This window comes from Lygodium microphyllum, chromosome 21, assembly GCF_053477565.2.
Source record: "Lygodium microphyllum isolate KBCC chromosome 21, Lygodium_microphyllum_v1.1.10, whole genome shotgun sequence".
NCBI lineage: Eukaryota > Viridiplantae > Streptophyta > Polypodiopsida > Schizaeales > Lygodiaceae > Lygodium > Lygodium microphyllum.
In genome coordinates, this window is record NC_141155.1 from 43,666,558 (window position 1) to 43,738,646 (window position 72,089).

General features: G+C 41.7%; 2 pseudogenes; both read left to right on the forward strand.

Moving 5' to 3' along the window:
- The first annotated feature begins 4,359 nt into the window (after positions 1–4,359).
- LOC148017946 (autophagy-related protein 8C-like pseudogene) lies at positions 4,360–4,719 on the forward strand (annotated as a pseudogene).
- An 8,064-nt stretch (positions 4,720–12,783) lies between these two features.
- LOC148017947 (autophagy-related protein 8a-like) lies at positions 12,784–49,006 on the forward strand (annotated as a pseudogene).
- The last annotated feature ends 23,083 nt before the right edge of the window (positions 49,007–72,089 follow it).

Sequence of the window (72,089 nt, forward strand, 5' to 3'; positions counted from 1 at the left end):
CCCGAACTTGATGATTCTCCCATTGGACTTCTTCTTCCACAGCGGACCTTCACGTCGGGCTCACCACTGTCGTCGCGTTAAGAGTTGAAGGTCTACCACCGGGGCTTTTAGTGCAGAAGAAGAGTTTAGGATTCAAGATTCGGGAAGGGAAAATAGATTGGGGTTTAATAAGATCTGGGATTCAGAAATGATTTAGGTGCGGAAGAAGAGTTCAAGCCTTTTCATTGTGTACTTAGTATACATGAACAGAAGGAATAAGTCTATCTTGATTACATCAAATGCCTCTGGATACATACATCATATCATAAAGGATATTTTCAGATTCTCAATTCATTTATGAATGTCAAATGCAAGTTCTAATGGCATTTATTTCAAGTACATAGATGGATTTCAACCCTTTGGATCAAGTATATTGATGATAGATTCAAATGCATCCAAGATTTGGGCCAAAGATACATGAAACGAAGTGAAAAAGTATAATTTTAGCTTCAGCCTTGTTTAAAACAGAAAATTCCAGCCCATAATCAAGTTCAAAATGAGTGCATAAACTCAAGAAGATGCACTTCTGATCATTCATGAACAATGTCCTGAAGAAAAGAGGTCATTTCCTTACATTACAACCATAAAAATCCCATTTTTTCTCATAAAAATGGACCATAACAGTGGGCTGCCCTGTTTATGACTGGTTATTTCAGCCCATAACAGCCCATAAGTTTTCAATATCCTCACCCTTTGCTTGCCCCAAAGTCACTCAAGTACTTGGGTACAAGTCGGGCTTCATTGGACCAAGAATAAGGTAAACAAAATGAGAGAAGTCGTGCATAAAAGCAGGCTGAATACTCTTCTCTCAGATTTCCCTCTTTTATAGACTGTTTCAGCATGCATTTTCGTCAGACCAAAGAGGCAGAGAAGTGGAGCTCTCACCATGTTTACATCTTCAGTGGGCCTATTGATCTTCAGTTTGCATGCTCCATTTCATGCACCATAGCTCTAGCTCTCTCCAATTTGCCTCAGACAGTGCAGCCTGCATTTTGCGCTGAAAAACGCAGGCTGCTCCCTGCTTAGTCCCTGGTTACTTTTTGACCTACCTAGGTCACTTGCTGGTCACTTAAGTTTGTTAATCCAGGTCCCATGTGGACCTAGTGGACTTTTGGCAACTTTTGGCATCTTTCTTGTGTTCTGACCATATTTTTACACCTGAATTAATGTGATTTATCCTGCAGACTATCAATTACTTCCAGATGACCAAGTTGGAGGTTCCCATAGACTTATTTTTCATAAATATACATGGTATAACTGAAAATTTTATGCTAAATACAAAAGAACTTGTGTAACTAAGGTGGTTATTGAATAACAATGTCTGAATTTTGTATGCAAATTTCTCATATAACTTCCAGTGAAGCTCTTCTGTGTTCATAAGAATCCCATGATTTATATTATGAACAGTAAACTCTTTGACAATGTTCTTGAAAATATGCATGGGATCCAACAAGTGGTTGATCTGTAAGTGGGTCCAAGATGGCAACTCGTAGAAAATTGAGAACCATCGCATTCTGTTTTGATGCGACTCCATGTGGATCATTTTCAGCTCGTACCAACTTTGGGCATTCATACATGCTAGAGGTCTTCCAAGAAAACCTTCCCTGAGTTCATGACCCTCTAGCAAGAAAGCGGTGTGTCCTTGATATACCATCTTCTTCATGGTTCGTGACCTTCGGGAGTCTAACTGTGGTCCACAAATAGACATGTATGATAACCTGAGGTAACTAGACCTGTCCCAATACCTCTATCCAGTGAATACAAAGATGAATGAGCTATGATAGATATTACCAATGAGAACGGAAGCCTACTTACCTGAGCACTCTCCGAATCCCGAAAAGTCATGCATTGTCCACACGAGAATGGCTTGAATATTGGTAGACCGTCGACCATCGCGCTTGCTCATATCTTGCACGGTGACCCCATTCTCCGACAAAATCTTAAGCTCATAGACTCTTGGACAAAGATACATGTCTATATTTTTGACTTTGTAGCAGCTGGGAACGAGTAAGCTAAGGATGAGATGTCCTTTCTTCGTAGAAAGCCATGGAGGGATATTGTAGTTGACAAGGACTATAGGCCACACACTGTAAGAAGTTGAGCGTAGATTGAATGGGTTCATGCCTTCCATAGCAAGACCGAGCCGAAGATTCATTGGCTCTCGGGCAAAGCCTAGGAAGGTAGAGTCAATGTGACTCCATGCGCGTGAATCCGCTAATATTCGTTAAACTCCATCTCTGGACCTATTTTGCGCATATCACATTGTCAAGCTTGCCATGCCGGACATACGAAACATATGGTTTATGCAGGGGATAAGCAAAAAGTGTCTAAGAACTTTTTGAGGGATGGTTTGCCCTTGCAAGTACTGTCGATACATGTGAGCACCACACTTTGGACATGTCTCCATAGTCTTGTATTCTCCTCAAAATAGTACGCAATCATTGATACATGCATGGATGCTATTGTAGTCCATGTCAAGCTTTCATAAAACATGTCATGCATCATCATGAGACTCAGGCATAGTATTTGCAAGTGGTAATATATGATACTTCAGTAACCTGAAAAAAAATCATAAAACACCTTGAAAAAGCACAAATGTTTTTAATGATAGTGCCGAAAAGAAATCAACGAAGCATACGTACAAGGTACCTGAACAACTCGGTCACACTCGCATCGCTCCACCCGTATTTTGCTTGCACTCTTAGGAGTGCAAGCAGTATCTTCAAGTGAGATACTCGACACCCATTATATAATGGTATGGATGTTTCCTCTCTAAGCGGATCATAAGTCTCAACATCCATGGGCATCAATGCATCGATCATTGCCTCCATCTCAAACTCCAAGATTGTAGGTAAGTGTAGAAGGCTGCCTCTCTCCTCGGTATTGATAGTATATATTGGGTAGTACCTTCCAAGTGGTGGATTGGCTCAGGCACTCCATCCATCGCACACCCACAAACTCTTCTAACTGGCCGCTGTCGTATTGCTGCGCATTCGAGATGTGGAATCCACCAAAAAGGTTATGTTGCACATGGATCATTTATCAAGGCACTTGCTTCTTATTATCACATGTAGTTAGAGGGTGTTTGTTCAGATTTTGTCAGCCATTGGACATGGGTTTCAATTATCTTATAGTCAGCAAATAAGACTTTTACATATGGAATAAGTGGATCTTTTTGGTATGTCACTAGCTCAGCTATACAAATACTTCTTTTCAGTATCATTGCAAGGGAAACTAAACGAAGAGCACCAAAGGCTCACATTGTTTTGTGGAACTTGTCGAGAAGGTCACATTTTTGCATGGAAATTCTCCGTTAGACGTTTCAAGATCTGTATCAATACCACTGAAAGGGTGTAAAGTCACTCCAACTAAAGTAAAGTTTGAGAGAAAGGTGCAAGATTTAAGAGGGCTGCTTTTCTGAGGCTATTGTGGGAAAAAAGGAGAGCTTTATTGGCCGTTTTGCTTTTCTGAGGACAGGGAGGAGCTTTTGTTTTTTTGAATTGAATTTGGGGGGGAAGAAATCCACAATACGCTTTTCTAGTCGGAAGAAAGAAAAATAGAGGATACTCTGCGCTGGACGAGGAGGAAAATAGAGGGCACTTTGCAACTTCGAGGAGATTTTTTTTTACAAAAAGGAAGGAAAGGAAATTGAGGACAGGAAAGAACAGAGGAGCGGGACGAAAGAAAAGAGGAGATTTTTTTTGTCAATCAGAGAATCGTTGTTGGACAGGAAGACAGGGGGGGGGAAACACACACAGACATTTTTGTTTTGAAGGCGCCCGACACACGTGGTTTTTACTGTAGCCCAGAGGATGGGAAGTAAAAAAAAACCAGAGATTAAGGAAGCTACTTCATTGCTGTGACGACAGGATAAGCATGCCGTGGACGCTGTCAATCAAACCTCTCTGCTGCATTTTTGCGAGTACACAGAATTGCAAGACGCGAGCTGCGAGAATTCATTGGTGTACAAGCTGCCTATTGGACAATGCTGGAGGAAGGGAGAGTAACTCAAACATCTGCCATGATTTTGATGCAATCTGTAGATGAGGCACTGGACTATGTTATGTGAGACGAGCTGCGGAAGGAATTTCCGTCTTGTTCGGCTTCTTTCAGAAGCGTTCAAAGGGGATCGAGGTCTCCATCCAGGTTCCTGCGATTGCTGGATTCGCACCTTCTCTTTTTGCCATTGTGTTGTCATCAGATTATCTGTGCAAAGAAGTGGCCGTTCGTAGACTTTTTCGGTTATCATTTATAGATTCCTTCACGTTGTTGTCTGTAATTTTGTTCGTGAATCGCCGATTTCATCAATGCAGAAGTGAAATGACCAAGAGCTCTTTTGAAGAGGAACATGATCTAGAGAAGAGGAAAACTGAAGCCTCTAGGATTCGTGAGAAGTATCCTTACAGGATTCCTGTAATAGTTGAGAAAGCTGAAAGAAGTGACATTCCAGACATAGATAAGAAGAAGTACCTTATACCAGTTGACCTTATTGTTGATCAATTTGTCTATGTTATTCGGAAGAGGATCAAATTAAATGCAGAGAAAGCAATCTTCATCCTTGTAGACAATGTTCTTCCGCCTATTGCTGCAATTATGTCGGCTATCTATGAGGAGCACAAAGATGAGGATGGCTTTCTTTAAGTTACATACAGTGGAGAGAACACCTTTGGGTTGTGTTGAAACCGTACATATGAAGAACATACAATGATGAGGGTGTTCGCAGGACATTGGAGTCATAACATAACAGCATATTCTTGAATTCTTATCATCACCCATAAGTCCAAAACTTATTAAGGGAAAATTGCAAAGGCTAGAACAACGATGGAAGATAAAGAGTTAATGGATTTTCTATTTTCTTTCCTGGATTCGGGGAGGATGAACTGAATGAACCGATTTCTTCATCTTGAACCCTTGTTTTGTTATTAACAGAAATTAAACAAAGACTTGGCATCATTTTCTCATCTTGCTTACTTGCTTGATGGATCTTCTATCCTGAAATTTATGAAGGACTTCTGAAGTTGCGACATTGCTTTCGAAACCCTTCGACATATTTGGTGAACCCGACGTGAAAGCGTCGCAGAAATTTCAGGATGGGAGATACTTCAGCTTCTATTTCAGCTTCTTCTACAATTCCAGCTGCCTCTACTTCAGCTCCATCAATGACTGCTGCGTCAAGTACTTCAACAGAGGATCTAAAGCAGATTTTGCAGAATATGTCCATGTATATGCAACTCCAAAATCAACAAACACAATTGTATATGCAACAGCAACAACAATTGCATCAACAACAGTTGTCTCAGCAAAGGCAACTCTATTCGGAGCAGGAGAATGCAAACAGCGCGACTAAGGCTATTGAAGCAGTTGAGAATGAGAAGAAACTATTTGACGGGCGTAATGTTTCAGCATATTTGAAGACATATGAGATCAAGATGGGGTTTTTTGGAGTTCCTGCTGGACTTATGAGTAAGTACTTCCTTCGTCTTGTCACACCTGCTTTGAGGACAAAAGTGACTGATCTTTTTATTCAAAATACACATTGGCAAGATTTTAAGAAGGCCTTGAAAGAAGAATAATTCCTTGAGGACTTTGGTATGGCTACTCGGCGGTCATTTCGAGAGTGGGTCTACATGCCAAACAAAGGTCTAACTGCTTCGGAGTCGATTCGAGAATTCGAAGAAAGGTATAGTTAGCTTGATGCCATTGAACAAAGAGCATTGGATGTTGAAAAAGTTGAGCTTTTCTTGCAAGCTGCAGATCCTGCTCTTCAAGAAGAATTGGGTGAGCTTCTTGAAGATCGCACGAAGCCTATGGGTCTTAAAATTGATTGGCAGGATGCTCAGGATGCAGTCTCGACTTTGACCAAGAGAAGGATATGGAAGACTCACCTACAGAATGGTTCCATGACACCTACACCATCATCAGCTCATATGCCTGCTTCTATCCCTGTTATTTATTCTCCTCCTCAGCCAGTTTCTTGGCCTATGCCAGTGCCTACTGTTTCCACTCCACCTATTCCTCATGTTCCACCACCGATGCCTACACCTTCTGCTCCAAAACCATCTGCTCCATCGGTGCCTACCTCTCTTGATGACATAATCAAAGGCATCACAGATTTGACACTAGAGTCAGTCAAAGCGGAGTTGGTGGGAAAGTTGAAGAAGCAGTTTGCTTCGACTGCGCCTACTGCTTCTTCTAGCGCTCCTACTGCACCTAGGAGTGCTCCTAGTGCACCTAGGAGAGATCAGAGATATATTTGGTGTGATAGTACGGACCATCAGCATTGCAGGGATTGTGACTCTTTCCAGGATGCAAGGAGGCAGAATTTGGTATATTGGGGGCAAGATGGTAAGATTTGGTTGACTGAGACAGGAGCTCCACTTGCTACCAACTTTGGTAAAGGTGGAATGAAGAAGTTAGTGGAGGACATGGCTGCGCGTACTTCTTATGTGACAGCTAGAGGTGATGCTTCTGCATATGGAGTCCAGATTGAGAAGGGATCAGAGACTCAGTCAGCGTTATGGACTTATGCTATGGAGACTGCAAACAAGGGGAAAATTCAGCAAACTGTTTTGACTAGTGCAGGCTCTAGCATTAGATCAGAGACAGGTTGGGACTTGCCTATTGACAGGTATTCTATTTATGCTTATTTGGCTAAGTCTCATGGTGCAGATGTACTTGTTGAGGAGAAGCGTAAGAGGGATGAAGAAAATCCAAGTGCAGCTAAGAAAACTAGAGGGGGTGAGTTTGTTACTCCACCTATTGCAGGACCGTCTTCAAGACCAGGGCCAGATCGACAGATGGAGGATGCTCAAAAGAGAGAAAAGAGGCAAGAGCCTAGAGAGAGAAAGCAGCCAGGATTCAGATTGATGTCCGATATTGAGACATCTACAGACATGAAGAAAATCTTTAATGATAAGATACTTGGCAGTGAGGTGACTTTCACTATTTCTGAGATTTTGGGCATCTCAAAAAGAGAGTTTCAGGATCAATTTCAGGAGGTCTTGAAGAGGAAAAGACATGCATTGTCTACCACTGATACACAGGGAGTTTTGATTGGGGAGTTGGATGAGGATGAGGATGAGGTTATGGTTGATAATGCTTCTGTTTTTCCGCAGGTAGAGAAGAGGGTTCAGCCTATGCATTATGCTGAAATTGATGAGCCTGTCATGATACCGCGTAGTCACTTTTCGCGGAGCCATTGGGCTAGGGCAACTACAGAGACGATGGTAAAGATTGGAGAGAAACAGGTGCCTTATGTTGCATTGGTTGATCATGGTTCAGAGATTAATCTCATAGTTCGTGGAGTTTATGAGAGTAACAGATGGCCTATGGATGTAGAGCATGGGTGGCGTATGAGAGCCGCCAATAACACTGTAGGTGATTTGTATGCTGCCTGTCCTAGTGTCAGGGTTTCTATTGGTGATGTAGAGGAGGATTTTCATTTCTTTTTGCAGGATTCATGCTCTTATCCCATAATTCTTGGTCAGCCATTCATTACAGAGATGCGCATGGAAACAAAGGTCATGGATGATGGATCTGCTTATGCACGGATTCGCAGTAAAGATGGTATGAGAGCAGTTCAGTTTATGACTGTATGTGTGAACCATGTTAGAAACAGAGATACTCTCAGAGATGCACCTTTGCCCACTGTGAGGGATTCGGGTTTTCATTAGGTACCATCGTTTCGCGAGACGACGGTGGTACAGAGGAGAGGAGATTGGAGTTCTCGCCTCCTGGCAGTAGTGTTTTCTCCTCCGGTTTTGTTGGGATTTCAGCAAACAGTTCGATGAGTTATCAGAAGACTTCTAGGTTGCCTAGAGCTGCCAGGCAGTATATATGCAGGGAGGAGAAAAATTTGAAAAATGCAGGAATTTTGGAGGATGATGAGCACATAGATGGGATGTATGACAGTGTGATTTGTGTAGATACGATGACAGAGATGGGAGATATGCTGAAAACTGATATGCTGAATTGTCACAGTAATGTATTAGTGCAGTCCCTGGACATGTTTCATGAAATTGCAGATTTTATGTCACAGATTGAGTCAGAGGCTGAGGTAACTCAGCAAAGAGTGTTGAGTGCTGAAGAAATTCAGCAAACAGAGTTTCCAGCTGGTTATGATCAGCTTTCAGAGAGACAGAGGGCTGAAAACTTTCAGCAACAGAGTTTACTGCTGAAATATTTCAGCATTCAGAGTTTGGGGCTGTTCTTGTGCAGTCCATAGAGCAGAGGGCTGAGAATATTCAGCCATTGGTGTGCAGAATTGCTGATTTACAGCAAGGTTTATGTAATGCAGAAGAGCATAATGAAGCCAGGGTTGACACGAAATACAAAACTGTGGATAAGAAGGTGAAGCCGGTTGCTGTACCGCTTCCACCTGACAGTGATCAGCAAATAGAGAGGGCTGCTAAACAGCAAATTTTGAGGAATCCGGAGCATATTGGTCATAAATTTTCAGCAGAGACACTTGCTGAATTGAAAATTGGGAATGGTGATTTCTTGTTACCCATAGAGAAGCAATGCTTTCAGGATATGCTTGAGCGACATGGAAGGGGATTTGCTTTTTTCCCGCATGAGATTGGATGTGTGAATCCTGATATTGTTGCTCCTATGGTCATTTTTACTATTCCTCATATTCCATGGAATCTCCAACCTATTCTACCTAAGGCACACTTGCCAAAGCTGATTGATTTATTGAATGAGAAAATCAGGATGGGAATCCTTGAGCCTTCATCTGCACCATACTCAAACAGGTGGTTTACAGTTCCAAAGAAGAATGGTACTCTTCGATTTATTCAGGACATGCAGCGAGTGAACAGAGTTACTATCAGGAATGTTGGTATAGGTCCAGTTGTGGATGAGTTTGCAGAGGCATTTGCTGGACGCGCCATCTATTCTTTGGGTGATTTGTATTCAGGATATGATCAGTTTCAGCTGGCTTTGGAAAGTAGGGACATAACCACCATGAGAACTCCTATTGGGCTTGTCAGGATGTGTACCTTGCCTCAAGGTGCCACTAATTCTGTTGCGCATATGATGAATGCCATGCATAAGGTCCTTCGTGATTACATACCTCAGCTTACTATGCCTTTCTTGGATGATGTGCCCATTAAGGGGTGTGCAGAAGAAGAGAAGAATGAGAGTCTAAATGAGCAGGGATGTAGATCCTTTGTGGCTGATCATATTTCAGCATGTGAAAAGATTTTGGCCAGGTTAGAAGAAGTGAACTTGACACTTTCAGGGCAAAAATCTATTTTTGGAGTGAATGAGGTTGTCATTGTTGGACATATGTGTGGATATTATGGCAGGAAACCCTCACCTGATAAGGTGAATGCTATAGGCAAGATTGCGGAGTATTGTTCTACCACTTCAGAGGTACGGAGATTCATTGGTGCTTGTGTGTTTTATATGATTTGGATACCTCATTTTGCACACATAGCAGATTGTTTGTATCAGCTGCTTCGAAAGGGGCAGAATTTTTTTTGGGATGAGAGTCACACTAGAGCCATGCGGAAATTGAAGAAGTTATTGCAGAATGCTCCTACTCTTAGGAAAGCAGATTATAATCGTGGAAGGCCTATTGTATTGACAGTTGATACTAGTCCAATTGGCATAGGTTGGGCTGTGGGTCAAGATGATGCAGATGGAAATAGGTATGCTATTCGGTTTGGGGCGAAAGTCCTAAACGAGAGACAGAGGAGATATCCGCAAATCAAGAGGGAGTTATTGGGGATTGTCATGGCTCTCAAATGTGACAAGGAGTACTTTATTGGAGCTTCAGTTGTGGTAGAGACAGATTGCTTGCCATTGATTGGTATGATTACGAGTTGCTCTACTCCGGATATAGCCATGTTGAGATGGATTGCATACATCAAGTCATTAAATCCAGAATTTAAACACATAGCAGGGAAGGATAATCCAGTGGCAGATATGTTGTCTAGAGCCAGATATGATGATGAGGAGACTCTACTTGCAGAAGAGGATGATGCAGAAATTTCAGCCACTATGGTTGAACATGTTTGTCATGTCTATGATATTGTGGCTTTCACAGAAGAACTCTATGTTGGAGATTGGTTGCAGATTGGCAGGTACCTTAGTACACTAAGCAAAAGAGATGAATGGACGGATGAAGAGTTCAAGAAGATCAGAAGGAAAGCCTATGGTTATTTTCTCAAGGACGGATTTCTTTGGAAGCATCCGAAGAAAAGAGGCGGATTACCTTTGCGGGTTGTCTGCGATAGAGAGACACAGTTACAGGTGATGAGGGAGTTTCATGAGAGTCCTTGGGCTGGTCATAGAGGAGTGTGGGCTACTTATGAGAAAATCAAGGAGAAATATTGGTGGAAAGGCATGTACAGAGATGTTTCTCACTTTGTTGAGACTTGCAGAGACTGCCAGATGTATTAAGTAGTGCGTCATCGAGATGAGCTTCATCCGACCTATCCGCTATGCATTCATTATAAGTGGGTAGTTGATTTGGTTACCGTGCCTATGGGTCTATGGCAGATGAGGTACATTGCTTTGGCTAGAGAGGATCTTACCAATCATGTTGAGGGCAGATCTTTGAGAACGAAGACCACTAGTGCAGTGTGTAAGTTCTTATTAGAGGAAATTTTCTGCATGTATGGTTGTGTGGGTAAGATCACTGCAGATCGTGGTGAATTGGATGCAGATGAAGCTAGGGAGTTTTTCTCTCAGCTAGGAATCAAGTTGGCTCTAACCATAGCATATAATCTAGAGGGAAATGGGAAGAGTGAAAGAGGGCATCCGCCGATAGTGAAAGCATTAGCCAAAGCATGCAGAGGATGGATTGGAGAATGGCCGAGACTTTTACCATTTGCTTTGTGGGCTGATCGTACGACTCATAGTGTTACCACAGGATATATGCCTGCAGAGTTGATGTATGGTCAGAAACCGGTTATGCCGACTGAGACTTGTGCTTTGACTTGGTCAGTTTTACCTTGGCAGGAGGATTTGATGAGAGAAGAGCTCTTAGCTCTTCGGATTCGACAGTTGGAGAGGAGACCAGAGGATATTCAGCTAGCTATTGATAGGTTGAAGGTTTCTAGACTAAGAAATAAGGACAGGTTTGATAGCAGGCATCATTTGCAGCCTCGAGCAATAGAAGAGGGAGATTGGGTATTGGTCTTTGATAGCAGCCTTGAAAATCAGCATACTGCACTTCGGAAGATGGTGAAAAGATGGTTTGGGCCGTACATAGTCAGACATGTCTTTGATAATGCAACATATGAGCTGACAGAATTGGATGGGACAGTGCTTAGAGTGCCTATTGCTGGAAAAAGAATCAAGATTTTCAAGAAAAGAGATGATGAGGAATATGCATTGGAAGAATTTGCAAGAGAAGAACAACGAGAAGAAATTCCAATGGAAGAAACAGATGATATGACACCGGAAATGCATAACGAAGACATTGATCTGTTTGTGGATCTTGATGATAATGATCATGGGTAGTTGGCCCATCCGGAGGATGCGTAGGATTAGAGGGGGTGGATGTCGTATTGCTGCGCATTCGAGATGTGGAATCCACCAAAAAGGTTATGTTGCACATGGATCGTTTATCAAGGCACTTGCTTCTTATTATCACATGTAGTTAGAGGGTGTTTGTTCAGATTTTGTCAACCATTGGACATGGGTTTCAATTATCTTATAGTCAGCAAATAAGACTTTTACATATGGAATAAGTGGATCTTTTTGGTATGTCACTAGCTCAGCTATACAAATACTTCTTTTCAGTATCATTGCAAGGGAAACTAAACGAAGAGCACCAAAGGCTCACATTGTTTTGTGGAACTTGTCGAGAAGGTCACATTTTTGCATGGAAATTCTCCGTTAGACGTTTCAAGATCTGTATCAATACCACTGAAAGGGTGTGAAGTCACTCCAACTAAAGTAAAGTTTCAGAGAAAGGTGCAAGATTTAAGAGGGCTGCTTTTCTAAGGCTATTGTGGGAAAAAAGGAGAGCTTTATTGGCCGTTTTGCTTTTCTGAGGACAGGGAGGAGCTTTTGTTTTTTGAATTGAATTTGGGGGGGAAGAAATCCACAATACGCTTTTCTAGTCGGAAGAAAGAAAAATAGAGGATACTCTGCGCTGGACGAGGAGGAAAATAGAGGGCACTCTGCAACTTCGAGGGGATTTTTTTTTACAGAAAGGAAGGAAAGGAAATTGAGGACAGGAAAGAACAGAGGAGCGGGACGAAAGAAAAGAGGAGATTTTTTTTGTCAATCAGAGAATCGTTGTTGGACAGGAAGACAGGGGGGGAAAACACACACAGACATTTTTGTTTTGAAGGCTCCCGACACACGTGGTTTTTACTGTAGCCCAGAGGATGGGAAGTAAAAAAAAAACCGGAGATTAAGGAAGCTACTTCATTGCTGTGACGACAGGATAAGCATGCCGTGGACGCTGTCAATCAAACCTCTCTACTGTATTTTTGCGAGTACACAGAATTGCAAGACGCCAGCTGCGAGAATTCATTGGTGTACAAGCTGCCTATTGGACAATGCTGGAGGAAGGGAGAGTAACTCAAACATCTGCCATGATTTTGATACAATCTGTAGATGAGGCACTGGACTATGTTATGTGAGACGAGCTGCGGAAGGAATTTCCGTCCTGTTCGGCTTCTTTCAGAAGCGTTCAAAGGGGATCGAGGTCTCCGTCCAGGTTCCTGCGATCGCTGGATTCGCACCTTCTCTTTTTGCCATTGTGTTGTCATCAGATTATCTGCGCAAAGAAGTGGCCGTTCGTAGACTTTTTCGGTTATCATTTATAGATTCCTTCACGTTGTTGTCTGTAATTTCGTTCGTGAATCGCCGATTTCATCAATGCAGAAGTGAAATGACCAAGAGCTCTTTTGAAGAGGAACATGATCTAGAGAAGAGGAAAACTGAAGCCTCTAGGATTCGTGAGAAGTATCCTTACAGGATTCCTGTAATAGTTGAGAAAGCTGAAAGAAGTGACATTCCAGACATAGATAAGAAGAAGTACCTTGTACCAGTTGACCTTATTGTTGATCAATTTGTCTATGTTATTCGGAAGAGGATCAAATTAAATGCAGAGAAAGCAATCTTCATCCTTGTAGACAATGTTCTTCTGCCTATTGCTGCAATTATGTCGGCTATCTATGAGGAGCATAAAGATGAGGATGGCTTTCTTTAAGTTACATACAGTGGAGAGAACACCTTTGGGTTGTGTTGAAACCGTACATATGAAGAACATACAATGATGAGGGTGTTCGCAGGACATTGGAGTCATAACATAACAGCATATTCTTGAATTCTTATCATCACCCATAAATTAAGGGAAAATTGCAAAGGCTAGAACAACGATGGAAGATAAAGAGCTAATGGATTTTCTATTTTCTTTCCTGGATTCGGGGAGGATGAACTGAATGAACCGATTTCTTCATCTTGAACCCTTGTTTTGTTATTAACAGAAATGAAACAAAGACTTGGCATCATTTTCTCATCTTGCTTACTTGCTTGATGGATCTTCTATCCTGAAATTTATGAAGGACTTCTGAAGTTGCGACATTGCTTTCGAAACCCTTCGACACCGCAAAGGGTGCACTCCTCCTTGGGATGAGACGTCACCTCCCTGGATAGAAAATTTGCTAGCCACATCCAATGTTTTTGTATATGGTATTTAATTAGCTTGCAAATACAATGCATGATTGATATACACTTTTCTTACCGTTTGCTCAAAATCTGAGATTGCTTGATCAATGATCTTAGATTGAAACTCACCGAAGCATCGTACCTGTTCTATAGACAATCGACGTTTTTGTCTAATTGCCAACTTACATTGAGAGCAAGGACATGGGACACGCTGATTAAGATACACCTCACGATCTTGAACATCACGACCTTCATTGTTTTCCATTGTCTACATTACGACAAACAATTTGTTTTTGTTATCATTCTTTTTTTCTTTCTTAAATTGTTTGAGAAGGGATTTCTTCTCTTGTAACTCAACAAAATTAACGTATGTAAAATCTCCACCCACCCACAAATTAACATATGTTGGAGTGTTTCTCGTCTCGTGGTATTGCACCGGACCTCGCCACCACTCTCTCTTTGTTTTTTATCCATTCATTCTCTTCTCTCCTTCCATCTCTCTCTCTTTTTCTCTTTCTTTATTATGTTGTATGTTTATTCCCTCTCTCTCATTCCTTCTTCCTTTTTCTCTTCCTCTCCCTCTCTCATTTCCTTTAACAAAATATGTATATCTCTCTCTACCACTACCACTACCACTACCACTACAATAAACAAGAAAAGAAAAGAAAAAAAAAATAACAACAACAACTACTACTACTACTACAACAAACAAAAAAAGAAGAAAAAACTACTACTACTACCACTACTACAATAACAACAACAAACAAGAAAACTAAACAACAATAAATAAGAAAACAAAAAAAACTATTACTACTACTACAACAACAACAAACAAGAAAACCACTACTACTACTACAACAATGACTACGACTACGACAAACCACTAGTACTAGCACTAACACTACAATAAACAACAAAGGAAGAAAAAATAACAACAACAACAACTACTACTACTACTACAATAACAATAAACAAGAAAAGAAGAAAAAACTACTACTACTACTACTACTACAAAAAAAAAAATAAGAAAACTAAACAACAATAAACAAGAAAAGAAAAAAAAATACTACTACTACAACAACAACAAACAAGAAAACTACTATTACTACTACTAGTACTACTACTACAATCACGACTACGACGACTACAAACACGAGCACGACTACGACTACCACAACAACTCTCTCTCACTACCACTACCACTACCACTACCACTACCACTACCACTACCACTACCACTACCACTACCACTACCACTACCACTACCACTACCACTACCACTACCACTACCACTACCACTACCACTACCACTACCACTACAACTACCACTACCACTACCACTACCAATACCAATACCACTACCACTACTACTACCACTAAAATAAACAAGAATAGAAGAAAAAAAAAAACAACAACAACAAACAAGAAAAGAAGAAAAAACTACTACTACTACAGCAACAACAACAAACAAGAAAACTAAATAACAATAAATAAGAAAAGAAAAAAAACTACTACTACAACAACAACAACAAACAAGAAAACCATTACTACTACTACTACTACTACTACTACTACTACTACTACTACTACTACTACTACTACTACTACGACTACGACTACGACTACGACTACGACTACGACTACGACTACGACTACGACTACGACAGCTACGACTATGACTACTACAACAACAAACCACTACCACTACAATAAAGAAGAAAAGAAGAAAAAAAAACAACAACAACTACTACTACTTCTACAATAACAACAAACAAGAAAAGAAGAAAAAACTACTACTACTACTACAACTACAACAACAACAAACAAGAAAACTAAATAACAATAAAAAAGAAAAGAAAAAAAAAACTACTATTACTACTACTACAAACAAGAAAACTACTATTACTACTACTAGTACTACTACTACAATCACGACGAGGACTACGACTACCACAAAAACAACAAACAATAAGAGAAGAAATTTAAAAATAACAACTACTACTATCACTACCACTACCACTACTACTACTACTACTACTACTACGACTACCACAACAACAACAAACAAGAAAATAAGAAATTAAACAACAACCACCACTATTGCTACCACTACCGCTACAACAACAAACAAGAAAATAAAAAATTAAACAACAACTACTGCTACCGCAACTACGACTACCACAACAACAACAAATAAGAAAAAAAAAGAAGTAAAATAACAACAACAGTAACAACAACCTCTCCCTCCCTCTCTCTCTCTCTCTCTCCCTCTCTTTCTCTCTTTCCCTATTGTGTTTAATGTTTTCTCCCTCTCTCTCTCGTTCCTTCTTTCGTTTTCTTTCTTCCTCTCCCTCTCTCAATACACATGATTTTTAACAAAAACAAGTAAAAGAAAAAGAGAATAAACAAAAACAAATCAAGAAGGAACAATGCACTCATCGTAAAGGCCTGAGGATGGATTCGGCGGCTCCTCTTCGCGACGGTGGCTTCTCTTTGCCCTCCTACACTTCCTTGTATCCTTGTAGTGGTAGAGGCTCCATAAATATTGCATAGATCCTCAAAATTATTGATATCAACCCATTCTTCCTTAGAATCACTAAAATCTACTGAGCATTCAAAAATCACCTATAACTTTGGTGGCTTTCTTTGAAATTTCATTATCAAACTCCTACAAGGACATTAATCACTTGGCCATGCGGTGAGGGGGTTGAAGCTTATTCAATAATGGTTGTATCCCCAAGAATCAACACTTGACGAGAAACTTCATCTATACTCTTTTTGTATGAGACACATATTACTAAGGGAACGAGAAGTGTTTGCTAATTGCCTGATCTTTCTCTTTTCAAATTGGGAAATATTATCTACAAAGTTGCCTATAGATAAATAATTCCTAATAGAAGCATAATAGGATGGGATTGAGATTGCATCAATCTTGTTTAGATCCTCAAAACCACTTATATGAGTCCACTCTTCCTTGGGCTCACCAAAATGTACTAAGCATTCAACAACTAACTACAACTTTGATGGCTTGTTGTGGATCTCATCATATTCAAACTCTTGTAAGGATATTAAACACTTGGCCAAGTGGTCAGGAGGTTGACGCTTATTCAACAATTGGCACAATCCCTTAGCCTTCTTGAAAAACTCCATGATTTCATAAAGAATGTAATGTATGAACCTCTTGGTGGAGAAAGCCATGGCCAAATAGACTTTTTCTAAATAACTATAACAAAGATCCAAAACACCTAACTTTTGGCTTGCGAAAGCATTTGGATGATAAAGGTGTGCTTGCCAAAGGTAAAAGCTAATGTTACGAATTGTTACAACCATAAAAAATAAGAAGGCTCCACCCCTCTTTTGAGATTATAACACTAGCATCTTAGATAAATCCAACTTGACATCTAGTTCAGTCCATTAAAAAACATGATTATGAGACAAAATATTTATCAAAGGTAATAAGCACTCAGTGAATGCATTGATGAACCTACGGTAATGACCAATAGAAGATTAAATAAAGTTGTGATCCTCCCTAGGGTTGGTTTACACATTCATTACTACAACGGTACCTATCTTTCTAGGTTTAGTAGCAATTCCATTTGAACTTACAATATGCTTTAATAGTAACCCATAAAGCACCCCAAATACACACTTTCAAGGATTTAGCAAGTACTTGCATAAGAAATAATAAGTTATCACTTGTGACTTTTCATAGCACTCAAGTCATCTTTAAAGACCTTAAGCTCCTATTGGGAGATATTGGAAAACATCTCATCACTCATCCTTCACCATGATCTAGGAGCATTACGTAAATTAAAAGCCATGTAATGGTACACGGAAGTATAAAAGACTATAATGAATATCATCTTGAGCTTATCTTCTCTAGCTCTGGCCATTTGTTATAGAGTACAAAATGATCTATGAAAGAATAATTGTGTCACTTTATCAATTTATCTAAAATTTGGTTGATAAAGGGAAAAGTATAATATTCTTAATGATCTACTTGCTCAACTCCTTAAAATCCATGTAGAAGTAGATTTGGTTTTTCTTTTTATTTTTTATAAGAACTTATGAGCGTCTCGTCTAGTTAGTGTGTTTCACAAAGAAGATCAACCCAACCTTTCTTAGATGCACTAACTCCTCAAAAAGAGTCTGTTATCTCAGAGGCATTCATTTGACCTTTTGTCTTAGATCATTGCTTCCTTCTTTCAATGGGATTTTATGCACAATGACAGTTGGGGGAATCCCCTTTAGTTCATCATAACTCAAATATATCCCTAAACTCTGATAAGAGTTCTATATAAATCTTATGCTCATCCACAAATATAGGTTGAAGTTAATTGGGTAGGGATCATTGGGAGTCCAATATCAAACTCTATCACATCAATATCATGCATCCAATATTTTGTCAATATGTGCTCATTTAAACATATCTCATAGACTATCTTTGTGGTAGGATCCTTTTTAAATTCATTAGAACTAGAGGTTCCAGTCACACAGGTCCCCTCAAGTTCCCCCATTGTAAATTGGAAGGAAAATCCCTTCTATTTAGTGGGAATTCAAGCCCAAAGATTAAATAAATAGCTAGGATATCAATTAAGCACTCGGAGTGTAACATTCCATGACCATCTCCAAGCCACAATTAATATCTTGACTTTTGAGCAAGGCAAGTCACATAGAAGTCCAAAACACAATCAATGTGAGCTATTGTCACATATACTCTCGATACCATGCTTTCATGTTGTCTTAGACTCTAATCTATCATTTTTAGAATAGTATTGACATCTTTTTGAATGTGTAGACCTAGTCTCTCCAATAAATTCATGCTCATTATATTTGTAAATGAACACAAGTCTACCACCATAGTTCTAATCAAAATACCATCCACATAGGCTTATGCCCTAGGGTAGTGTTTCTACACATGATTGCACCATTTACTACCCACTACATTGATACATATTATAGGCTCCACAATATATCCATTTTGGTGAATGTTCTTGCAAATGCTAGGTGACAATAAAATTAATTATAACATCTTAACACGAGCTTGATTTCACGTAAACCATTTAGTAAGTCAAATTCATGGAAGCTTGCACAACTTTCCTTTCTTTGCAAAGCTTCTCTTCCTTGGTTTCCCTAATGGCCTTAGCAACCCCCTTCACTTTTGATTTCTACTGAGCCTTAACCACAAGCTACTCAAAATCACTATAAGGTTTTAAGGATCTTGCCTATGTATACTAGTCCACAACTTTCTTATGAACATTTCTAGGTTTAGGTTTCTCTTTGCTCATGCTAGGGTCTGTCTTCTAAGAATCCCTCCCTTTTAACCCCTAATAATAACTCCTCTAACATTGTTAGAAGCAATAATCTCACTAATTGGAAGTATCTCTACCAAACTAAAACCACTATGAAGTATCTTCTCAAGAGTATCTTTACCCTTTTGTATTAGGGCCATCCCCTTGATTTTTTCCACCATTTGAAGAGTGATTCACTAGTCCAAGTTGTTGACTACCTTACTGGAGGGATTTTTTTCTACTCCAACATTTGTTAGTGCATACATTATACTTTACATGTGGAAAATTTCATGGAAGATACTGACCATTACACCACTTACAACTAAATCTAGATGGACTTGTATCATCAAGCTTTCTAGTGCCCGTTAGTTCTACTAGCAATCAAGAAACTTAACATGTACTATAATCTGACTATATTATTTCATAATCACATCCCTATAATGATTCATCATATATTTTACTTCCTCCATGATATTAGATGTAGAGGACTCATAACTAGTAGGCTCATCTACTGCCCCCATTGTAGGTTTAACTATTTCAAGGGGGATTGTTGAGTGTATGCTTTCTTGGTTCACAATGGGATCCTACCCATTTCTCATAGACATCACAAGGATTGATGGGGCAACATTTGGCATCCCAACAGCTAGTAATTGTGGAAACCCCTCATTTGACTCCTAACTTAAGCTCATAGAACTACTAGATAATGCAAGTAATGGATAATAACTAGTTAACATTGCATTTGGTACCACTCTAGGAACCTAGAGGGATATCTCTCTTGTTGCATATGGAGCTTGGATTCTAAAATCTACCCTCTCTATTATAGTTATAGTTGCATCAAGGTCATTAAGCATGGTATTACTCAAGTGGAATTGGGTTGTAAATTCCAACTCTCTAAAGTAAAATTGTAATCCTATCATTAAGGGTAGTATGGACTACAAAACGTCCCTTTTGACTTAATGATAATCACCTTCTTAATTGTGCAAGATTTAAGGTGCACCAATAGGAAGGGGGTGTTATGCACATTCTATCTAGTTTTCATTTCCCTTTTGCCCAGATTTGCTAGTTTTTCTAGAAAGTCTAGTGGCCGGATGAAATTTGAAATTTGAAATTTTATGCTTGGATGAAAATTATATTTTCACATCAATCATGATCCAACACTTATACTAGGGCCCATAGATCTATCACAAAAGACTAAGGCATTATGGTTAATAATAATGCACAATCCATACTATCATGATTTGGCAATTCTTGTAGGCATGTAGACTTGAACATCTAGCACCTCAATAATAGGCCCAAGGCCCTACCACTAAGGTATGAGCCACTTGTGTTATGCCACCTAGATATAAAGGATATAACCTACCTTTCTATTTTAAATTGAAAAAAAGGGACTTTCTTTGTCAAAATCACTTTTGAAGCTTGTCATCACATCGAGAATTCACTATCTTATCCAATTAGTAGAAGTAATCCTCTCCTAATCAAATCATTCTGAGGCCCTCTTTCTGTAATGGGAAAAAGACAATGGAATAGTTGTATTTAAGTGCCAAAAGACCTCACGTAGCTTCTGCGCATATGCTTTTACACTCTCATTAAACTCATGAGGAGTCTCATTATAAGGACACATAGCTAGTATTTCCCACTCTTTTGGGGGGAGAATCGCCTATGAAAAAGGGTGTAAAACACTTGCATATTGGTAATTGATTTAGCCACAATGTGATAATATGATTGGGTTGCATTCCTTTTTAAGGTCATATTGAAGATTATCATATGATGTGCTCGTTTTGTTACTTGATAATTGAACATTAGCTTCTTTAAATCTTGAATATGTAGTTATCCATCCTCATTTGGATCTCCATTAAATATAGTTAGTGTGTATCATAAAGGGGGTAGAGCCATTGTATCAAATGGATTATGAACTTCTTGAGTAGTTATCAAATATGGCTACTGCACCATCATTGTAGATGTAGGATAGACTTTGAAGTGACTATAGCACTACTTGTGGCACTACTACATAGATTTAATTTTCCACCACTACAACTCTTCCTTGGTGGAGTGAACTACCAGCTACTGCTGTTAGAGATACATTTCCAGTTTTATGCATAGTGGGACTCTTCTTACTATAGGGGCTTCAAGACTCATAAGAGATATGGGACTCATAAGACCCCTATAGATATATGAGACTCATAAGAGATATGGGACTCATAAGACCCCTATAGAGATATGAGACTCATAGGAGATATGGGACTCATAAGAGATATGGGACTAGGATCAAGGAAGTACTTGCAAAAGATCTTTAGATATCTCAACCAATCTCCACACTTCTCTCGTTAGATACAAGAGGTTTCTAGCATTTTCTCTCATTTGATTTCAATATTTCTTCTCATTCGTACCTAAGCAAGTCCCTCTTCATTTCTAGGCCAAGAGGCATATACTCTAGAATCGAGTCTTAGGCACTATTGGTGATCCTAGAGGACTCTTCACAAATGTAGCACCTTCCAAGACCTAAAATGGGCCCAACAATGGCTCTCTCACTCTCAGCTCACTATTAGGCCTCAACCACCAATCCCCCATGGCACTATGGCTATGATCAGCAGAAGAATGCTAAACAACCCTCTCACTAAACTAGAACACTATGTTGTAGTCTACTTCCTAATTTTCTAGTTCCCTTCTCTCTTATTTCAAGATTTGAATGTACAAAACAATTTATATCCTTTGCCTTTGGCCCATGTTGCCTTATAATTGGTCCAAACCATTTCAAATATTGGCCAAATTTAGGCCTTTTTGGTTGCGCATACCATATTTGCACTCAAATTAAGGTGATTTGAAATGAAATTGTGCCCCAAATATGTGGAATTAATGATAAAATGCTACCTAGATACTTGTCTATTGCTTCAAGTCTCAACTTTCTTGCACTCCACTATTCCTTTTGTTTTAAAATGTTCCACATCTTGCACCTTGGTTGCCTTGCAAAATGGACTAGAATCAAGCCTTTAGTCTTCATTTTTCATTGAAATGGCTTGTAGATATGCTTATAATGCTTGTAAAAACCCCAAAATGCACCTTTCAATGCTCCTTTCATGAGGAAAATATGGAGTGGTGTACTCATGATGAATGCAATCAATCATACAGTAATCATTAAATTCATTAGAATTACACTTTCCACCCATATCTGTATGAAGTGTTTTAATATAATATCATCTAGGAAGTTCTACAATCTTTTGAAGCTTGAATGTTGATAGGGCTTCAGACTTATACCGCAATAGAAAAATATGTATGTAACATGTGAAATCATAAAAATTAGTAATGTAGTATAGATAATTGGATATAATGGGACTTTAAAACAAGAAAATGTCCATAGATATCATAGGAAAATATCTATAGTTATCATAATGAACAAGATCTAGTATACCACTAGAATGAGTAGAAGCAGATAAGGGCTAAGGTTGCTAATGATGCTTCCCAAGATCACAATATTCAAATATACCCATGTGAGGATAAGAAGTAAGATTCATACCTTGAATAGAATGATGGTATTGAAGATCTAAGAACTTAGAGAAATTTGAATGTGCAAAGCAATAATGCCAAATCTTACAATCAAGGTTACCTGTAGTGATGACAACATTTGCAACTTCATTAGTCTGAGAAAGCTAAAAAATATTACCTTTGGCAAAGAGCAATTGCAATAATATTCTCATATTTCTCACATTAAACATGATAAAAGACCACAAATAGACAAAGATCAACAAGTTGTGCAACACAAAGGAGATTTCTCTAGTGCATGTAGAATAACACACACATAATATTTTGGTGGAAGAAATAGTACCAAGGTAAAAATCACGAACACCTATAACTTTAAAATTGAGATTCATATATAATATTACTTGTGGCTCTAGAGTCAAAAATAAATACAAATCTATCTTAAACATGTATTGTATTTTCAGGATAAACATCAAAGTAAGCATAAATAACCTCCTCATATGTTGGAAGCTGTGTTGAGCATCATTGTAAGGAGGAAGATCTATGAGAAAATAAGGGGAGAATACTAGTCATCCTAATGGTATTTAAGATGTAAGAACTCTATTTTTGGGATTTTGGAAATTTCCCATCAATATGGGAAAATCAAATCAAAATGGATTTTGTGAATTTTGGGAATTTCACTAATTTGGAACTTGGTGCAATGGAACATATTATTGCTTATGGTTGTTTCCACGAGATTGAAAAAAACTCAAAAAGGTGGTGTTCATAAACACCTTAGTTTTAATATCCTTGAAAATATTCAAGGAAAATCTTCAGTCAATGTATTCTTGTAGACTTTCTTTGGCCTTCAATACAATCTTTGGGGGAATTTTAAATTTGTTGGGAGATTTTGTACCTTTCTTCATCCAAGAGAAGACAATGCTATCTATTGTTTCCCATCATTTAGGATCTTTTTGTTGCACATCCAATATTTATCCCAAAAATTAAAATACACCTCTGCATCTGTAGCATTTTGACAACTACAAACTAGTGACCAATATTATATACATACCTTGTTGAAGATTTTGGAATTTCTATTTGTATCGACCTCACTTTGGGCATGTTAACCCCAACATGAAGAGAGAGAAAGAAAGTGGAAAAGACGCAGGGCAAAGGCGGAAAAAAGGTAACCCGACGGAAGAAAAAGAAGGAGAAAAGGCCAAAAGCACAAGGACAACCGTTAAAGGCCAAGGCAACCACGAAAAGGGAAAGGCGCATAAAAAGCGCACCCTAAAATCTTGTAAAAGAGTGCCGGGCTCTCACCCGTGCGATTTGTAAATATAGAAGGGTAGTGAAAAGGAAGCAAGGAAGATAAAAGGACAATGGAAAACAGGGCCTGGGCTATGACTGGCCATGTAAAAAAGGGAAAAAGGGAATGACCACCCAAAAGGGAAGTAGGGTTTTGTATATAAAGTTGAAAAGTGAATGAAGAGCTCATTCTTTGGTGTGGCAAAACTAGTCTTCTTCTTCCTCTCTTCTTCTCTCATTCTTACTTGTGTATGCTCTTGAGAGAGGGAGTGTGAGAGTGTGAGGGAGTGAGTGTGTGAGAGAGTGAGGAATCAAGAGGGTGAAGCTCTCCACCATCTCCTCTCCCCTTCTCCTCTTCTCTTTTCTTCTCTTATCTTGCGTGCACGGCTATGGAGGATGAGGCTTGGAGATGGAGGAGGCTTGAGGATGCTTGAGCTAGCATCAAGAATCGTGGAGCTACCGAAGTGTGAGAGAGAGGAGGGCACTCGATCAAGCATCAAGGTAAGTTCACTGCATTCGTAGGATCGACGGCGCGTTGGCTAAGTGAGAGATAGCCATGAGAGCTCGCTTGGAACGCTTGAAACAATAAGCGGTCCGTGGGTTTTGGCGGTTGAGCGAAAGCTCCCAAATTTTGGTTCTATTGCCGGGACCAACGGATTCAAGCTCGAGCACTCGCGCGCCCCATATCGAGCATCGAAGTAGAGCATTCACCCTGAAATGGAGCTTGAGATAGGTAGGAAGTTTGGTGTTTTTGATCTTCAGAACAGGTAAGTGTTTTGGAACAATCTGGTTATTAATGACTGGAAAACATGGAGAAATTAGTTCAGTGTTTTGCTTTCGATCCAGGATGTGTTTAGGATAGATTAGCAGTAGGAAATCACACACGAAAAGGCAGAGGGATGCTGCTGTGAAACAAGGGGAAAACCACAGGAAACAAAGGGAAAAAATGGAGTAGATGCAAGGTAACGGCATATGAAACGCCAGGGAAGGAACCTGTAGTGTGTAGGGCAGAACTAGTAGGGTATAAACTCTGGGAGGGCAAGAGGACCCCATTTCCAACCAACGGAGAGTGAGAGAGATAGAGAGTGAGAGAGTGAGCAAGCTGAGCAGCTGTCCGATCGACCGGAGCTAGGAGGACATCGCATTCGGCGACTTCAGGTAACCGATCTCGTCTGCCCCACTTCAGCTCTGTCGCGGGGTAATCGTACGACCAATAGGATAATATACCTAGTGAAAATCGAGCAAATCGGTGGGCGTAACTCATCGGACCGGTGGAATCGGACAGCCGACCCAGTGTTCGATTCCCAGAATCGGACACTCGGACAACCGTCCGATCGGAACAACCCGTTCGATCACTAGACTCGGACTAACTGGTCCAATCGAACGTGCCACGTGGCACTCTAACCGACCGTCCCATTTTTAGAATCGGCCACTCGGACCAACTTGTCCGACTCAACCACTCGGACCACTCGGACGCTCTGACTCGGACCCACCCGGTCCGATCGGACGAAGTAATACACATCACCAGTCGGACCATGTTCGGTCCGATCCCTAGAATCGGACCCATCCATAATCGGACCCATCCACAATCAGACCGCCTAGAATCGGACCGCCTAGAATCGGACCAATTCCTCGCACATTCGCCCGTCCGATTCTTGAGAATCGGACACGCGGGCCCTAAGACCCCCACTTCGCCCTAAATACCTGGTCCGATCCCCACAATCGGACCACTGGTATATCGGACCATTGGTAAATCGGACCAGTGATAAATCGGACCACTGGTAAATCGGACGTCCGATTCCCAGAGTCAAACCAAAACAAAACCTGACCCATCCAGGGACACACTGGGGCACTTCCCCAGTGACCCACCCCCACGTGAGCAACAGGAAGCAGCATAGGACCCTGTGACCCATAAGGCGGCCAGGACTAGAGTAGCAAAACCTGTCAGGCCCAAAACGAGCAAGAGTGAGTAAGATGCAGGGGAAGCACTCACAGCACTCTGATTGAATTTCCGCACTTGAAGAACACTTAGGAAAGTCGAAAGCCTGATTGAACATGAGTGCACGAGGAGCAACACACTCACCAGTGACCCTAAGTTGAGCACTGCTTTCAAAAATTAAAAAGAACTCACTCAGATAAATTGCCAAAAAAACCCACCACTAAGAGAAAACCCAAGCGTGACAAATGCACAGAGCGCAAGGCAGGATCAAGCAAGGAGCGACAACGACAAGGATCTGACTTACAACTAGACGCGAGAATTTCACCATGACAGAGGGAGGCTCAGATCATCGGTTTGCAGGGGAGCTAGATGTTAGTGCATTTCCGGAAGCCATACAGCAAATGGTGAGCAGTTATGATGCGCATGCCAGGTACGAACACCATGGCAGGACGGCGGAGGCAATCATTGCGAACCTAGAGGAGGAGAGGAGGCTAGCACGCAAGGCATTGCAGGGCATAGCAGACTATAATAGGGACCAACAAGCCATGAGCCTAAGGCAAAGCATGGAGCTGCATGAGGTGCAGCGAGTGTTGAACTTGGCTGGCCAAAACCGAACGGACCAGGAAAGAGCACTCGAGAGAGACCTGACGCTGGGCGAGCTCCTCATGAAACGGCTGCTCGATAACACCGCGGTGGAACAAAATGCCGCTGCGCTAGCAACCTCGCTACTTGCAGGACTAGGGGCAACCCAAGGTTCAAAGAGCCAAGCCAAAATACCTATCGTCGCTAAGCAACTCGACAAGTACCAGCCACTGGACGACCCATACAGCTTTGTCGAGCAGTTCGAGCAGGTCTGCGAAGCCAATGGCCTCAACGACCAGGCCCAACGTTCGCAAGCATTCGGACTTTGCTTAAGCGATAAGGGTAAGACATGGTATACGAGCCTAGATGCTATAGAACGAGCCAACTTCAATAACCTCAAGGACATTTTTGTCAAGAGGTTTGCCAAACCCGGATACTCTGACAACCTGCTAGTATGTTTGATGAACGTCAAGCAGAAGGAGAAGGAGGGCATCCGTGACTATGTGACCCATGTGAGAAGCATCCTTAAGAGAATCCCCTTGGGCGAAAGACCGACTGACAGGGCAGTGTCAACCGTGTTCATCAGCAAGATTCGGGATGAAGAATTGTACAAAGCACTAGCAGGCAACTCGAGCTTGCAAAGGGACGTAGTGGCTAGGGTTTTTGAGGAAGCCATTAGGGTCGATGACCAACTGAGGGAGCGGAGCTCCAGGAGCTCGAACCTAGAAGAAATCAACCCACAGAGTTCAGAACGAACGCCAACCTCTAGCGAGCGATCCAACGCATTGTCCCACGATAAGGGGAAGGCCGCCGAGACGGCTTGGCCGAGGTCAAGACAGAACTGGCCAAAATACAAGACATGTTAAGGCGACCTACGCATCCGCACGTCCAGTGCGTGTACTACAGAGGAAACCACCTGCCAGTAGAATGTCAAGACCCTAGGTCAAGACCCTGCGCTAACTGCGGAAGGTTCGGCCATGATGCTGCACACTGCAGACTACCACGAAGACTACCATACACGCAGCCCTATGGCCAGCTCTACCCGGCTAACAGGCCACAGCCATTCTACGGAAGGGGAGCTCCTCTTGCCCTACCAGCACCTAACGACACGAAGCCAACGGTCCCTAGGCTGGACATAAATCCTACCGGTATTCCTAGACTGCCTGGTCCCTATGTGACCCACCCACCGAGCGATGCTCCTATGCACTACGTAGAGGAGCCCAGTGACAAAGAAACCTACATATACCCTTACGTCTCGCATGACGACGAGGGCAATGCAATCTTCATGGATTATCGACCAGTACTGGTGATGGCACTAGGACGAGGACGGGGTAGAGGCCTGGGAGGGCAGCCACAGGATCCAGTCACTTGTTGGACATGTGGACATCCCGGTCACGTCTCATCACGCTACCCAGAAATAGAGCAGCAAAGTAGGGACAAAGCTGACCAAAGGTGTGCAGAGTGCGGAATCACTCATCTTTTCATAGATTGCCCAAAATGGAAGCCGCCTTCTGGTACAGCTAATTTGCCGTCTGTCCCGCTGGGACTGTTTGGTGTTGAAAACCCCGATGGGGAGGCCACACCTATCCCCCTACGAGTGATGACCCGAGCACAAACGAAGCAGGCTGACGTCTCTCTGCCAGGACCTAGCAATCTCGACGCTACCTCAGTAGGAAAGAAAAGCCGTAGGCGGAAAAAGAAGAGGTTAGAGGCTAAGGTCGCACTACAGACCGCAGCATTATGGCCTTACCCCACGGAAAGAAAGTCTCAGACGCAGAGGCAGAGACTTCAACCCCTAGAACTGCCCAACAGGAAAGCGCTAAGGTAGGGGAATACCCACACCCTAGGTGGCAATTGGAAGCCATAGAAAAGGTGAAGGAATGGGTGAGGGAGGCTCAACAACACACTCAAGGATGTCGAGCCCATCACGAAGGATGAGATTGAGGACCTCTCCAGCATGAGTGCATCGTTATCGCTACCCCAACCTAAGTCTGCCGAGGCTGCTACGCCACAAGCAGTGCCGACAAGGCCAAGCCTAGATGTAACAGAACCACAGGACAGCCGTGGCCATTGGCCCGGATAGTCTGAACAAAGGGAAGGACGAGTGTTTAGCAATCTCCTAACCACACTAGTGACCACCCCTGTAACGGTTGGACTGGGAGAGCTTCTTCGGCAGCACTCTACCCTATGGCAAGACCTCAAACAGTGGGTCGAAAGACCACACGAGCAAGCTCCGGCAAATGCTCAAGACTAGGATATGGAAATGCACTTACCAAGTTTGACGCTACACTCCGACCCTAAATCCTTGCACGTCAACGCCTTTTGGGAGGGCTCGAAAATGCACGTAGTCCTGCCAGTCCTAGCCCTGGGGGACGCAACGAGAAAGGGGATCGTAGACACAGGAGCTGGGGTCAGTGTGCTTAACCATGCAGTGCTACAGAAGTGGGGAAACCCACCTGTCGAAGCTGCTCCGTTTAATGTCACGCTAGCAAATGGCATGCGAGTGAGACCATTCGGGGTCTTGAAGAATTGGCCAGTGAAGATTGCAGGAGTCCAGTTCTCTGTCGACTTCATCATCATGAAGGGAGTGGACTATGATATCTTATTGGGTCGACCCTGGATGCGCAATGCCTGAGTTGTCGAAGACTAGGGTAACAGCCTGATCTTCTTGGGCAACCGAACTAACGCTGTGAGAATAGAGATGGACACTTGGAAGACCTCACCAGTCGACCTGGATGCCATCTCTACTCTACTCAAGGGAACCACCCAGAACAAGGAACCCTATGGATCCTTGACGAAGTATATCCCTTGCCCAAAGGACGAGCGGGATTGGATGCACGTTCTCACTACACTTGATCTGCCATTCTCAGATCATGAAGCGTACGAGCAGGCTGTCAAAACAGTTGGCAAGCCAAGAGAAACACAGCCTGCACCTATCTACATGATGGCAGCAAGCCTCCATGATGGGCCTAAGCCTGTCACCTCCCAAGTGCCAACCAACAGAAGAGAACTCCAGGGAATACTGGGGCACCTAACGGACCGACTGGCACGCAACGCAGCCGCCAATCTCAAGCTGCTCCAAGACCTCTTGGAAGAACCCGAATGGAAGTGGACGAGAGTGCACGAACTAAATCTCAGATACAACTGGGCATTGGTCCTCGACCAACAAAATGAGGCAGAGCAGGCCTTGGGGGATGATGAGCAGTCCAGCGAGGCGGATTTCGGCGACGAATATGAAGATTGCCAACCCTTTGATGAAGGAAGTGAGGGTGAGATGGACACCGTAGAATATGACATCGAAGGGCGAGAGATTGAGAAAATCCGAGCAGATGCAAAACCGTAGCCGAGGCCGGCCCTTAGAATGGACCAAGGAGTCATGTGTGCGGAATGCGATAGTGCTTGGTTGGAACAGATGGGAGCTGTGGATTTTAAGCAGGCCGGCCTGACCCAACCAAAAACGGCAGCCATGCTTAGAACCGAGTCGCCATCCGAACTGTGGCCGCCAGGGGAGACCACCTCCCTTAGTGAAAATGGGAAATTCGACTCTGAATCTGAAGTTACTTCAAAGGATGACCCCGAAATCCCTAGGCCACCCATGACCAGATGCACCAAGGGAGACTTACCCATCCACCTGAGGCACCGACGGTTACGGCAGAATGAAGCAGAGCGTCCCAACGATGTGCGATCGGAGGAGCAAAGGAAGCCACAAGACCTCCCTAAGCGCTTTTCGAAATTTAAAAGAGGGGACAGGGTGGTGGTTCTGCTAAGTGCCAAGCGCTAAGGGCAAACCCGCGAACCCATCGAAGGGCCAGCCAAGGTCAAGGAGATAAACCTAGCCCCGGAACGAGAAACACCCCGACCAGTGTTCATTGCCGAGGACCTGACCACGGAGGAAGAATCCAGCCTCATCACTCTTTTGCGGGAGTACCGGGATGTATTTGCTTGGTCTTTAGATGAGCTACGAGGGGTAGATCCGAGTGTTGTGACTCACAACATACCCATGACAACGGATGCAACGCCGGTCAAGCAGCGACCATACCCCATGAATCCAAAGCACGCCCATGCTGTCAAGGAGGAAATTGACAAGTTGATGCAAGCCGGATTCATTTACGAAATTGAGCACACGGACTGGCTATCACCCATAGTCATTGTGATGAAGAAAAACAGCAAGATTCGAGTGTGCGTCAATTACAAGAAAGTAAACGCAGCAACAAAGAGAGACAACTACCCCTTACCGTACACCGATCACATGCTTGAGAGGGTGGCAGGTAAGGAAGCCTACAGTTTCCTGGATGGCTTCTCGGGGTACAATCAGGTGCAAGTGCACCCTGCGGATAGGCACAAGACCGCCTTCGCCACTGAGTGGGGCATCTTTGCCTATGTGGTCATGCCATTCGGGCTAACCAATGCCCCCGCCACCTTTCAATGCCTCATGTGCACCATATTCAAGGACATGCTTTGCAAGGAGTTAGAGGTCTTCGTCGATGACCTGTGTGTCCATTCGGCCTGGAACCAACATCTCGAAAAACTCCACGTGGTCTTTGAACGGTGTCGTTTACACCGTCTTTCTCTCAACCCCCTGAAATGTCAGTTTTGGATAAAGCACCGCTGCATCTTGGGACACGTGGTATCCAAGAACGGCATTGCTATGGACTTCTCAAAGGTCAAGGTTATCGTGGGCCTCCCACCCCCAAGTAATTATAGGGGAGTTCAATGCTTCTTAGGTCACACAGGATACTACCGGCGGTTTGTACTGAACTACGCGCTGATCGCTAGGCCATTGTACAAGTTGCTAATTGCCTTCGAGTGGACCGAAGCCTGCCAACGAGCCTACGAGGAACTGAAAAAATCCCTAACAATGGCACCTATCCTACGACCCCTAGATTGGACTATGTCATTTCACGTACATATCGACGCCTCTAAGTTCGCCGTAGGGGCAGTGCTGTGCCAACCTGGTGAGCATAACTTAGATTACCCAGTGAGTTTTGCGAGCAAGCAGCTCACTGAAACAGAGATAAATTATTCGACAACGGAAAGGGAGGGATTAGCCATGGTATTCGTCGTGAAAAAGTTCCGGCATTACCTGCTAGCCACCCCCTTCACCTTCTTTGTAGACCATCAAGCCCTGCTCTATCTAGTCAACAAACCTTGTGCTACAGGACGTATAGCCCGATGGCTTCTCCTGCTCCTGAAATTTGACTTCTCAGTGGTAGTACGGAAGGGAAAACAACACTACATGGCTGACCATCTGTCCCGAGTACCCACAGGAGAAGCTGCTGGACAAGGCATAGTGGACGAATTACCAGACAGCCACTTGTTCCGCATATCCGACGAAGAAGACCTATTCAGGGCCGACCTGACACCATACTGGGCAGACGACATAGTCCAAGTACTCGAGCATGGGCTGCCCGAACGACCAATAGAATGGGCACGGCTAAGGCGATTAATCCTAAAGATCCAGCCCTATCAGTTGATTGCAGGCCAGCTCTATAGGCTGGGGCAAGATGGTCTGCTACGAAGATGCGTATGTGAGCATGAGATGCACGATGTGCTCTCAGAGGCGCACAACGGTATTGTAGGAGGACACTTTAGCGGGGATACTATAGCACGAAAGGTGTTGTAGTCCCAGCTATGGTGGCCCACGCTCTTCTGTGATGCCTCACAATTTGTCAAACATTGCGACGAGTGCCAACGGACAAGGGTCCTGGCCCGTAAAGATCAGATGGAGTTAACGCCGGTCATCGCTCGCCAACCTTTCGAAAAGTGGGGAATTGACTTCATAGGACCCATCAGCCCCGCGGCACAATATTCACAGGCTAGATACATCGTGGTGGCCACGGACTACCTCACCAAATGGGCGGAGGCGAGGGCCACACGGAAAAACGATGCGTCGAATTGGTTAGCGACCAGGGAACGCACTTCATCAACAAAGTGATAGCCCATCTCCTATCCACCTTCCTCATCATCCATCGCAAATCCTCACCATACTACCCTCAGGCTAATGGCCAGGCTGAGTCAACCAACAAAATTCTCATCACTGTCCTGACCAAAGTAGTCTCAGCCTCACGAAGTGACTGGGATAACAAGTTGATGGCAGCCCTGTGGGCCTACCGAACAGCTTATAAGACGGCTCTGTGACAAACGCCTTTTAGGCTAACCTATGGGACCGAAGCTATTCTTCCATTAGAATTCTTCGTCCCTAGCCTGCGGATAGCACTCCAAGAACGATGGGAGGGGAGGGAGGCATGGACGCAACGCTTAGTCAAGCTAGAACGCCTATCAGAGGTGCGTCTCCTAGCCACCCATGCGCTTATCTGTGAGAAAGCTAGACGCAAAAGCTGGTTTGACAAACACGTCAAGCAACGAGAGTTTGAGCCGGGAGACCTAGTGCTCCTCTACTCAGTTAAAGGACACAAACAGAAGATGAAATTCAGAGGTCTCGGGCCCTTTAAGGTCCGCACAATCAGCCGAACTGGTAATGTCGAGCTGGAAACACTGGATTGTGAGGGAATGGGCTTCTTTAATGGCAGTCGAATCAAAAAGTACTATCCGCCCACTCACCCACTGCATGAACAACCAATGGTGGAAACGCATGTTAAAATACGAGTAGCCACACTTACGGAAATCGGCGAGAATGAGGAGGAGCCTATAGAACCGGCCTACCTCTGCATCACGGTCACGGCCAAGCAAACGTGCTCCTTCAACGTCCTGATTGACGAGGGGGCGGATTTTAACATTTTGACGCATGAGCATTGGACCCAACTTGGCGCACCAATGCTTCATCCCACAACAGCCAGACTGAACCCATATGAGGCCCAATCCTACTCGATCCTCGGCACATGCAAGGTTGCCGTTTCTATCGAGACTGAAACTATTCCGATGCTGTTCTATGTCCTACCCGATGCCAGGGAGGCAGGCACAGAGTCATTGCTCGGGCGAACTTTTAAAAAGCAGACCCGTTGCAATGTTGATTATGAGTCACAACGCATCCACCTAACAATCGGGAATGTGGCTATTGTCACGACTTTCAGCCAGCACCTCGTAACCCCAGCATCGCTTAGCGGGCCACCGATAGAAATAGCCGCACCTAGGACTAAGGAGGAGGGCCGTGCATATTTACTACACCCAGATCCCCATGCACCGCGACCCGCGAAACCTAAGGCAAAGCCCCAACAGACTCACTTGCAATGGGTGCCGAAGAAGTCTCGAGATCAGCCTAGAACTAGACGCGCGGGTCCGCGGAACACCTACAAACCTAAACCTAGAAGACCAAAACGCCATCATCACAAGCGCCGCGTGATTAAACAAATATGGGTCCCTAAAATCCTGCTGCGTGCACAAGGCTACTATGAGGGGAATGCCTTGCTGTGGATCCCCAAAGTCCCAACTGACACGGGCCTTGCTCCTACGTCAATCGCAAGGCCTTGTCCTCTGATACTTCAAGACCACGAATCGCAGAGTCCACCCCAGTCATCTGACTCTTTTGCGAGTCACCCCACCGGCGTCACACACGCCCAACGGCCCAAGCACCGGCCACCACCACCGGAGGTATCACCCAACCAACCCGGCCCGCAACCCAGCAACCCTGCCGACCGCACTAGCATGGCCCCTAAGATCAAACCCGTCCCATCCATCTGACCAACGCCCGAGTTGCTGACTCAAACAGGCCCCCAGCTTGCAGCTGTGTACCGACAGAACCTCTAGCCCCAGCAAACCTCAACCACCCGCCGACCTTAAGCCTTCCTATGAACGGAAGTCATTCCTAACGCAGGCTCCGCTGACCTCGCCGAGGACACGGGGGATGACGTTGTGGACTGCATCAAACAGCTCGACGCCACCTTTGTGGCACTGGCCCTCAGCTATGACCGCCTAGACTTGGGACTGTTAGCGGAACCCCTTGCAACGGACGTGCGCACCATGCCTTGCTCTTGGGAGACTTTTGAATTTGCCTTCGCACAAGCTTCATGCTCTGCCGCGCTGAGCTACTCGCTCGCGAGGTCTCCAAAGAGCAAGCCATTAAGCAACGCCTCATCCCATCGTTTGACCCGCGCACGACGTCCGGCCTCACTAAACAAGAAACAACAAGGTTGTCCCACCTGGCGGACACCGAATCTCCCTTCTTGAAGCAGTGGTACACTCTTCGATTAAAATGGACAGTGGAAGGATGCCGCATAATGACCAACGCTGAACAATGCCGAGCCATCAAGACAGCCGAGTATGATCCCACATACGTCGTGCCCACCTCGTATCGAGTGTTAACCACTTAGGACACCCCTATCTCGATCGCATCCTAACAGAAGAAGAGCTCCACATCGCAAGTCGGGTCAACTCTGGAGATTTCCTCACCGATGTCCTCACATACATCACCCATGTAGGCATACGACCCTCTGACCTGGACTACTCTGCACACCTCGAATATAACCCCAACTTCTACGATTGGCTCCTCCACAAAACAACCTGAACGCCTTGGACCCACACCCCCCAATCCTAGGACGGAGTTTTCTTTTCCACAAGGGGGATGGGGCAGTAAATCTAAAAAGCAAACCAAGTATGAAAGTTAAAACTAAAAAGTGAACCAAGCATGAAAAGGCTCCAAATTAAAATGCCATGCAGAAATAGGTGATAGAAGTTTGAAAGGAAAAAATCATGGTTATAAATGATAAAATCTGCTATGGTCGTCCTACGAATTGGTTGCCAAAAATACTAAGAAGTGAATTGACTGAATTTACAGGTGGCGACTATGGCAGGTCAAGACAAAGCTGGCAAACTCCCTTTCTCGGAGGAGGAACATGTGCAGTACGGCCTCACGGTGGAAACCAGAGCATTCAATCAGCTAAAGTTCCGCCACATATTCAACTTGGAAGATGTGGTTATTGAGGAACCAGTGGTACGACGGATCATGGAGCAATGCCACTTACAACGGTATCTGGAAGCAGTGGGCCAGAGGATAGACTATACCCTGTGCGCTGAGTTCCTACGCACCTTCAACAAAAACAGGGGCACCATCACAGTGCAGGACGCGGAAGCCACCAAACAAGTGCAGGTTGAACTGACCCTGAACTGATACAAAGAGCACTGGGGCTTCCGAACAAGGTGGAGAAGAAGCCGAAAAGGGACGTCTACGCCATGTTGGAAATGGACAAAGTGAAAGTCCACACCAACGACGGAGTCAACTTGGCAGACATCCCTGATCCAGAGATTCAGCTGTAGGCAAAAATGATGCATACCCTATTTTCGAGTCAACGGTACAATAGCATCATGTCCAGGATAAATGTGCCTTTACTCAAAAGCATTGCGGCTCAGGCACTGGATAAAGTGAACCTCAATGGGTTCGTGAGAAGGACGATTGAGGCCTCAGCAAAGGCGCTGGCAATAGGAGGAAGGGCCGTAGCAGGAGAATCCCCCTCACCTCGATCAACCCGCAAGGCCTCATCCTCCAAGGCCTCCATCGTAGGTTTTGGAGGTGCCCTCACTGCGATCCTCCACGAGGCAATAGGGCAGGGACATGCGGGAGAGGACAAACAGGGAGATGGCGGAAAAGGTGGCGAATCGCCGTCGCAGTCTCAGCCCCAGGCGGAGGAACAGTCAGATGAACCAGAGACGGACACCGATGAGGAGGGAGAACACCAGGCTGCACCAAAAAGGAAAGCGGAGCAATGGACCAAAGCCCTACACGGAAAGAGAGAGGAGGAGCGAAGGAGAAAAGAGAAGGAGGAGCTCGAATGGGCCCGAAGAGAGTCGGTAAGAGAAGAGGAGGAAAGAAGAAAGAGGGCTGAGGAAGAGTTGAGGAGGAGAGAAGAAGAAGAATTGGAGTTGGCGATGCGTCGCTCCATCAAGGAACAACGGAGGAAAGACATGGAAGGAGCGGGCAGAACATACCAATCTAAAGCACCCGGCCCCAGCACTGGTATGCCGGAACCTGTGCCGCCGCCTCCTACAAAAGGGAAAGGAAAAGACCCAGTCAGACCTGTCTCCCCTCTCCTCGCACCAACCATGCAAGCCACTCCCCTCAAGGTGACGCCCCCTGCCACGGCCGCCCTGATGCACACCCCAAAGATCGATGAAAGCAATGTAGTCACCTAGCTACAATTCTTGGTGGAAAGGGAGTTGGCAAGGGAAGCAGCCGGGGCCACCCCAGTCCCAGGGGCCAAAAGGGCAGCGACAGCCGAGCTGGAGCCAGGGCCAGAAGAGAAAAGACAAAAAGTGGAGGAGATTGCCACCACTACGATCATGCCCCACTCCCCACCTCCAACAGGCCACTATGATGACTATGTAAAGGAGCTGCTCGCGCAGTTGCAAACAGCCAGGTAAGAAAGGAGGGTGGCGGTGGAAGAGCTGGCAGCGGAGCGCGAATCACAAGTTGCCCTCCAACTGGACAGAGTAAGGCAAATAACAGAATATCAAAAGGAAATCGCTGTGCTTTGGGAGGAGACCAGCAGCAAGGAGGAGGAGGAGCTGAAAACCCTGAAGGAGCGCCCTACCTGGGAGGGACGAAGGAAAATCCTAATGGAGCGTCTCACCAGGGAGAGGGAGACAAATGCCCACCTTCAGCGCAGGAATGACCAACTATCTGCAACCAACTTGGAGGCGCAGAGTCAGCTTGAGAAAATTAGACAAGACGTTGTAGAGCTGGATCAATTAAGGGCAGAACAAGTGCGCAGGTTGCAAGCAACGCGGGACCAACTCAATGAGCAGATCGCAGAGGAGCACCGAGAGCAGTCCCGCTTGTGCCATGAGCTCGAAGCCTAGCAACAACAATTTATGGCGATGACCCTCCGACAGGGGGAAAGCCTGGAAGACATGGAGAGGCAGGCAAAGGAATGGTCAAATCATAACGAGCAGAGAGTGCGGGACTTAGCACGCCGGCTGGCCAAGGCTGAGGGAGACAAAGTGATGGCTGAAAACCAGGCAGAGGCAGCCCAGCTTGCTATGATAGCGCAGCAGCACACCTTTATCAACACGCTGCTCCACACCACCCACTCAGAAATAGATTAGGCCAATGATCAGTTGCATAGAAAGCTAACCATTGCGCGCAGGGCCCTCACGGCAGGCCTGCACATACCACTGCAGCTAGGAGGCCCTCCGCAGAGCCTAGAGAAACAAAGGAAATATCTGGCACAAGCAGGACTGACAACACAGGAGATGGAGGTCGTGGATCGCCTTGCAGGTCTCGTTACCTCAGGTTATCATGCATATCCATTGTGTGGGCCACAGTTAGACTCCCGAAGGTCACGAACCATGAAGAAGATGGTATATCAAGGATACGCCGCTTTCTTGCTGGAGGATCATGAACTCAGGGAAGGTTTTCTTGGACGACCTCCAGCACGTATGAACGCTGCAAGCTGGTACGAGCTAAAAATGGTAAACCCGGAATCACATCCAAATGGAATGCGACGGTTCTCAGTTTTCTACGAGTTGCCATATTGGACCCACTTACAGGTCAACCACTTGTTGGATCCCATGCATATTTTCAAAAATGTGGGCAGCTTGCTATGGGACCACATCACAGGAAAGAGAGACACTATAGGGTCACGAATGGATTTAAAGGAGGTAGGTAAGATGGAGGCGCTTTGGCCGCAGTCGAGTGCTGAAGGGGGAGTGCAGCTTCCTCGCGCTCCCTGGGTTTTGTCTACCAAAGAAGAGCGCATTGTGAAGCAAGTAATCAAGTCTATCCGCACTCCGACGGGTATGATGCGTTCTCTCAGGTCCGCATTTTCTAAAGATGACCAAATGTCTGGGCTAAAATCCCATGATTGGCATAAGATATGTCAGGTTTGTGAACAGAATGGATTTTAATTAGCGTGGACATTTTGAAATTTGAAAAGTGACCATTATTCTTAATGCTTTCTCATTTGTGGCAGTTTGTCCTACCGATCGCGATCGCGGGATGCCTAACTCCAGAAATTCGCGGGGCCATTTACAAGCTGTCGACTTTGGTGCAATGGATCTCACAGAAAGAGATTAAGACGTCCTCTATTGAATCCGCAAGGCGGGGAGCAGTTGAGACGGTCTGTCTCTTTGAGAAATACCTGCCCATTAGCATGCTCACGATACAAGTTCACCTTCTTGTGCATCTTGTGGACGAAGTGGAGATTGCCAGACCTGTCCATACGCGATGGATGTTCTTCCTGGAGCGCTTCATGAAAACCCTGAAAGGCTTTGTGCGACAACGAACTCGTCCGGAAGGTAGCATGGCGGAGGGTTGGTTGGTGTCAGAGGCGTTAGTGCATATCTCACAATGGCTACCAACGGTGGAACCAGACAATGAAATGCTATGGACGCTCAAGGACGATGACAGGCTGACTGGAGATGTGGTGGTTGGAAATGGGGTAGAAAAAAGAATGGATGCCTCAATGGAAGAGAAGGTGAATCGCTTTTGTATGTTGCACCATGCCTCCATGGAGACGTGGCTCGCCAAGTACCAGATTGCAAGGCAAGATCGAGAGGAAGCGCGAGCTGAATTCCGACGCAGTACGCGTCACCGACCGATTCGATATCCCGAAGGCATGGAGGAGATGCCGCGGTTTATGTCAACACGATGGTTGCATGGAGCCTTGATCGCAGCATCCAGCGAAGGGGTAGAGGTCTCAATGGAGGAGTGGGAGTTCTCGAGGGGATGTAGTCCAAAGGTAATGAGGGGTTTAGAATGTGTCGTATCTGAATTTGTTTGCTACATCTAATTTGAGTGTTTCAATGTGCAGTACAAAATATATAGTGCAGCGTGGTCGCGCGGACGGCATTTTCGGGTGGAGCATATTGACAAAATGCGCTCCACAATGGACTGTGGTGTCATGGCAAGGTTTGAGCAAGAGAGCCGGTGACGAGCAACGGATCCGAACACGGTTGTGGATGAGATGGAGTATTTTGGGAATTTGCAAAGTATTATTACGGTGGATTACCGTAGCTTCTCCATGATAATATTCGATGTGCAGTGGTTCAAAGTGGTACTTGGAGGAGCTGGCGCAACGGTTCGACGAGGTATATTTGGATTTCTCGAAATAGATTCCGAAAAAAAATGGATGGATTTGCGCGACACCTTTGTGTTGCCGGCACATTGTGAACAGGTACAACTAGTCATTTGCTTGCTAATTGTAATACGACATGGTTTATGTCACAATGGTTTGAAGACAGTTTGTAAGTGTTTGTGAACATGTAATCTTCTATCCAAATCCCCGACAACCTCGATGGTGGTATGTTATACCTTCAACTCCTCGAGGTGCGAGAGTATACGATCAAAGCGATGTTCCAGGCATAGATGAAGAATATATGCAAATAGAGGGATCGAAATTACAAGGGGTGGAGGCCACCGCAAGCTTGGAGCCCGCATCGGCTAACAATGATGGAAATACAGAAGTCGTAGAATTTTTTGAGAACGAGGCAGACTCGTTCTTTTGTGGTGACATGTCTATCGACCTTCCAGTGTATGGAGAGTTGCGTCAGGAGATTAACATGGGACCATAGAATACTTCATTCTTGGAGAATTGTATTACTCAATTCATTGTTTAGATCTTCCATAAAGGTAGATAAGATATGCATTTTAAGAGGGATTTTTCAAAAATGATTTATATTAATGTGCTTTGTATAGTATAAATTGATTATTCTAACATTATTTTTTATCTGTGCAGGTATCGATATTTTTAGGATGAGTCGAGGGATGAGCGATGAGGAGTTTCAGGAGATGATGGCACGTATGTCTCCAGATCAGCTCGCGAGATTCAGAGAGATAGCAGATCAGGAGCTGTCTCGTTCTTCGTCAGGGCGCTCTGCTAGATCAGCTTCAGTGCGATCAGATGCTTCAGCTTCGAGCAGACGATCTCGACGCTCGCGACTTGGGCCAGAGGGAGGGACTGCGACTGCAGGAGCATCAGGGGGGTGCTGCTGTGGAGACACGGACGCGGTGTCTCCGTCTCGTCGTTCAGCTAGAGCTCGGTCACCTCCAGGATTTGTCACACCTGTGGGGACGTCCACTCCAGTTACTCCGGCTTTTGCGCAGCCGTCGGCAGATGTCACGCCTTTTGGTGGCACTCCTTTTGGTGGCACCCCCTCTGGTGGCACCCCTTTCAGTGGCACTCCGGGAGAGGGTACCCCCGTCGGTACACCGAATGTTCAGGGGTCTCCTGGATATGCCCAGGAGCGTGGACGGAGATGGGAGAGGGCCCATACGAGGCACACTCCTAGGGATTATGGATACCTAGTGGATGGCAGGTCAGGAGCTATCATCATGAATGATGAGGGGAGGAGGGTGATGGCTCGTATGAGGGAGTTGTGCCAACAAGTTTTTCGGCACAATGTCCTGGATCATTGGAGGAACATACCGGAGGGGAGCAAGGAGTACATAGTAGCATCCTTGCACGAGGAGTTCCCGGTGCCAGCCGCAGTGGATAGATTCTCTACGGGCTGGATGATGGATTGCATGCGTGCATACATGTCACATAGACGATCCGATGCACGCAAGGCAATCAAGAGTGGGGCTCCAAAGCCCGAGTGGTTAGATGCAGATGACTGGCGCCGACTGAGGGAGGAGGCTACAAATTCGCCAGGACGTTGGAGTCAGCAGCGGGAGGCGGCGAGGGCACGAATCGAGGCCGGATCGGTACATCATCTTGGGAGTGGCGGCCACAGGACATATTTGGAGGACTTTGTAAGTTTCTCTTTTGTTTTGCTTATTTGTTTTTTTGAGATATTATTTGTACAGACAATCATGTTTCTAATAGTTAGATTTTGTTTTCTTTGCAGCACTCCATTACAAATCGCGATCCGCAAGGCCTTGAGACTCGATATGCAGAGAGGCACGGTCTCAGATCATTGATCCACCGATTGTACAGACGCGGCGGCCCAGTAAGTCTCTCATCTTTCATGTCCGTAGTTACCATGAGATATTTGAATGCATTATTGTATGGTGGATTGATATGTTGTTTCTTTTTCTACAGAATCCGTTTGATGCTCCTTTACAGCGGGAAGAGCTTTCGAGGGACGACGATTTGTAGCTCGCCCTTGGATCCTTAGCGCTCACATACCTTTAGTTTTTAGTCGCCCGATCTATGTAGACATTTTCTATGTATTAGTGATATTGTTTTATGATTGTACCAATCGCATTTTATGCGATATCATGTATTTATTTCATCTATCAGTTTTATGATTTCAATATACATTCTTTTTGTTTGCCAACGCTTTGTATGCAGCAGTGCAGAAACTATTTTGTATGGCTCTCATACAGCACACAGTGCTATATGTGGCAGGGCAGCTTGCTGCCCTGCCACAAATTTTTTTTTTTCCTCTGTTACCGTCGCTATTTGCGTCGCAAATTTACTACAGACGTCGCTATTGTCATCGCTATCAGCGTCGCAAAGCAACCGTCGCTATATATGTCGCTATTGGCGTCGCTATATGCGTCGCATTTGCGACGCATATAGCGACGCCAATAGCGACGTATATAGCGACGCAAATAGCGACGATTCTATGGCGTCGTCAATAACGACGCTTTTTGCGACGACGGGGGCAAATTTTGTTGTTTGTATTTTCGTCGCTTTAAATGTCGCTATAAGGTCTATATCTTGTAGTGACACTCCTTCAAACCTTTGTATTCTTACATTAAACTTGGAAATTTCCTAAGTATATACTAGCTAAGCCTCCTTGATGTTTTCACCACCATACAACATCATATTTTCTTAGTATGCTAGAAAAGATAGAGGTGAAATCCAAAGCTCCTAATAGCCACATAACTTACATTCATTATTTAAGCTCTCAAGATGTGTGATCTCATATTTGTAACATACAAAGTGACTTTAAAGATAAACATAAACATAGTGCTCTCTTTCATTTAAAAAAGTAAGACATTCATTAAAAGTAGGACTTGGGAAATTTCCAAATTCTCTAATATGGTGTTTAAGATAGTTAGATTAGTTATTATGCATTAATCAAGAAACTCTCTCTTCACCTTTAAAGCTTCCATGGCTTCCGTGCTCTTCTTTCTATCTTTTCCACTCTCTATCTTTCTCTCTCTTCTTTTAGTCTTTCTCTCTCCTTGTCACTCTCTTTCTCTCTTTTGCACTCTTTCTTCTCTCTCTTTGGTCTTGTTAGGCTCCTTTCATTACAATTGGTATTAGAGAATCAGTTTTTTATTCTTTTTCTCTCTCTCCTTCCTTTAGATTTAGGTTTGTTCAAATCTAAAACCCTAATTAATCATGTCACAAGTACAGATACAATAGGAAGGACCGTAATTGGTTTAAGATTTTTGGAGAAAGCAAGAGCTATGGTTGGAGACTTAGGTATATCTAGAGGTAAAATGACTAACTTACTAGGCCATCACTCCTTTTCATGCAATTTCTAAGGGTTCTAGAACCAAATTTGGAGACTCAAAAGTTAGAAGAGGGAAAAAATCTCAATTACTTTTTGTCTTAGCCCCCTTCTCTATGTTCTCTTGGAAGTTGCCATAGCTGTCAGAGCCACAAGAATTGAAAGTGTGATTTCACAATCCAAAGCGGGATTTTACAGCCTAAAGCAAGATTTTATGACCCAAAGAAAGCCAAAAATGTACCAAATTCTGCTAATTGGAAGTGAAAATTGACGCTCACTAAAAGAGGGGGTGTAGATTTGAAAATTTTAAGTGATCGTGGAAGGCGGATTTTAAAATCATTAGAAGACAGATCTCATATTGGTCTCATATTTTTCATAATTTTTTCAGGTGTTGAAATGAAGTGAAACAAGTTTGAGGTAAGCATGGGACTCCCAAACATTGAGGCATAAATTTGTGAACTTAAAATTGGATGTCGAAAGGTGGATTTGCCAAAGGCCATGTAGTGCAGATAGTCAAGTGGAAGTGTAAAGTGACTTGAAGGAGAAGAGTTGTGGCATTTTTTGGGGCCTTGAGCCCCAAAAAAATAAAATCACATGAAGGGAGAGGGCATTTTTTATGAAAAGAAAGACAAAAAAATGGCACCTTAGCAGTCAACATGATCAACAATAGAGGGTGAGAGGGGCCTATGAGCCAATAAACAAGCATGCTAACTGAGCTCTCTAGTTTGATGCTTGATTTTTGTGCTTCATATCATCAGTCTTAGCTCTCAAAATGGTGGCTTGATCAGAGAGATACAATTTGAGTCTCTTTCTCTCCTCCCTCTCTCTCCTCCAAAGGGCTATCCATATGGGAATTATCTAGAGAAGATTGGGATGAAGAGTGGTTGTTTGGCTTGAACCAGATTGATGTGGGATGATGTCAATACTAAGAAGTGATGATCAATAGACCAATTCCGTCTACTCGCACTTAATAAAATCAATTATTGAGACCCAAAACCCAAAAAGTGGTGGTAAGCCTCTTTTTAATAGAATTTCATATTCTTTTTTACATATTTATTGCTTTCTATATCAATAAACATACATGAAATATCCATTTAACCTACCCATCGAATGCAAAATCTTAAACAGTAGGGGGAAGGGGATTGTGAGAGGTAAGGATTATTTGAACTCTGATTATATGCATATTCTAGCATATAGGATGCATTTGGTTTAAGTCTTAAAAAGGATATTAATATGGGTTACTCTCGTGTTGCCCTTAGCAACGAAGCAATAGGCTAGAGTGAAATCATGAAATGGTTGTTTGTGCACATCCACACTGATTGATTTATAAGTTTACTTGTTTGTGCACTCAAATTCATCCACTTTGCATTGCATTGCATCGACATGGTATAAAGAGAACTATCTCTTGGATGCATAGTATTTGATTTCAAAGTATTGATCCACATTGAGTGTGAGGTTCGTGATACTGTAGGTTTAGGATAATTGTTTTTTTGGGTATTGATTTGGTGAGGATTATACAATCTCCTGGAACAAATAATATGACGAGTGGACTTTGTGCATATGTGTTATATGCTGGGATGACACATCCTAGGGCTAATCCCTAGGGTGTTGGAGAGCCTTAGTGGGGCAACAATGATAAGTTGGGGGGATGCTTCCTTTGTTTGTGTTACAAGGTCTTGTTACCAATATGTTCAGGTACTCTTTTTGCTTGGAGTTGGGAAGGGTATCATGTTGGACTACAATCTAGAGATGATATATACAAACACATTCTTTCAATAAATCACTTCATAGTGTCTATACACTCTTGGTTGTGGGTTTGTTTAGTGAGTTTAGGGGGCGGGGCTAGAGCTCTAGAGCTAGTGTTGGTGGGGCCATTTTGGTCCCAACAGATGATGCATTTACTGGGAGGCACTAATAAGTGGTTGTTTTTGAATCTTGGTTAATAAGGACTAGTTTGTTAGTTCATGCCAAAGAGCATAAAGATAGAGCTGTTATTTTCCGATAAACACTATCAAGCCCACATTCAAAAACAAGAAAGATTTGAAAGGCCTAGACTCGATGGGCTCAAATTCTTAAGAGGTATTTCCCTCAATATAGTAGCTCAATACCCCTATGAGAGAGAGGTCTCAGTAACCCTAGTGCTACAAAGAGTTCATTAGGAGGATGAGGAAGCTCTAGTGCTCCCCTTCTCTTAGTAGGTCAACCCACTTCAAGTGGAGTTACAGTCGCATAGCTACAAATTCCTATAGCAAATCTAGTTGTGGTTATGGTGTCACCTATTGCAATTCTCGCAAGAATGCCAAAATTGCTAGCTTTAGGTGTCCCTTTACCCATATTTAATGGGTTAGAGAAGGAGGATGTAGATCTTCACATTAATGAGTTCCAAAAACTCATGTTTCATTGTCAAATTCAAGATGAGGGACATCTAATGATGTTCTTTAATATGACTCTAAAAGTGAGGTCTGCAATGTGGTATCATGACTTAAAAGCTAGTACCATAGCCACTATCGATTTATTCTTTGCAACCTTTTGAAGAAAAATTTCCCTTGAGATAGGTGGACAATATTAACTATGTGTGCTAAATGTGACACGTCAAGACTTCTATGAAAATTCCAGAGAATATGCCAAGAAGATGAAAGAGGTCTTTCACAAATTGCAAGCCTCTATCCCTATCCCACCTGTCTGCCTAGCTGCAACATTTCTTGCATGCAGATTGGATTTCAATATCTAAGTGCAGTTGAGTAGTGTCCCACTAGCAAATATAGATACTGCTATAACTTGAGCAGAGGAAGTAGAGTCATGCTTACATCTGGCCTACACATTGATGAAAATTTTATATTCAAGCCTCAGTCCTAGAAATAATTTGGGATTGGTTAGTGGAGATCAAGATATGATTAGTACCCCTATGACCAACTCGAATGGTAGAAGAAGCATGGTAGAAAATGTACCTTTGTTGCTAGCTCCTCCAAATGTCGTTAAGCCAACAGCTAGCCAAAGAGGAGTGATATTATTTAGCAAGCTCTTCATTTGGAGCTTTTTAAGTGCTTCTTGAAGCTTTTTGGCCATCACTTGGATTTTTTTGGTTATTTTATGGAGCTTTTTGTTTGATTATGTTATCGCTTTGAATTTGATTATTTTGCAATTGCAAACTAATTAGATAAATTATATTAGGATGTTGAATTGCAAACTAATCGCAAACTATTGAATGTTGTGATCTCTAACAAAAAATAGGTATGCAACTACTTCTAAAGCATGAAGTTTTAGCATAATTTTATAAGTTTATGAAGTAATCCCAATTTAAGTGAGATCCAAAATCCATAGAGTCATACATAATTCCCGAGCATCATCAAGCCCCATGGCATGCACTACCAATACAAGGCATCATATTAAAAATAATGCAACTACAAATCATGTGAAATCATCATCGTCACTAGGATGAACAGATGGCGGTCCGCATGCCACATCAACCAAGCATTGGTTGTAGAGGCTAAAATCACCCTCAAGGCACATGCAAAAACGATGCATCTCTGTGCATGCTCTACCAAGACTGCCAAAACCTGAAAAAATATCCAGCACATAGTCGAGATCCTCTGTGAACATAGCAAGGAACCACCTACAAAAGAAACCATTTAGTAACATCCATAACAAAAGCATGACATATCTCAATGCAAAGTATAAACCAGTCTAAGAGTGTATAATGCACCTATAAAAAACTAGTGATCTTTCTGCACCCCCTCAAACCTCTACACCATCCACATAAGTGTGCTCAAATGATATGCCCTGGAGGTCTATCTCGAAGAGGAAGCTATGAGAGGTAGGAAACCTGTATGAGCTAACCCTCTCACCAGCCTCTCTATCATATGAAGGGACATGCATCCCTCAATAAAACAAACCAATAGTAAGGCCCATGATTAGCAATGCAGAATCATCTTGTTAGCTACTTAAACTTTTATTTTAAAAAGTTACAAGTTTGTCTTCAATACACTTACCTCCTCTCGAGTATCAGGGTGTCTATATCCACCCTCACACACGAGAGTCCATGTGCGATGGAGCTTCAATCCAATGGCATGAGATCCTCTAAGAACTTTTCCAAAGTGTTGTGCAAGTCCCAAAGTCACCAAGAACCCCTCATCTACCAAGAATCTATGGGCTAGGTCCATGACACCTTTGACAAGTGCACTAGAAAATGTATTCCATTCGGGAATCCCTTTCAAATGTAAAGATGTATAAGACCATGCAATATCACATGAGTTTATAAACTAAACTAATGCAAGCACATATACCTTCTACCTCAAGGCCAACAACTAGCAAAGATGTAGGAAAATCTGCAAACAACAACTTAGCAACCTCATATGATGGGACACCATTACACTAGTAAGAGTTGATGGTATTTCCCTCCATGAAGCGCTTAATGCTAAAATTGAAAACACAATAACAAAGCATAAGTAATCATTACAATAGATGTGTATATAGAGAATGGTGATAAAATATACACATCCAATGCAAAATCGTCGATCGATGTCACGTCTACCAACAGAGCATCTACGATAGTTTGGTATTGAAGTCCTATCATCAAAATAAAGTCTACTTATAAATGTTGATGTTGGCTAAATGTTAAGACTCAGAATGTAAAGCTAGAAATCTACATACTTGTCTTGCGTATAGCGGGACGTCTACAAGACTCTTGTATAGGCTCTGATGACTGAGTCATGAACGACATAGCCCGAGAATGTGTAGTATGTTGCAAAGATCCCTCAAAGTGATCCTTACTTTTTTCCTTTTCTTTCCAAATGCTATGCATGTCAAAACCATCTTTTTTGCCTAAAGTTGTAAAGAAAAATAGGAAGCAAATCAAATTATTTAGTGTTTAATGTTTAGATTTTATATTATCTTTAAAAAAATATAAAAATATACTTTTAACATGACTCCAATAATCCAAAAAATGATACTTGATTCACCTTCTAATTCTTCATCCAATGAAACAACTTTCTCTTTGTGTTTAGACCTTCGCTTTGTTGTACCAACCTCATTTGATTCACTTATATTACCTACACAATATAAAGATAACAAAATAATACTTTAATAAATTGACTCGTCAAATGAAAATCCTAAACTCTATCATTCATGCAAATTGGCTTACCCTTGCTATGCTTCAACGCATCATCTATCGTGGGGATATTCTTTCGTTTTCCCATGGACTTTTTCTTCATTGTAGTATCAACAGTTGCATCACTAATGGCACCTAAGTAGTGTGAAGTCAACACAATATAATATCATATTCATGCAAATTAGAAACAAGGCTACTTGGATCAAACTAAAAATTTGCATTCCATCCAATATATCCTTTGCCATGCTACCACCACAAGTCGCCTTTATCCCCACAACATGAGGGACCATTGTCGAAGGGTTTTCGAAAGCAAAGTCGCATCTACAGAAGACCTTGAAAAATTTCAAATCAATCTATCGAGGTCAGATTCAATTTGAAAGCTCAATTTCAGATAATATGAGACATACAGTCAGCTACATCTGATTGGGAGCAAAGTGAAGGCAAAGAGATCACCATCTCTTCTTACAAGTTTCTTTTGCATTTATCTTTCACAAAAGATATTCAAAGATTCTTGCTTACAAGAGAGGATAGTTTGTCATGGTTAAACATGAAAGTGGGGCAATTGAAGTGATGGAACTTCCAAATAAGGTCCAAAGGAGGAGTTTCATTTGAATACCTTCAAGATAAGGCTCACCATGTAACACCTAAAAATATGTCATATAGATTAAGATAACAGTCTCGTTTTGTGCTCCTTCGAATTTTTGAAGTGGAAGTATGATGATAGTATTCTTGATTCAACTTGTCCTTGACATCTTTCAGGTTTGATTCAGACTTCATAAGTACATCCTCAATCTTCTGTAATACTTATTTTTCAACCACCAAGGCTTCCTTCTCTATAAAAATTGGTATCAAAATAGGGCACCACCGTCATCAACTTCTCTCTCTGATACACACTGACACACACAGAGGGATTCATTGAATCATCTAGATAACTATTACAGACTTATTGTCTTTCAGCGCTTCGTCTTCTCTGGTGCTACCACTTTGAGCCTGGAGGCTGCATTGATTATCACCCTTCGACGTGTTCAGGTTCTTACGCTCTCGTCCTAGCATTGCAGCCTCTCACATTCCATTTTCTTGATATACAAGTTCTCCTAAGCACGCTTCTCTTTACTAAGCACACACCCTTTTCTGGTGAAGCTTCGGGTCTGGATGCCGCATGCGCGAAAGAAGGGAAGACACTTGCATCGAAGCCTCACACAGGCTGATCGCATCATCATCATTGAAGACTTGTTAGATTTTTTTGATGGAAAGAAAGAAGATGAGATGGAAGATGAACGAAACCTTTGCTTTCAGGTGGAGCAACCAATAACCGATATCAAGAGCAGTGGCTACACCTGCAACATTGCTAGTTGATGATGACTCAGGGAATGAAGTCAGAGTTGCAGAAACCACGTCCTCCCTCTGCGTCTTCGTCTTCCCAGAAAGCTTTCCTTCGACTTCTCTACAACGCCGTCACCCCCTTCTCTATGTCGTCCTTCCATCCATCATCCCTTCTTCTTCCCCTCTATTTTCTCCATCTTCATAAACAGCACAATGATTCAGCCGACTAGCTCTCCTCTTTGTGCATCAGTTGTTGTTCAGTTTCGATAGATATGCACCATGGATCGACTCCTACAGTTGTATCCATCTCTAAATTATCAGCAACAGTGTGAGAAAGATTTTACGGCATCGGGTGATGGATATGGTCGTTGTTGACACAAAGGTCCTGTTGCTGCGGTATGTGTCGCTCTAGGCTGCACACCTTTCAAACCAACACCCCAGCCTCCTCGAGGTGCCTCTGAATAGGAACTAGGATCCATGAAGTCTAGCTCCTCGGTATCAAATGTGACTCACTGTCTCTATTCCCTTCTCCCCCCCACATTCGATCCTCCTTCCACCGGATAAAAGCAGGTTCCCCCAAAAAGCTTTGTCTGGAAATAGCCATTTGTCGCTTTTCCTTCCCCAGGCTCCTTAAGTAGCTCCTTCCACTTTTTAAGATCAATGCCGCTAAGTATTCCTTCTATTCAATGAATTTTATCACCAATTTCCAGAAAGTCTCTTAACATGCTGATGATGGGAAGCCCTACACCAACTGTCGCTTCATAGAAGTAACGTATGTAAGACTGCTGTTGTAGAGCTTTTAAGCACAGGTACTGAGCAGGGGGCCCTGATTTAGCTTTCTTACTTGGAGTAATAACAAAAATCCCTTGCCGGATCCATGAGTAATAATGCTTGGCTACATCAACACTTGCTGTACAGTCAACAATAACTTTGTTGGGTATAGAATGATTGGACTGCATATGAGCCTTGAGAAGGACACATTATAATGACTGGCTTGGACTTCTAAAAAAAAAACTGTAAAGTACCACATCCATCTTCATTGACTCTACAAAGCAAGTGCTATGTGTGGCTAATGCCACTTCCTCTGGCTAACTGTAGCTATCTGATTGAATATATACCTTTAGTCCACCAAGCATTTGCATTAGATAAGAATCTTATATGCAGCTGCCTTTGTGAAAACACATCCTAAAAGAGGGAATTGGGATTCAGTGGAGCTTCTATGAAGAGGATTGTTTGCTCTTCGTTAATGACCTCTATTGCAGCCCTTAACTTTTCAACTGCAGAAACCTCCATTGCAAGATCCAAGGTAGATGGTAATCGATCTTCTAGTGCTTCTGAAACTGATCCAAACTTCCCAAACATATCCATCACTATGCTTCCAAACTTTTCTCCACTATACTCGCACGCAGAAAAAAAATGTAAACACAACGACTAAGTATGTACAAAGTAACAAATGTCACATACACAACTTTTTGGTGGATTTCACACCTCGGATGCGCAATAGTACGACACCATGTCTATTGTATTGGACATTTCTAATTTGCAAAAACAACAAAGTTAAGAAAACACAAAAGTCTAAAAAGTTATGATAAGTTTCATGTTAAACAAATACATTTTTAGAAAGTACCATTTCCTTCATCCTCTTCTTTGTGCATAGAAATTACTCTATTTTATTCCAGAAATCTTGCATATAAGGCAAGTATTACTAAAACAAATAGCTAAGAGCAAGAGTTACCACATATTTACTATGTTTGGCTCTCAAAGTACTTACTCTCTCTTAATTCAATCTCTTGCCGTGGAATGTCATCCAATGGATAGTCTATCCACCATGGACAAATACACATTTCCCATTCCGACAGACCCCTCTCAAGCATTGCTTTTGAGAACATACAATTTTCACATCCCAAGTCCATCCACTCCTCCACTAGAGGAGGGAGGCTTTCTAGCACTCCATTTTCCTGTAGACTACGCAACCATCTTTTCCAAAAACATAAGAACAAACAACAAAAGCACTCTTAAGTTAGAATACATTTGTACATATGGTATTTAGAAAATATGGTTTCTTTATACTAGAAATACCTGTATACCACCCTCTTGCTTAATTGTGTGAGATCTGGAACCTTCTCAGAGTCTCCAACATTCTTCATTTCACCAAAAATATTTGCAAATTCCTTTAAAATATGTAAACGTCTTTGGCCTTTAAAAAAAACATCAAAGCCTCCTGGAATCTAAGTGCCATCAACTTGTAAGCTCCTGATCAATAAGGAGCATTCTCCAATCATATGAAACCAATACACCTCTTGCTTCATGTAGCTACGAAATCTCCTTACATCCGCAAAGTGTGACATAGTGGAGTCCTTTGCCTTTGTGACAGTCATGAGAAGCAAAATCTCCATTTTTCTAATATATTGGTTATTGAACAAAACATAACTTCAATATTGTTGAACCAAATTATGTTCAATTCCAAAAAATAAGAGAACATTAGTCCATGAGGAAAACATACCTCTCCGCAGCAATATTAGCACTACAAATGGCATACAATTTGTCCTTGGTAATAGCCATCATGTTCTTTTCATCCCAATTCAATGCAAACAAAATAGAAAAGAAATCCTCTCCATGCGCAGGATTAGCTATTCCAAGGTACTTGTATCCTTTGTCCCTCAATTTATCTTGCTCTTTGTTTATGAATTGTTTTCTTTTTGCCTCATAATTTGCCTCTGGCAATGCAAGCTCCTTGAGGTGGGCCTCCTCTTTGAGTATGGCAGAGTTATAGTCATCCTAAATAGAAAAACCAATACACTATTCTTAGCTATGGTTAAATTCAAGATACCACAATTTGTTATGATGAAAACTAAAATACTATACCAAAATTTTTACCTTTCACACCAAAAGCGATATTAGCAAACATGGGTTCTTGTACCATGGATCATTGCCATGGTTACTTTTTCCCTCAATTTCATACTCTATTTCAGCCCACCGTCTTTCAGAAGGGCTCATCCTTTCCAAAATGCTTTGTTTATCAGCAATGCCAAACTTTTGGAACATGAAAATTTCATGGCCTAGGTTGGGTTTGACATGTGCTCTTGTTACACTACAACATTGAAAATTTTCTTTAAATTTTAAGATTCACACATAAATAAAACCTATTCACATTCACATAACTAATAAATGAAACCTATTGGCCCTCGTTGGAAGAGTGTCCTTCTCAAAGAAACCAAAAATTTTCCCATTGTTTCCATATACGAAGCATTATCGAAAGATGAAATCAACCATGTAGCAGAACTACATGCAAGCCTTATAGCCTCATAGGGTACAAGTCTACACAAAGGGATAGGAGGAGGAGAAGTAGACCTCGTTACAAAAAATGAGGCCAACACATCTGACATAAGCCCAAACTTGACATTCTCTCCAATATGTCTATCATGCTCACTGACCTCTTTCTTTTCTTCATTAGCAACATCCTCATTCACCTCTTCATTTTCCTCATGTACAGTTTGCAAATCTAAAGACCTCCCCTATGTTGTTTCACCACACTCCATGGTGGTAGTGTGGGTGCTCATAGGATCAGCATGAATGTCATTGCTTGCTTCATCCATGCTATCCTCAAGCGCTTCATCATCAATAAAAGGACATTTTTTCCTTGGTTTTTCACCCTTGTTATTTGGAGATTCAGAGAATGCACGGGTGGATGCTTCTTGATCGATACTTACCAGTCTATTGCATAGACCGGATCTTAACCTTGTAATTGGAGTATCTACAAAAATAATTTAAAAATAGAATATAACATTTATATGGAACTTTAAAAGAGTTGCTTAACCATTAAGAATAGAATATGTAAATTTAAAAGAGTGATTGAATGACTTACTTGGACGGCTCCTTTTGCTTTGACCTCTCCTACCACCACCACGCCGACCTCTAGCCATGCTTAGAAGCACTAAAACAAACCACAAATCATTTTAAAAATGAAGACAACTCAACTAAATCACATGTTCTATTAATTAATCTCCACCAAAATATGACCATTTGACGCAGACAACACACTTTAATATCATTTGTTATTTGGTTTTAATAAATGTATTAAATTTTCTTAATCATTTGAACCTCCTGACCACATTTTCACCCCCGCACCCCCAAAGGGGGGATACTCCCAACCCCTTGTTCCTGTCTGCGTTAACGCAGACAATGCTGAGTGTTTGAAAATTCCCAAGCCAAAAAAATCAAATCATGTCACACTTATTTCTTTAGGATGATTTGCGTACGATTTAAAAATGGTTTAATTTTTCATACCTTGGACTCGCGCGGTTTACACCCACTCTATATGGAGGGGGGTGTAGGGGGGGCATCAGCCCCCCCTACTACTGTCGTCGGGGGGGCCCTTGGCGGGGGTTCGGGGGCAGCGCCCCTGAAGCCAAAAATTGTAGGTAACTTGGCTATAGAAGAGGTTTAATAGGCGGTTTAGGGAGGAGCAGTGGTTTAAGGATGAGGGGCTAAGAGGGGAGTGGTTTAGGGAGCAGGGACTGAGAGGAGAGTGGTTTAAGGAGGAGGGGCTGAGAGGGGGGCGGCTAATAAAATGTATTTTCATGGTTACCTCAATAGCACAATGAGCAAGGGGCTACTTGCAAGTGAAGAAAAACATTCAATCACGTGTCACTATTGTAGTAAAGTTGTCACTTGTTATGCAACTTGTGATTGCAGAGTTTATTACATTTTGCCAAAGGACACAAGCATGGAGAGATTGATGCTTCATGTAGGCACTCACACACACAATGTACAACCAGGGACTTCAATGGCTGCAATTAAAAAAATTAGATCTCTAGTTCACTCAGTTTTGCAAGTGAATCGACACTATGGTGCTAGGAAGATTCAAATGATTGTAGCAAAACAAATTATCACTGAATCTTTGACAACTAATGGTTCAATGGTGGAGGGAGAACAAGAGCTTACAAACTTTTTGGAGGAGTTGATGCCATTGGTTCAAAATCAGAGGTTAGCTTCGGTTATTCAAGTCTGCAAACTATGGTTTGTAGCATTGTTATTAGTTTAACAAACTTTCATTTGTTGAGGTTGCAGGTTCAATAGTATCATGACATGCCAGAAAAAAAAAGAAACATGTGTTGTTAGAGATGGCTTTGATAACATTTTGGAGTTGAAAAAAAGATGCATGTTTTCTTTTTTTCATAGCAGTAGATTTCCAGGGCAAGGAGGGGTGGATAAAAAAAGTTACATTTTCAAGATGTCTACTAAAGGACCCGGCTCTGGAGTGGAATTGGTTAATCGAATGCGACACTTATGAAATGGAGACCTTTGCAAGTCTTGGGTTCACTTTGACTTTACACACAGAATAGATGACTGGGCAACAATGTCTTGTTTTGTGTACGATCCATAGTTTGTTCGGGAACCTTACTTGTTATCAATTTTCGTTGACATATTCTAGTTGCTAATCACTGTATTTCTTATTGCAGCTTGAAGGGGATCATGGTGATTGCTATTTGTGATACAAAGGAAGAGGATACAGAAACACAAATTCTTTTTTGGAGATGCCTTAATAATGTGATGCTCGAGTGTGGACACCCTCCTACAAACTTTGCAGGTTTTATGGCGGATGAAGCCGGTGCAAATTGGATGGCAATCCGCACTGTTTTCAATGCGGGACCTGACAATGTTTTGGAAGGAAGAGAGCGATCGTATTTGTTTCACTGGGAACAAAGCTTACAAAAGCACACAACAAAATACGTTCCTTCAAACCTTCGGAAGCATCACTTGAATTTATGTGAGAGGTGGTGCCTTTCAAAATCCATTGAAGAGGGCAAGAGGAATGCCACAGCTATACAAAATTGGTGGCAGCAAGTAGGACTACCTCGAGATAGTACCGTACCATTGAAGAGATGGATCAAATGGTGGGAGAATAGAATAGACCATTGGGGTAGTACTACACATGTAAATGTTTTTTTTTGTTTCTATTTGTTACATACACATGTACTAATATCATTGGGGTGGGAATACCCAAGTATGAGAACAAAATAGACATGTAAGAGGAATTGCTAAGTTTTTTATTGGGTTGCATGCTTCCTTGAGTCCTTGGGAGAGGGCTTGTATTCCCAACACAAATCTTTCTGAGAGCGTGCATGCAAGTTGGTTGGCAGGGGAGGATGGAAAGAAGAAAATTGGTTTGTATGATGCATGCGTCACTTACTTGATCAACTCATATATTCAATGTTCAAGGCAACCGGCCTTCACAACTGGAAGATACTCTGGAAGTGGTCCCGACATGGATGCTCTTATTAATAGGGTGGTTGCAAGAAATACCCCTTCACCTGCATTCATAGCTCGAATAGTTCAAGGAGCAGTTCTTGGTACCCCCATGTACGGAGAGCCTTTCATTTCTGGAAACAAAGCAATAGTTCAAAGGAAAAGAAGAACTCTAGATGGTTGTAGCTCTCATAAACCTGCCTATGTAATGGAGTCAAGGGATAGAAAACAAAAATGACGAGCACACAAGATAAATTTTCAAAATAGAAATGACCAACCTACAGAAGTGGGCTTGGACCATGAGGTGCATGCAGTGCCAATTGAAATGGATCTCCCAACTAATATTGTCTCAGAGGAGGAAATGCATAGAAGTTTGTGGGCCATCCGGAGAATGCCTGTTCATTGCAAACGAAAATGTTTTGGTATTATAAATAGAAAGAAGTGCTGCAACGTGATAGAAAGTAGATCAACTGGGTTACTATGCCCTTCATTTTGGTCAGAGAGGGAATTTCAAGGTAAGCCTATTGCACAATGGTTCTGGTTTTGTAGTCATGATGTGGAGCATACATGGGATGTTGATAAACAAGTTAAGCATGTGCCCTTGCGACCAAGGATTTGGTCTATTGACAAGGGCACCAATGCTTCTGCAGAGGAGATTTCAATTCTTATAAAAGGAGGTTTTGTATTCAAGCATGATGGCATTCCACCTATCCCCAAAAATACTACGACCCATGGGACAAAACCACTTACCTCTTCAAGTGGCAAGCGAAGAAAAAAATGGAGACATGGTATTTCTAAGGATGCAGCATTGGATGTAGTTTTCATGGAAGAGAAAGTAGTGGTGGCAAATGAGAAAGTCATATTTTATGTTATGTTAGAGCATTTGTATGAGATGCATGTCAATCCCGAGCCCTTTTGCACGTGTCCTAATGTTCAAAAGAGAGAGTTGGAAAGTAAACCCTTCCTGGCCTACAAGCACATGTATTATGTCTACATTCGTGTGCTTGGGATGGACAAAAATCAACATATGATGATGCACCAACCTTCCCTTAAGCAAACCGATTTAAATTTTATGCTTGCTCTTCCGCGACGCATAAAATGCAAATCAAAGACTTGAGAGTTTTACGTTGGCTATTGTTCAATGAGATGGGGACCATGCAGTACTGAATGAAAGATTTAAAGGGCATATGAAGAAGTGGAGGTGGACGTTCATTTTGGATACATGATGTAAAGGGACCATATATTTGGTATTTTTCTTTTTGAGCATAATGAAAACTCTAGTAAAAGTAGACATTATTAATCATGGACCACTTATCCATTTGTGGACATGATTGGACGAGGATCTAAAAGTAGAATTATTAATCATGCTTTTTTGATTCATTGAGGGGGCCATCTATTTATAGGTTAGGGATCTCTTTATAAACTATGCTTATTTAGTATGCAAAGTAATTTCATTTTTCCTAATTTGATACTCCAACTTCATTTTTGTTGAGCCAATTTTTTTTCAAGGTAATCTAGATATTGCTCCTCTTCTCCTATTATGAAAAGTATGCAAGTTTATTGTTTGCCTTTTGCTATGATGAATACATCCATAAAGCTTTGTATTCACTAAGGGGGGTACCTATTTGTAGGTGATGGATCTCATTATAAATCATGCTTATTTTGTGTGCAAAGAAATTTCATTTTTCTTAATTTTAATGCTCCAAGTTCATTTTTGCTAGTTGTGACAATTTTTTTCTCAAGGTAATCTCGATTTTGTTTCATAAAGCTTGTTGATCACTTCGTTTTAATTTTCCTCTGAGGATTGTCTATTTATATGTGAAATATCTCTTTATAAATCATTCTTGTTTTGTGTGCAAAGCATTTTTATTTTTCTTGGTATTGATGTTCCAAGTTCGTTTTTGTTGATTGTGATACTTTTTTCTTAAGGTAATCTTAATCTTTGTCCTTTACTCCTATTATGGAAAGCATGGTTACATAGAATCTAATCATGTATCATCTACTCTAGTCACATTTCTAATATATATTATGGTTGCTTCTCCTTCCCATGTTACACATTCTTAATTGTTTGCTTCCCCTTATCACGTTATCAAGGTGTTTTTTATCTAAACCATGTTCTAATTTCTAATTTTTATTTGTTAATTGGGTATTTTTTATCTAAACCATGTTTCATCTAACCTTTGATTGGCAAGTCTGCTATTGATATAAACCATGGCCAAGTTTGATGTTGAACCAAACCATGATATGGTTGCTTCCCGTCCTTATGCAATAACTCTACTCTTTGCTTCTCTTTTGCATATTGCTCTTCCTTCCACTTTCCATAGTCAATTCTAATAATTTTTATTTTTAGCACAAGGTTTTCTTTAAATTTTACATGAGTCAAATCATGCCTAAACCTACACAGGAGGAGCTAGACATGAGAAAGACCTTCAAAACCACAAATGGTAAACTAGATTCGTTGTCAAAAGCTACAAACTATGATGAGAAGTGGTCAATAAATGATGCAACCTTTGCCATTGGAAAGATTGAACAAATACTTGGCCAAATTTTTCAACAAGAGGATGAAAATTATATATCCCTTGTAGATATGTTAGAGTTAAAGCTCCCTACAACCATTAAATATATGTGAAGCTTTGGAGTGATTAGTAAAAAATATGAGGAATATATTGACATTTGTTGCTATCAAGTCCACATATCGATACTATATAATAGTTATATATAAGTGGCTTTCATAATTTGCCTAAATAGTTACAAGAGAAATAATTATATTTTCCTATATTGAGTTCTTTTTGTGTTTTGTTTAGATTGACTCATAATTTTAGAGATTAGTCTGATTGATAAGGGTACTTTTTGAGATGTGTGGTAGAAACCCAGTTTTGTTCATTTTTCTCTCTTCGATATATTTTGAGAGTTTGAAAAAAATGGTCCCTTGAATAGCTTGTTTAATACAAATTTTCAATATGGGTAACAAGATTATCCCTCATAAAGTTACAAATTTTGTGAAAAAAACTCCAAGTTTTGCTAAATACATTGAAAAACTCCAAGTTCTGAAAAATTTTGTGAAAAAACTTCAAATTGGGGGCTTGCTTTTTTAAATCCCCCCATGCGAAGCATACCTATTTTTTATTCGAAAATGTTATAAAAGATCAAACTATTTCCCCAATCTTCTATGACCGTGTATTGTGCATCCAAGATTAACCTCTAACAGGATATCATAGTCCACTCCTTTCATGACTATAAAGTCTATAGAGAACAGGAATCCTATGATTTCAATGGCAGATTTTTGTGTGGTCAGAGAAAGGCAAGGATAATGATCACTCTTATTCTTTCGTTTTTGCTTCTTGTTCGTCTCTTTTCTCTCTCTCAATTTTCTGTCACGGCTCCTTATTTTTTGCTCTACAGCCCCAAGCTTTGTTGCGAACATTATACCAGCCGTGATACTTAATTCGGGTGATAAGATTTGACGTTGGACTTAGTTGGTGCGGACTTTGATGATAAGGGCAGCAGCAAAGCTGTGTTGTACAGGTCTAACGTATTGTAACTCGTGTTTGCATTCTAGTACATAATATAACGCATGTTTGCAATGCAAAAACAGAAGTGTGTTCGAAATGTTGCTCGATCATTCAATAGTACTCCGGTTTATGTATTGTTCGCCTCACATACGAGTACCGTCTTTTCCCGTGTTAGACACCCACAAAGAAGCTTTATTAGGAGACATTATCAAATGCGTGTGTCTAAGATATTCATATCGAAGGGTCATTCAGAAATATATGGGCGCAATTTAGATACAGATCAAGGCTTCTACACCCATCAGTGATGACTCAAGGCTGACCAGGTACAGCGAGAAATGCCTGTGCTAGATATTCACAACGCACAGGAAAGGGTAATTTACAATGGTACCCACAGATCGCATATATGAAGTTGTACACCACCATACTCAGGCCGATGGAGATCTAGACTAGCGCCCCCTAATGCCCGGACGAGCTAATTTCGTATTCACAGGTGACAAAAACGGAATAGATGCCACTCATTGCAGCGTTGATTGCATGGTCAATGAATGCGAAATTGGTCCCTATATTGTGTTTGTATTATATGAGGCGTAACAAATTAAAGTACCGTTACCACAGACGTACTAAGGGCAACATCCCCTCCTGCATTGCAGCCTGCAGGTATTACCCGCAATCACGCAGCACTCATACACCGGGTGCTTCTTCTTTGTATCTATCGTGTAAGGAATAGAGCTACACGGACAGGCTGCTAGCTCTCGTCCCTGATAGAACCGGAATTCAGCCAGCATAGGATCATGCCGCCTCGCCGCCACATGGGAGGAATGATGAGTATATGCAGCTGTCATCAACAAACGATTCGCAAACAGATCAGTTAGTTGCACTATTCTTATGAACATGAGAATTTGCCAGAAGATCGCGTTGGTATCACAAGAAACTCTAAACCACTTACTATATAGGAAAAAACAGAGAATTTGCTAGTTAGATTTTCACATAACTAGAAAGAGTCTAATATAGGAAAAATCAAACTTTACTAGATTGCCAATCTAGAAACATAGTTTCCAATATAGAAACATTTTTCTAGTTAACTTACCATATAGAAAGCTTTTTTTGGTTAACTTACTATATAGGAAGTTTATTATCATAACTATCTATATAGTAACTTTATTTAAAAAATTACTATATAGTAACTTCAAAAATAGACATTATCTATATAGTAACTTCATCGAAAAAGTTACCATATAAGAAATTATAACATATCACATTTATGTAGTAACTTTATTATATAAACTTAGCATATAGGAGGCATATAATGACATAATCAAATCTCATAGAATGTCACTTTAATATTTTTTATATAAATAATAATAGAAAAATACTTTATTTAAAAAGTGATTTTAATAAAGTAAAAGTGAATAATAGAATTTTTGCCAATTAAGTAGCAAACTATAATGTGAAATCCAAATTGTCCCTATTCTACTACATGAACATTATCTAGGCTTAATCTTCCAATGACTATATCTTTTATTATAACTTGTTTTTGCACCATGAGCCACTATACACTAAGTGCAACTTGAAGATTATATTTCTCCAATGCTTGCCAGCCAAGCAAAAGAAGCCACTAACCCATCATTGTTGCCAAACCTCCAAGAGCATATAAGAGTTGTCCACCTTCAAACAGGTGAGCAAAACTGAGAATGGCCAATATTCAATGGTGCACTTCTTGAGACAACAAAAAACCCTAATTACAGCAGTAATAAGGCTTGATTTCAGCAAAACAATGTTGAATATCTTCAAATTTGCTAAGATGAGGCAGAACATAGTAGAGGAGAGAGAGAAATTCAATATGCTACCAAGAAAGTGTTGTAACAGCAACCTCTGTTGTTTCAAAGATAAAAAATAAGGTCACTTGCTGGTTATTAGGGTTCTATTGTCTGAAACCCTAATTTCTGCACCAACACTTGTCAATAACCTCGTTTTTAGGGCATCCTGTCATTTGCAGCCCTAGAATCTACTCAACATCAAGTTGCCCTGCTATCCTAGAGCTTCAGCACCTATCCCTTACTCACAACTAAGTTATCCTTCAGATCTGCCCCCAAACAACCCAAAATGGGTGAAAAACAACCCAACATGGAAGATACACTTTCATGCAACCCAAAACTAATCCAAACTTGGCATTGATCAATCGGGAGGGTGGGACTAGGTCTAAATATGAGGTGATTCCTTTCCACTCCCTGTTTCCTTCAAGGAAGGAGGTGACTCATCAACACATGAGTGGGATATGTGCTTATAAGCAACAAGGGAGGGGGTAGAGTGTGCTAGGGGAGATTCCCCACATGACCATATCAGAGGATAGAGTATGATTCTTTTGAACTACGATGCATAACTACCATGGCCTTTTTCAAAAATACTTCAGCAATAGAGAAGTGATACATGCTATGTATCATGCCAGATCTAACCTATGACAAAGAGGATACATGCAATGCATTCAAATATGTCCTCTGATGTCCCAAGCATTTTTAAGTTGTTACTTACAAGTTCTTTAATAGCACTACAAACCCTCCCAAGGTCACAAAAGAGACAGTGTTAAAGAGACTACAGATACCATTAATCTTCCACTCAATAGAGAACTTAACAACTTCTAAGAAGCATAGGCCTGAACAATACGGAATAGAGGTCCTGACCTTTGAAAAGTTCTCAATATCCCAAACAAAGAAACTATGATCAACATATACAACAACTGGAAGAACCAAAATATTTGATGTAAAAATAGTGATTGAAGAGAAACCTGACTAATGTATTACAAAAAATGAAGCACTTTACACCTAACAGCTTTAAGTTTCTTCTCAATGTAAGGACTCACTAATGCTATCTCAAAATAAAACTTACCAAGCTTGTGCGATGTTGCAAGTTGACAAGCAACAGCATCAGGATATGAGATCCCATTTACATTATGTGTGGCAAGGTAGGACTCAGGAGCATGTGTTTGTATCTGTCAAGTCATGGAATCCAAATGGCGTTGGTCAAGGAAAAGTTGCAGTAAATGCAAGAGACTCGAGCATGAAAATTTGCACAATACCATCACTGCATGCAAAAGCAATGTGCAAACTTGAAATGGCTAAACCATGGCCTTGTCGAACTTGCAACAAGTAGCTGAAACTATTGTTTATGTTTGCAGATAGGCAACCACAAAGAGATCCTTGCTTGCATATCAGAGGATACCTTAAGATTAACCCATTTTTTCAATGCAAGTTCACAATGTAGAAGGCATACTATTCTTGTTGAACATCATATGTGTCAACCACAATCCTCAATTCACTAATTATACTAAATTAGTAGCAGAATTGAGAACAGTGACAAATAGAAAAAGTTCGTTAAAGCCTACTTGGGCATGCCTGTGCAGGTCAAGGCATAAACCGGTTGGACATCTCCATCTCATGAATCTTCTCAAGATGTTACTACCGCAAAAGAATTTTCATACAGACTACCAAGATTAACATTTCTCCCATCTAGGACAAGACCTGAGCCTATTCCAGATCATTGATGTCCTGCATTTGACCTGATAGTCCAATGTTTCAAGTGATTAGCACCTGCTGTAACAAAAAACTTCCATCTGAAGCAACATGAATCCCACTTTCGGCATGGATATAGTTGTTGCTCTGACTTTGGCTATCAATGCTGCAGACTTGAAATCCCAGAGGCAAACTAAACCATCATATGGAAATCCTAGAGGCAAACTAAACCATCATATTGAAGCAAGATGTTTTCTTGGGCACCAAAGGCATCATAAAAATTCAGCTGGAGTTTCCATATTTATTCCTATTAACGTATATGTTGATGTTAGTATTTCAAAAACATGTTGCACTACAAACTTTGGCCTCCCATATTGATTCAAAAGAACAAAAACTTAAATCTTCTGATTCACCCTCATCATTTTCTAGAATGGTCTCTGCAACCTTGGCATGTGCCCAATGCGGCAACAGGGACACACTAAACTTAAATGCAGGAGTTGTATTGCTTGGAAGCTGAGGTCCAGTAGTAACAAGAGTACCAGAAGCATCCAACTCTTGTGTCTAAGACTTGTCACGTCTCAAGGGGTTTAAAGAAGTATTGTTTAGTTGCCCTTTTGAGTCAGAACTACAGCACTTCCACATCATCTTAGTCATAAGATTAGGAAGCCTCCAAACAAATATGCAACTCTCTCCATTGAACTCTTTGAAAACCATAAATTAGCATCACCAAGTGAAAAAGTTATAGTAAAGAAGCCAAGGTCAGCATATATACAACTCTAAAGGCCACCTTAAACTTATCAATATTAGCCGCTTGCAATCAGGCATGAAAGCTATCCCTGTTATTAGTTCAGCATGACCTTGCCCCAGGGATAAAATGCTTCCATTTGATATGTCATACATGTGCATGCTCTTATAAGAATGTGATCAAACTACTTATGACCCACTAGGATCAATGCGAACCTACCACAGAAAGGGGCAAAAGACATCGGAAACTATGATGACAAATATTGTACACAAACCCAATGTCTTAAAGATCAAAAGTAGCAAATCTACAGACAGAAAAAGTGAGATATAAAGAGATGTGGCTTTGCCAATTATCTTCAAGTGGTCAACCTTAAGAAGAACAAGGTTCAATCCTTATTATATTGAGCTTTCTTATTTGAAGAGAGTAGAAATCCTTGTAAAAACAACATCAATTTGATCTTATGCACCATTCGTAAAACATCAAAACACACATACCTTTTTTGCCCTGTTCTTTACACCATCTGACAATAAATTGAGCAGGTGAAAACAAGGAATTCATTGTTCATACTTTTATGGGCTCACCAACTTCTCCTTCTGGTTTGAAGCATCTTACAGACTTCCCACTAGCAAGATTGAGCATATTCAGCTTCTTATCCTGAAACCATACAAGACAAATAACTTAACATATTAGCCAATCATGTTTCAATATAAAACTTGTGGTAACCTTCCATGAAAAGAACTTCCAACCTGTCCAACAGTTACTGCTATCTTGTTGTATGGATCAATATCCATATCGTAAACTATGCCATGAGAAGCCATTTCTTGATGATAATGTGTACTCTTGATCCCATTGTTGTTGCCTCTATGTTGCAAAACACCACTGATCTATAGGTAAGTACCTAAATTCAAAAATCAAGCGTGCTCAAAGAAGTACTCTATAAGACAAACTCTTCAATAGCATAAGAAAAAATATATATCTACCTCCAAAGCATGGACTTTGAAAGTGAATTAAATGACCACCATGTTGACAAAGGAATGACAGACTATGAATGTACAAGTCACAATAGCTACAAACATCATATATATATACAAGACAGTCTCTACCACCAAATTCCAAAAGGGGAATTTGAATGGCATTAATGTTAGCACCCATGAGGGCCACAACTCCAAAGCTCAGAGTAAGAATCCCTGCATCATGGGCTTCATGCCAAGTATTACCACAAGTAAGAATCCGCAGTTTTGGTATAGATTCCACCTCCAACCCTTTCAAATAGAGCCACGGATGAGCATCCAAGCCCATAGCCAATGATGGCCTCAAAAAGGCCCTCCCAATCATTCTTGTAATAAAGCTGGAACAGTTTTATAGTGATGTATAAAACTATGAGGCCATTAGCAGCAAGTAAGAAACCCATCACCGAACCTGATTGGAAGGCGATTTTGAATACTTTGCCTATCCCTTTTCTGGCTTCCAAAGTTGTGCGAGAATTCGCATATGTTGCGATCATCATGCCCAAAAATCCCGACACTATGGACGTCAAAGCTCCCAATATAAATGTAACTGTAGTGAAAATCGTTGTAAAGAGAGCTGGGGCACATTCCTGCTTTGGATCGTATCTGCTTGGATGTAGGACCCAAAAGCATTGCTTGGATGAAACTCCAAGAAGCAAGAAAGCCCACTCTGGAAGTGATTCTAAACAGCAGCTAGCTGAAGAATTTTTCAGAGGACTCCAAATAATGATCTAATTGTGCATCACCATCCATGACCAACAAACAGAACTGTATTGCATCATTAATATAGGACTCCACAAATTGAATATGTAATATCTACTTTCCCGAAAAACAGATCTGACTGTTCATTTGAAGACTTCCAAGAGCTCTACAAAAGCAGCTCCAAAAGAAACTTCTTGTATCACAGGACTCAACAACTTGGTTTTTGAAAAATGTCTCTGGAATACTGGCAAAGCTGCCTAATCTCTCCCTCAGAAAGCTGAACCTGTTTTCCAAACCTGGTAAACCTGACCTCGTTAAAAGATACCGGCAAGTACCTCAGGGATGTGTTGCCACATACTACAGAAAATGAAAAGATGACACTAAGAGCAATAATCTTCAAAAGCTGCTACTTTGACAAGATATACTGCATTGGCACAATCTCTAGCCATGCTATTGCAACATAACTGTATACAGCACATACGCACATGTGAAGCATGGTAAAAAATATGGGGTACTTGTAGCCATAGATGCTCAACAGGTACTTGTTAAGGAGCAAAACCCCAATGTTCGAGAAGGGAAAGGCAGCATACTTTCCTTCACCATGACTCGGAGTTGGAGGAATGTCAATCACTTCTGCTTCAAACTTTGTGGTGCTTCCTCAGCGGATCCATGTCTGAGTCTGTGTTTCCCCCGTCTTACAGTGTGCAGCGCGAAGCAAAAGTGCAGATCCACAGCGCAAGGGGCAAAGGCCAACATGCTGATACAGAAGCACCAGCAGTCTGCTATGATTGCGAAGTGGGCGACCCACAGGAAGGGAGATGCTATCACACGCAGTCATCAACGCGATGATGATCAGCTGATCACACGAAAATCTAGTTTAACGCTGCCGAGAAAAGTTGGTAATCATCACTGAATTGTAGATCAGTCCGGCAACCAAGAAGCATGAACCTGGACGTCCCTCAAAGCAGCACTCGATGATCCTTAAAAGGCTGCCGCGTTCTTCGACTTCGCAGCTTCCTCTTCATCCCCTCCCTACCTCCGTTGTATCACCTCTTCGATTCCTTCTGTCTCCTCTACAACTTCCGCTCGTTGCATCTAATTTGCAGTTCTCCCTCCAACATTCGAACCTCTTCCCCTGTTTTTCTCATTCATTGCTTTTTCTTCCCCCTTTTCTTAGCCTTTTACCATTGTTTTCTATCTGTGTTTCTCTTACTATTCTCAGTTTTTGTAGCTTTTATGCATTCAAAAAGCCCCTTTTTACCAATAACAATTTCTGGAGCATTATAGTCTGGTGCGCAGATCGGACGCAGGTAGCTCACGTAGTGAATTCCCAAAGGTCCCCAAGAACAAAGTACTCTACTTTTTAGCACAAAAACCCATGTAAAAGCAAGCACGACATGAGACAAGAGACAAATTGGGTTGAATCTCCCCCATGCCTTGTGTGAGCGCTTCACAAAGCATGTATTTAATATATATTTCCAATCTTTTTGCTCAAAAATAGCCCAATTACAAAAATATGACAAGCTTTTAGCTTTTGAGTTTGCTTTCTACCAAAAATAGGAAAATAAAGCTAATGGACGGTGCCCAAAGAGTCTGGCACGCCCAATCTCAATGTCCAAATAAAAATAACATATCCAGGCGCATAAGCGCATACAAAATAATAATAAATAATCGATGTCTCTATAGACATAACAAAATATAGGCGTGGCGCCTATCAAAATATAGTCCAAAGATCGAAAACCCGCTAGACTCCAATGCTTTCCTCCGCCACTGCTGCTATCTCTACACATCAACTGAAGCATTCACAATCGTTAGTAAAATAACACAATTAAACCGACAAAAGTGAATACCTAGCAGTCTTCAGCTACATAAATAAATCAACTGGTTAGAAATAAATCCTAACCTTAATTTATTACGAGTGCGCACTCTAAACTCATAAACATTTATTAATTTAATATGCATTTTGCGGAATCACCCGCTATGGAATCACCCATGTACACACTAAATTAATGAAACGCCCGAAAAGGACAGGCGTCCCCATCAACTTCTCGCACAAAGAATCCTCTTTGCGTATGAGCCCCGGTCATCTAAGTTTACGGAATCCACCGTAAAACCTCACGGAATCCACCGTGGAATATGCCTCCTGGCATCATACCCCCGGGGTGGGATAGCAATTGACCTCAATTGCTATTAGCTCAATGTGGAGCTAACAGAGTGGGGAAAGCATTTAGGTCTCTAGCGTGCATCCATTGTGCTTCTTCTACAGGATGGTTCTTAAATTTTACTAGATATCTAGAATACCTTCGGCCAGTTCTAGTGGTCATGTAATCAGTGTCTATAATGGCTTCTGGTTCAAGTATTTCAGTCTCTTCTTCTAGTAAAGGTGGGTTTTCATAGACAGGGTGGATAGGTAATTGTCCTCTAAATGGTCTCAATAAACTAATATGAAATGTATTATGAATTTTCCAATGAGATGGCAATTCTAACTTGAATGCATTGTCATTAATCTTATGAATGATTCTAAATGGTCCTTTGAATCTAGGGGCTAATTTGACAACTGGATGTCTATCTACACTTTGCAGTCTACGCTTTTCTATTCTAAGCCAAACATAATCATCAACTTTGAAATTCATGGCTTGTCTTTTCTTGTTGGCTTGTTTGGTATATGATTGTTGGGCTTTAGCAATCATATCCTTTACCTCATCAAAAATAGTATTATGCATAACAGCAATATCATCGGCACTTTGTATTCTATTAGACAAAGATGCAACAGGGGTAGATAATCTATATCCATAAATAACTTCAAAAGGTGCTTTCTTTGTAGATGTGTGCGGTGTATTGTTATATGCAAACTGTAATAAATGCAAATGAGTATCCCATGTCTGAGGTTTAGAGATAGTGTATGAACGTAAAAGATCTAGAATGGTACTATTTGTGGCTTCTGTTTGTCCATTTGTTTCTGGATGAAATGCAGATGAGAAATCAATCTTTGTGCCTAGATTTGCAAACAGTGTAATCCAGAAATTATTACAAAATCTAGAATCTCTATCTGAAATAATCACTTTCGGCAATCCATGGTTAGTAAAAACAATTTTCAAAAATAACTGTGCTGCTTGTGATGCTGTTAAAGTTTTCTTACATGCAATGAAATATGCTTGCTTACTAAATCTATCTACAATTGTCCAAATCATGTCATGGTTAGATTTAGTATTTGGTAAGCCAGTAATGAAATCCATAGATATATGTTCCCAAGGTTTAGATGGAATAGATAAAGGCATTAATAACCCATACTGTTTACCATGATGTCTTTTTATTCTTTGACAAATCAAACATTCGGAAACAAAATTAGATACATCTGCATCCATATGCGGCCAATAAAAATCTTCAGTTAACATGCGTAATGTAGAAATGATACCTCTATGACCTTGATATGGGGGACAATGAATTTCATTCAAAACAAAAGATCGGAATGGAATAGTAACACACAGTCTCTTTTCAAAGAACATGAATCCATCATTATATGACAATGAATCAACAGGAATAAAATTATTTTGAACTAATTTTTGCCAATCAGAATGAAAAGTAATATCCTGGTGATATGTATCTTTCATAGCAATCAAAGAATCAAAAGATATGATAGAAATGTTGTGAATTGCAGGTCTTCTACTCAATGCATCAGCAACTACATTTTCTTTTCCAGGTTGGTATTGAATGATAGGATGGAAACTTTGAATGAATGAAGCCCATTTGATATGACGGTCGGAAATTTGGGGTTGGCTAAGTAGATGTCTAATGCTTTGCTAGTCGGTCTTTATCATGAATTCTGAACCCATTAAATAATGCTTCCATTGTTTCAATGCTTGGACAACTGCTAAGAGTTCCTTGTCATAAGTGGAATATTTGAGCTCAGAGGGTTTCAGCTTAGAACTAGAATATGCTATTGGATGGTTGTCTTGCATAAGCACAGCTCCTATTCCTGATCCGCTAGCATCAGTCACAACTAGAAAGAATGGTCTATTAAAGTCAGGCAATTGTAGAACAGGGGCATTGGTCAATGCACGTTTGAGTAAATCAAAGGATTTCTGCTGATTTTCAGTCCATTGGTAAACAATGCCTTTCTTAAGAAGTTTGGTCAATGGTAAAACAAGTAATGAGAAATTACGTACAAACTTCCTATAGAAACTAGCAAGACCAAGGAATGAGCGTAATTCATGTACATTTTTAGGAATAGGCCAATGCAATATTGCGTCAATTTTCTTAGGATCAACTTTTATTCCTTCTTTTGATACAATATGACCTAGATATTCTATTTCTGTCTTAAAGAATTCACTCTTGTCAGGATTTGCAAACAATTGATTTTCTTTCAGTAATTGAAAAACTAATGATAAATGCTCATAATGCTCTTTTTCACTTTGACTGAATACTAAAATATCATCAAAGAAAACAATCACACAATATTGATATTTTAGAAAAATACGGTTCATCATTCTACTGAAAGTAGCAGGTGCATTAGTTAATCCAAATGGCATAACTAAGAATTCGTAATGGCCAAACTGTGTCCTGAATGCAGTCTTAAATATGTCGGATCTATCTAGCCTCACCTGATGATATCCAGACTTAAGGTCAATTTTACTAAATATAGAAGATCCTTGCAGTTGTCCATAAGGTCATCAACTCTAGGTATAGGATACCTATTCTTTACAGTGATCTTGTTTAATGCTCGGTAGTCAATACACATCCGATAAGTATTATTCTTTTTCTTGACTAGGAGCACAGGTGCACCGAATGGGGAACTGCTAGGTCGAATTAAACCTCTATTTAGTAATTCTTCTACTTGACTCTGGATTTCTTTTTGCTCTATTTGATTGTGCCTATATGGGGCTTTGCAAGGTGGTTGTGTGCCAGGTATTAGGTCAATCTTATGGTCTTCTGGACGTGATGGAGGTAAACCTGGGGGTAGGTCTTCTGCAAAACAGTCCTTAAAATATGCAAGAAATTCCTTATGCCTAGGGTGCATATGAGTTTCTTTTGCGTGCAATTCATTCACCCAAATGAGATATGATTTAGTGTTCTTGCGTAGTGCACGTTTTGCTTGAGTATGTGAAAGCAGTGGAAACATATGAGATGCATGCATACCAAATAATGTAATAGATTTTCCTTGAAAATTTATATTCATTGTGTGTGTGGAATAATCTATATTGGGATTATGTTGGTGTCTCCATGGCATTCCTAGAATAATGTCGCTAGACTGTAATGGGACAACTAAGAAATTTCTTCTTTCAATATATGGACCAATTTGAATTTCTAGATCTTGAACTTCTTGTGTGCCATTGTACCTAGTGCCTAAAAATGCAGCTTTTATGCGATAATGCGTAGGTACTGTATGCAATTTCAATTCCTTTACCAATTTTGCTGAAATAAAGTCATGGGTACTACCGTCATCATGCAATATAGTTCTTTCTTTTCCATGCACCATACATTTCATAGTCAACAATGAATGTAAAGTAGGCATACCTGGTAAAGTGTCGGAAGTAGTAGTAGGATCATCTTCTTCTTCAGTGAAATCCGGCATATCCTCATGCTCGTCTTCGTCCATAGCTCCAAGGTAGTTGATATGTGCTGATGGCTTCTTTGAATGACAATTTGCTGCGAGATGGCCTGGCTGGTGACACTTGTAGCATACGATGGGCTTGGTTTTGGTCACATTATTTGCAATGGCTGGGAGTCTGGGTATATTTGGATTTGCTTGTTGGATAGGCTTAGGATTTGGATTGACAGTGGATGGTAATGCAGGTGGTTTAGGCCAATTCTTGCGGAAAGATGGTGATGAAAAACGACCTGGATTAAACCTTCTGAAATTGGAGTTGAATTGTTTAGATCCATAATTACCGTTTGCTTGGAATGGCTGTGGTCGTCGATCTCTTCCGCGTAACTTATCTTCAGTGTCGTGAGCTAAGGAGATGGCATCTTCAAGGGTAGCAGGCTTGAACATGTTCACCTCAGCGTAGTAATGTCCAAGAAGTCCAGACATATACTTCCGCTTATGGGTCGTCTCTGGTACGTCTTCAAGCATGCGTAGCTGTAGGAGTGCATTCCAAAAACGCTCTGTATACTGTGGAATAGGCTCACGATCGCGTTGTTGAAGTAAATCCCATTGCTTGATAGCCTTCTCATGAAATTGCGGTGGTAGAAAATTTTGCATGAACTTCTTCTTAAAATCTTCCCATGTAGCAGGACATTCTATACTCTTGCGGACTACAGTCCACCAAAGTGATGCTCTGTCTATCAGATGATTAGTAACACACTTGATTTTATCTTTCTCAGGATAAGTTTCCTCATGGAAATAGTCATCAAACTGGCTAATGAATGATAAAACAGTCTTTCCTTCTCTTATGCCATTGAAAGTGCGAAACTTGAAACTTCGTTTACTTATCTTGGATTCCTTGCGAATGGTTTGTGCTTCAAGAGTGGCGTCGATGGTACGGCGAATCAGATCTTCAGCTTGAGGTTCTTCTTTATCAGTGGACGCTCCTTGTAGCTTTGTCAATTGCGCTTGCAAGGCTTGCCTAGCTCTTCGCTCTTCGTCCAATTGCAACATGATAAGATCTAGCTTTTGTTCCATGGTAGGCTCGGGTAGGTCGTCTTCTTCAGCCATAGGATCATCCATATGTGGGGTAGTCATCCTGTAAAACTCAACAAACCTTTCTCACTCAAAATCAGTTAGCGGGATGAGCGTAGCTCAAATTTGGGGTTACAAGGCTATGTATTTTTGGGTATTTTCTTCTTCAATTTTCAGAAATTCTGAAATATTTCTGTCTCCGTTTGCTGAAAGTACTTCAACGAACTTGCAGATAGGTAAAACAGCTTGCTGCGAACAACTTTCCAGTTCTGAGTTTTTGCAAACGAACAAGTCTTCTAGGAGTTTCGAGCGTTAGTCAGTTCTGATTTAGTCTGACTTGCAGAGTTGCAGACTTAACAGACTTGCAGGGTTGTTGACTTGCTGGACTTAGCCGACTTGCAGAACTTGCAGGACTTGATTAGTGTCGACTTGCGAAACTTGACTTCTGATGCGCAGGACCCGGAGTTTACAGACTTGTTTGCCTTCACTGACTTGCAGAGTTTGAGGTAACTTAAGCTTAATTAGTTAAGCTTAAGCTAATAAGCTTAAGAAACAGGCCGCCGTTTTTGGGGGGGGGGCCGTTTTGACTGCGCGCGATTTTCGGGCTGATCCTCCTCTTGCCACGATTTGACGATTTGAAGCTAATAAGCTTCTTTAATACCCTTAAGCTTTATAATTAAGCTTTTGATTAATAGGATTAAGAGCTTTTCTCACAGTTTCTTCACGACTTGTATGTGAGGATGTAGGAGTGGTCCTCCGCCGACAGAGAGTGGTCC